General features: G+C 44.7%; 1 protein-coding gene across 4 annotated transcripts; it reads left to right on the top strand.

Moving 5' to 3' along the window:
• The first annotated feature begins 2144 nt into the window (after positions 1 to 2144).
• SINHCAF (SIN3-HDAC complex associated factor) lies at positions 2145 to 35690 on the top strand. 4 transcript variants are annotated; one of them, XM_074826230.1, is made up of 7 exons: positions 17089 to 17202; positions 20273 to 20359; positions 27512 to 27659; positions 29685 to 29784; positions 30763 to 30889; positions 32301 to 32451; positions 33338 to 35690. In XM_074826230.1, exons 3-7 carry the CDS (start codon positions 27532 to 27534, stop codon positions 33498 to 33500), a joined length of 669 nt encoding a protein of 222 aa, XP_074682331.1. In that variant the 5' UTR covers positions 17089 to 17202; positions 20273 to 20359; positions 27512 to 27531; the 3' UTR covers positions 33501 to 35690. The 4 variants fall into 4 exon arrangements, with proteins under 4 accessions (XP_074682330.1, XP_074682328.1, XP_074682331.1 ...); XM_074826229.1 differs by lacking the exons at positions 17089 to 17202; positions 20273 to 20359 and adding an exon at positions 2145 to 2236; XM_074826227.1 differs by lacking the exon at positions 20273 to 20359 and having other exon boundaries at positions 16999 to 17202.
• Positions 35691 to 60948: the final 25258 nt, after the last annotated feature.

Below are 60948 nucleotides of genomic sequence, written 5' to 3'. Positions count from 1 at the left end.
TATTCAATAATTAATTCAGTGGGATCCATAAATGTAAGATAATCGTGGTTTAGAGAGTCTTAAGTATTCATACCAGTTACTCTAATACAAGTAATAAAGTAATCTGTAAGATATTGTTCCTCCTGCTTGCAGTGGTTATCCAATCTATTTGTGTTGCACAAGGGGTAAATGTAGAAGATAGCCAACACTTATAATTCTTTCTCTTTGTGGAAAATAACTATCCTTGGCCCAATACAGACCCCTTAGTTTTATATGACCCTTTCACTGAATGATCTATTTACTTTTAGACCTGGTCAGAGCAGCAAGTTAAAATGGGTGAATTGTGGAGTGATCTGTTCACCCAGCCTCGAGTGTTCAAGCCCTGCTGTAGGGTGAAGTGCTAAACAAGTATACGTGGCAAATGAACAATTGAGTTTTATTTGCAAAGTGCACTTGGAGGACTGTGCAGCAGATGTAATTCGCAAGGAGCTCAAATGCTTATCAGAGGACATCTATTCTCCCAGCAAGAGGCAGGCATGGAGAATGCAAGAGACATCCCAATCTTTGCATAGCACTTCCAGTGCCAGATTCTCTTCCATTCCCACAGCCAGCTGATACAAGCCTAAACTAAAATAAAATTAAACTCCTCCTTCAAGAGCAGCCAGATGTTGGGTATGGTGCTCTGCAATCCTTGCCTTCTCCTGCTTTCAGTGACAGGTTTTGACAAAGGCTGGTGTTAGCCTACGAAAACCATTTTCCTTATCCAGCTTCTGCAGCCAGAGGGAAGAGATGGGCTCCTTCAGTTGACCTTGCAAGGAGAAGCCTCACTTGGCTGCTTTTAATTATGCCTAGAGAAGTCCAGCAGAGGCAGCTTGTGGAGGCTAAGCTAGCACGAATCTTTATGAATATCCCCCCAGCACTCTCCTTCTATACCCAGTTCATGTCTTCAAAGGCATCCAATTAGCATGTTCTTTACACATCAAAAACTAAAGAGTTTACAAGTGAAATCTAAGGGTGATGAATGGAGGTAGTTGTATTTTTTACAATATATTAATAATTGCTTATTTGTCTTACAGAGGCACAGAATAGAGACCACAAAATGTGGCTTCCATTTCTAGGTCTCCCTGACTTCCACCGAGACCTTTAAGCAATTTGCTTACTGTGTATCCCATTTTGCAGCTAGGGAGCTGAGGTACAGAGTGATGGGACTTGGTTTCGGCCTCTCTCTGCCTTGCCAGTTGTCATGGTTTAAAGCCGGTTAGTAGCCAAACACCACGCAGCCACTCACTCACCCTCCCTGGCCAGGGGGATGGGACGAAATTGGAGGGATAAAGGGAGACTCGTAGGTTGAGATAAAAACAGTTTAATAATTGACATAGAATAAAACAACTACAATAATAGAAAGTACAAATGGGTAATGCACAATGTGATTGCCCACCACCTGCCGACTGATACCCAGCCTGTTCCCAGCTAGCGATCCTGAAAGCAAGAGAGAACCCCCTCCTTCCCAGCCACCCTGCCTTTATATACTGAGCATGATGTTACACAATATGGAATATTCCACTGGCCAATTTGGTGCTCTGGCTCTGCTCCCTTCTAGCTTCTTGAACACCTGCACACAGGCAGGACAGGGGGAGCTGAAAAGTCCTTGATCTCTTAGCAACAACTGAAAACATCAGTGTATTATCAACATTCTTCTCATACCAAATCCCATACTGAATCCAAAACACAGCACTACTCTAGCTACTAAGAAGAAAAATTAACTCTATCCCAGCCAAAACCAGGACAAAAATCTAGGCTGTTCAGTCTTGGGGATTAGCAACTGCTCATCCAGCGTCCATTGGTGTGTGACTAAGAGCAACTTTTCAATGCTGCTGTGACAGAAGTACCCTGCAGTCTCATCTGTGGTTAATTCCAGTTTAAAGGCATTGGCAAAACCTGTTTGATCTGTGGTGTTGTGGGCATATGCAAGTCTGTCTAGCTGTGTATGGTTAGAGAGTTTTGTAACCATTGCGACAGAAGAACAGACTTTCTTCATACTTAACTACAATACAATGATTATGGTTACTATCTGCAATGTGATTAAGCACTACAGAAATGCATATAAATACTTGCTTGGCTGTTGTGTGAGGATGGCAACTGATTCCCTACCAAAAGAAGGAAGAGAAAATGGATGCTTTGCAAGAGCAAGTCTCCCTGGCTTTTCATCCCGAGTCCAAAGCTCTGCTAGGAGGTACAGCCATCCATTAACGTCAAGGTAATCTTGCCCCCTCTGCCCCACAACCTGTCCCAGCTCATTGCAAGCCCAAATAGATCATCACCCATACCAGAAAACACATGGTGGAAGACATATGAAGTACTAGCAAGAGATTTCCAAGAGTAGTCAGAAATGGTCAGTACACCCGAGAATCACCTTTGCTGCTGTTGTTGTTTGGTTGGTTATTTTAAAAAGGCATGGAATAAATTTCAGATGAACTGGGAAGTCTGCCCAAAGACTCCTGTGACTAGAGATAGCTGTGACCTCTTCCGTTAAGTCTCCTTGGCTTGTTTGTTCTGCTCAATGCTCTCACCTGAATTAAGCTTACCTGCTTGCACACATGCAGCTTTAGAATTGTCATTACCCCATGAGATAAATAGGATGTACCCTAAATCAGACCATGTAATATGAACCCACCAGCTTGGAATTAGTGTGGCTGTTGGCTTGCCTGAGATCTAAACCTCTTGCAGATGGTCTGTGGTTCTGGACTGTATAAATAGTATGAAGCTGGCTGAAAGTGGGTGTGGTGCACAGGACATTTGCCCGCTCCCCGAAAAGTGACTTTCAGAAAAACTGCATTTAGGGAATGTAAGTGGAAACATCACCCTATGGCTCTACCCAGCTTTCACATTCTTAAAGCTGTGGAAAAGGTTTCCATTCATGGTAACAGGAACACAGGAGAACTAGGAAAAACTTGCAGACCAGAGAAGCTATTTAATTCATCCTCTGCATGGACTTTGTTAGAAGAGAATTTCAGATGTCAGCAGGTTTTTGTGCTAGACAGGGGTAGTGTGGGTAGCTGTGATCAGTGAGAAATAGAATAGTTGTTCTGGGCTTAGTCATTTGTGTTTAACTGGCACAATGCTGAGAAGTGAGGAATGAACTAGCTGATCTTCAATTCAAATGTGTGTCCTAGGAAGTGCAAATACAAGTTGATCCACCATGGCTTGCTGAAGTCAGTGGAAGTTCCTAAAAGTGATGAGTTTAGACAGGCATTCATGAGCACTGTAGTCTGCTAACCTATTTGTGCACAAAAGAGAAACAACTCTCTTCTGGGAAAATAATAAAGTGACTATTGTTGCTTTTCAACACACGATGTTTATTAAGCCAGTCTCACTTTTACACATAAGAGTTTGTTTCTAGGTGACCTCAGCATTTTAAGTACAAATGCTTATCTCTGTGAAGGGACAGGCTTGTGCTAGGGAAGATATTCAAAAGCCTTGTGTTCATCTCTTTGGTTAGAGATAGCCTGGAAGAGAGTAGTGGCAATACACAGTGTCTGACAAGCAGGAGATTGACTGTGAAGATTGCCCATGTTGACTCTGGGTAGAGTTGTGAACAGCATGGTTTGTCTTATCACTAAGTGCAGGATGTCCTGGATAGATTCAGCTGAGCCTAGTATCACAGATTATGTTTGTGGGGAAATCTGAAACCCCATTCTCCTCGGTAGAGCAGGACCCAGCAGTACAAGGCAACAGTATAAGCATGCCCCTTTTTTTCCCTCCACAGCCCCTCCAGGCTGTAGTTACCTGAAGCACTTTGCCAGATAGAGCCTGCATGAATCAGTCTTTTACTCGCACTTGGCCTGCAGATGAATGAAACTTTCCTTTGACATTGGAAGTTAAATCTGTTTGCAGTGGGACCAGCTCCTGCAAACATCCAAAGTGTTGGGAAGTTTTCATCCAAAAAATGATGCAGGGCTACTAGCAAGTTTTCCCAAGCACTGCAAGCCCAATGCCTTGTCTGGTTCTGTTGCCATCCAAGCTAGCCATGTTCCTGGCGATGTCCTAAACTGAGCTACTGAGTGAAGTCCCTCCTCAAAGAACTTCCTGGCATGTCCCTCTACCCCTTGGACCTTGCTCCTTCCATAAGCAGGGGGATTCTGAGTGACTTGTACTTTTCTGCTAAGAATAAGGGTTAGGAAGGGAAGGAGAGGGAAGCAGCAGCAAGATGGGGGAGGAAGGAGCCCATAGTTCATTGAAATGGTTCTCAGCAGGCAGTGTTTCCATACAAGAACCTCCTGATTCCCCCCTGCCAAAGTACTGCTTGGGGGAGGATGGCAGGATGGCTGACACTCCCTTCGCTCCACACAAACCTAGAAGAGACTTCCTGCCACTGGCTGAGGCAATTAATCAGGTAAGGAAAAACTATTGAGGACTCCAGGCACAATACACACTGTAACATTTTCATCAATTTTCTCCTCCTCCTCTTTCAAAAAATATTTGCCTGCAAGGACCTGTACTATTTTTTCCCTTGTTTTAGCTATGTTGGCACAGGACCACGTGTAAGGAGCTGGGAGATGATGGTAGCAGCTCTGTTTGTGTCTGTATAATCACTCATGGTTCTCTTACTCCACTAATTAAAACCAAAACCCCTCTAGCTACCCTGAAAAATGTAAATCACAGTTATTAAAACATTGTTCTGTGGTATAACCAGCACCCAAGTTACAGAAAGGCTGTTAGGAAACAGGATTTTGCTTGTGAAGAAGTTGATGGCTGCAAATCAAGTGAATGCCATGCTTGCTTCATGAAAGCATTAAGATTGGGACAAACAGAAGTGTGTACAATTAAAAATGCATGAAATGCACAAAGACAAACAGCTGGCAAGGGCCAAAGCTGTCTGAACACCTTTGCATTGTGCTTTACCTGTCTCTAGAGTTAGCACAGATACAAAGGGTGTGGTATATGCAGCGAAACAAGATTTTTCCAAGGGCATTGTGTTCTTAGCACAAGTAGCAAGGAAAGGGAAAGACAAAACACATTAAAGCAGGAGAAGAAAGCTTGGATGAGACAGGAGAGTGTTTGTTCTTGCACCTCTGGCTAAATGCACAATGCGTGTTCAAGAGCAGATTTGCCATAACGTAAAATAAAAGGACAAAATGTGAATGTGAAGCCAAGAACAGTTGAGTCCAGTATAAGGACACAGAGCTCTTTTGTATTCACATTTATATCAAAACCCAAGCATGTTTTGTACAAGCACAAAATGAACCCTTGGGGTAAAAACAAGCAAGTGAAACTTCTTGATTGCTCCCTGCACCTGATAAAGATGCTACAGAACAGGCCTGATTTAATTCTTCTCCAGCTGCGGCAATGCCAGACTGGCTTGAAAGGATTAGATCCAACTTCTGAGCCCTCTAATCTGCATCAGTAAAACCTTTAAAAGTGACTTTAAAGATGACTAAATGAAGAACTCTGTGGAATTACATGAGCATGTAAAGCCAAGTGCGTGCTTTAGCTTTGCTGAGCTGAACCGCATGGGCTGGAACGTGGCAATCCTAGACACCTCATTCCTTAAATGGAAATCATAGAGACATTTAGAGAGGTGGTTCTGCTTTTAAGCGTGGCTCACCAACAATATTATGAGGAAGGGCTGCAAAAGAAGTGGGATGGCCAAGCAGGTATTAAAGGTATAAAATAAAATTTTTTAAAAATTGGAAAAAAAAAAAAGCTGGAGGTTGGCACAGGATAAAAATAAATAGTAAGAGAAGGAGAGCTGAGGAAGCCATGGATAGAGAGGATTGCACAGGCTCAGGGGGCAGCAGCTTGGGCCTGTGAGCAAAACAACAAATGGAACACAAAGAATTTGCCTCCTCTTCCTCGAATGCCGCCCTGCATACTCCACTGGCTCACCTCAGCCAGCAGACACCTGTGAGGCCATGACAGGGACTATGTGAACACCTGGGGGAAAGCAGAGCCATAACATCTTCAAGGTAGCAAAGGGGCCACAGTCTTGATAACCTGTGAGCCCCTGGGGAGTGGAGCAGGGGGTCTCCAGGCCCTGTTCCAGCCTGAAGAAACCACCCACTAAGGCTGCTAGCAAACTGCCCTGTCAAGCTGAAACAAAACCTTTTCCATCTGATAAAAGGTCCTGCCATCTCACATTATAGTGTGATAGGTGAGCTGTGCTTCGAGCCTCACGGTGCGGCCTGGAGACCAACATGGCTGTCAGAGCTAGTGGGATGGCACAGAGGAGGCTGGGGTTTGTGGGGAGCCAAGGCTCACAGGTGGACAATCAACGCTCTCCCACAACGTTTTTAAGGTGAAAAAGGCAAGGGGCAACAAAGCGGTGCCTGGAGAGCAGGCAAAACGCTGGTGCTCACTCTCTGCTGCTGTGCTGAAGCGTGAGTCAAAGACCTCAGTGAAGGCAGGTGTGGCTGGAGGAGAAGCCAGAGGCCTGGCTGTGGGGAAGAAGGGTCTGTCATGGCACCCCCGGTGCTGCTCATTGTTCAGCAGTACTGCTGAGAGCTGCAACAGTGCAGCAGAGACCACAACAGCATGTCAACAGAGGTGGTGGTGGCCCCTTTGAGAAGGAAGAGAGAGCTGGAGTGAGAATGTACCTTTATATTTCTTTCCTAATGGCTGAGCAGCAGAACAGCACGTAAGTGAAACCTTTGAAATGCAAAGAGAAAACCAGACTTAAAAGTCCGCCAAGACAATAGGTGACTAAGCAGGAATCTGGAATGCTTTGGCTCATTGGGAGTCTGGGGGGGTAATTCAACCTTACAGAGCAGCCATGAGCTCAGCCCAGAACAAACACATTTGCAGTCTTAGCCAGGAAGGTTATTCTACCCCCTCAAATTCAGAGCCACACATGCTACTCTACATTTGAAATAACTAAGTCTGTACTAGAGTTAGCATCATTTCACAATTCAGCTGACCCAAGAGTGCAGGAAGAAGAGGAGCTTCTAATGGAAGGAACTTCCTGGTCCTACTACCCATTTGTTTTCATTCTTCCCACCACAATGTGACATGGTCTGTCACAAGGGCAATCAGTAACATAGACCAGATCTGTACTCTGCTGAAAGGCCAGTGTCAAAACCCTGCAGTACAGACAGCTCATGTAGATTCTTAATGGTAGTCACATCATCAGTGAGGGAGGTGCTGCTCTGACACCTACTACCAGCTGGGAGGTGAGAGAAGATTGGCAGCCCTTCAGCTGTGGGCTTTTTGGGTTAGGCTTCTGCTGTTGTCCTGATAGGTTGATTCAACTTCATATCATTTATTTTGAATAGGAAGCATTTAATCACCCAAAGCACTGAAGTCTCCAAGATGGTAGCAGACAGCTAGCATCAGCCTCTGTAGCATTAACAAACATTAAGCCCACATACTTATTTAAGAGGCAACTTCTCTCTGTTTTGAACAGGCTTGCAGGATTTGTGCAGGCAGGTAAATGTGAGCCTGTATGCTCCTATGGTTGGCACACTTTTGGAAACAAATAATTCATAAAGGATTTGGAAAAGTTAAACACAAGAACAGATGTTTTAAAATTTATTTTCTTTGAATCACCTAGGAGTTTATCTCATCATATGACTTCAGTTCAAGTTACTTGTCCCAAAGTAACAGTGCTTGTGGCTCTGATACAAAGTACTACTGAGTCAATATATTTTCCATCTTGCAATCAGACCAGGGCCAAAGATATTATTGTACTCCTTTGTCAAATCAAGAATCACAGTTTTAGTGTGGAAGAAGATTCTGTCTTTGTGTCTAGTGAAAAACTTTGGTCCAAGATGTTACTTTTTGGTTTGAATCCAGCGTTGTCTAGAGCTCAGAATTTGCACTACAACCAACATGAGCCCATAAAGAGTAAGCTGCTCATGGAGCTACAAGCTGCACAGTCCAGAAGCATATCAGGTAGTAGTTATCAGTGACTTTTGCTCTTTCTATCACTCTCACTTTCCATCACACCTTGAGCATCCTGTGTTGGTGAACAAGACAAGACATAAAAGCTGGCAAGTGTTTTATGGCCTTCTTACTAAGCTACACCCAATACAATCTAGACCAGGTGGTTTTCATCCAGAGCAGTCTCCAATTCCTTAACAGAGAATAACCAGAGTGCACTTTGCTTGCTCTGTGCTAGCACTGATCTGCATATGTACAGGTACTGCTTTCTTCTATCTTCAGAAGCTAATCCCTGTTGACTTTAGCCACCCTAGACGTGGTCATGCTGGTCAGAGACACCCCACAACATGAGAACAAGGGATGGCCTCTGTGCCAGCCTCAGCTTCCTGATAAGAGACCAGGGGTGTTTTGCTGGACACAATGATGCAGTTTACTTTCCCAGGACAGGAGACTCTTCGCTCTGCTTCAGACACCATGTGTGATCCTGTAGCTCTTCTGACAACTGTGTGGAATGCATACCGTCACTCACTTGACAAATACTTTGGAAGACGTTTTGTTGTAAAATCATTTTATGGTACATATACTACGCGATTGGTTAGATCTCAATACTGTTTCTAATTTCCTGTGACTGGTGTTATTCTGAGCATTATCACTCCCACCTGAGAGAGAAACTAGAGTTTTCCAGCAACAGGTTATTGACTGATCTCAGATAAGTTGGGTATTCCCCTTTCCTTTATGGAGAGGGAAATGCCTGCTTTCTTAGGACCATACATAGAATATAAGTGAGTTTTAGAAGCCCTCAACGCCAACAGAGAATTAGCAGTGAAGAGAACATATCATACTTCATCAACAGGTTTACGGATGTTTTCAAGTCTAAAGCAGCTGTTACCCCACTATGTCAGACTAACCTCATAGTAGGGCTTCCACATTGACAATAACAGATTGCACTCCAGCAACTCAGTCTAAATTTCTATGAGGAATGTTCTTAAGATGCTGTAGCTGGCTACTCTCAGTGTTTTGGAAAGGACCCTATATGAATTTCACACAGGCAGATGACATTTTTTGCTCCTGTCTACTTACCATGACAGACTTTGAGAACAGAAAATGAATAACTGCTATTGTAACAGCTGCCTTGTAAAGGGACCTGGATCAGTTAGAGTGGGGCTTGCCTGAAACATGACTGCATGTACCTGTTGGAGGGGAGTCTGTGTCTTTCTCTGCATTTAAAGCATTAAAAACACACGGAGCAGGAAGCAGTGATAATGGTGGATTATATAAACCTAGCAGGAACGTGTACTGTTGAAGAGCAGAAGCTGGCCAGCATGAAGACACACCAAAATATTTGGAAGGCAAAAAGTTGTGGAGGCATAGCTGAGCCCTGCTGCCCCACAGGAGGTGGGAAGGGCGTATAAGCCAGCACAGGAGCATCACAGACTTAAGGGAAGGGCAGAGAGAGCCTGGGACCATGGGCATGGGAGGGGGCTGTCATGGCACAGAGATTACGAAGCAATGTGGTATCTACCAGAGCTAAATAGTCTGCTTTTAAGGACATGGGGACCCATGCAGCAGGCTTGAAGGAAAGTGAACTATGGCACTGACCGTATTTCAGAGTCAGTCCCCAAGAAGCTGAGTCCCTGGCATGCTGTGCCTGCACAAGGTTCACACCTGACATCCCCATCTATCTAGGGCTAGATAGAAAGGTGCCACAGACTTGAAGTGGACTCTTGAGCATAGCAACTGGTATCTGTCCCTCAGACCTCTCAGCACACCCCCAAAATGCTGCTTCCAGTGGCCCACTCACCGGCTACATGCTGACTCAGAGTAAGGAGCATGCTGGGAGCTGATTTGGCACAGCTTATAAAAGAGGTTTTAAAGGGCTGCTACTGCCTTAAAGAATGACATATACAAAACCCCTCCTGTTTTGCAGGCCTCCTGTGAATGGCTACTTATTCTAATCTACAGCAGGATATGTTTTATAAGAGGGTAAACTTGGCCCAACTGTTCAAGTGAGAAGCATTTGAACACTTACACACAGAGCTGGGGAAGACCTGCACCTTCACAGCACACATGCATCTCTGCTTGACAGACCAACATCGTTGCATCTGTGGTTTGCAGTTGAGCCACTCCTCCTGCCTTCTTTGTGTGGCTAAATGTGTTGGGCCTCTCTGTTCTGAAATAGCTGAAGCATCTAGAAGTAGAAGAGACACCAGGTCAGTCAGACCTGAAGACTTGGCTCTGTTTGGGACCATGGCTAGTACTAGATATCACAGAGAAAAGTGCCTAAAACCTTGACCTGTCTTGCTCACCATCAAGCAGTTAGCAATTGACCTAAGCAGGAGGCATTTAGCCCTTGCTCCAACTTTTCATTTTTTAATTACATGGTGTGAATTAGATGTTCGTGATTCCCCAGCAACTCTGAGTGCAAATACTCAGCCCCAGCATTTGCAGGACAAAGAAGGATCAGCTCAAGAGGTCACTTTCATAGCTATCCAGTTTTCCCACTTCCCTCCTACAGATAAGGCAAATCAACCAGTAAATATTGCTCTTGTTTTTGAAACCTTGAGTTAGGACTGGTTCAGCCACTGCTAAGGGTAGTTGTCCTGACAAGAAGAGTCAGTCAGTTCAGCTATGGATAGAGATTTGTTTTGACAGCATGATGAAAATAGCATCTCAAAAACCACACTGCTAGCTGGTTTTAGAAAGGCCAGTTTTTGAAGAGTCTCTGACTGGCCAGCTCGTTACTTTATAAATAGCAATCACTTTATTTAGCTGCTTTTCAAAAAGTGCTTATGCCTGAAGGACAATGCCATCCCAGAGCACCTCCTCATGGCCCTGCTATTCCTGCAGGCTGCTCTTGTTCAGCTTCCCAAGGAGCTCCTGGGACTCATAAAAGAGCAGGAAATCACTCAGGGATGCCATCACTCAAGGAGCCACCCTACACATGCTCACCTGCCTTCTTGCACGGAGGCTGGGCACTCCACACATCCCCTATGCTTCAGGACACTGCTGCTCAGGTGAGCTCAGTCCCAGCTGGAGTATCTCTGCTCCCACAGCACATATTCAGCCTTAACCCCTCCCAGATAAGCCCAGTCGCCCCAGAGGGAAGGAGGAAGGTCAGCTGTGGCTCTAACCAAAGAGCTGAGAAGTATATGCCATGGAAGTCCCAAACCCTCCTGCTTCAAAAACTGTCCTCTCCTTGCTGAGAGGCTTCATATATCTTTCCTGGTGATGTAGATAAGTTGCAAAATATCTCCTATGGCCCTGCAGGGCCAGTACCCTCCTGCATCCCTTCTTTCCCACACCCACATGGCACTGGTGCTAGCTTCCTTGGTGGTCTCTGTGTCACAGGGTCAGTGAAGACAGAGGAACTTTCCTGCTGGCCCTGAGATGTCTATCAGATCACTCACTGCCTGTGTAGCACAGGGCATGTGCTGCACACTAGCTCTGTGGCTCGGGCTCTGCCACAGAATTCTGCCCTGGAGGCAGCATCTGGGTCCCTTGACTCCTCTGCATGCTGTAATTTGCAATATGAACAGGCAGTCAGACTTGAGGGAAGTCACTAAGGTCAGATGTGTGTCCTGGTTTGAGCTTATTTGAGTTTCTTTCATCACCCTGTAGAGTTAATTCCTGACCATGAACATTCATTATGGGACCCAGCTTGATTTTGGGGATCCCTGTGATTAACATCTGCTCAAATTGTACCTGAAGCTTGCCCATCCTGCTTCTGCCTTCCCCTTAACTACGTGGCTTCTTCTGGAAAGCCTTTCACCTTTCCTTATCTTCTTTTCATTTTCAGAATGGGGTGCCTCTGCCCTGAGGAAGGAAAATGTATTCTACTGCCTCCTCCCTTCGTGCTGCTTTCTCCCTGCCTGCCCTTTTCCTCTATCTGCCTTTGGCTTGTTTTTTTAGAGGATGTTGAGTGTCAAATTTGGTTGATTTGTTGCAGTCCAATTAGCTGATTCAATCCAATTAAGCTATCTGAAGTTATCTGTGTAATGTGGTGACTTTGTTAGCCAACTCCATTCCCTCTTACCCTTGCAAAAATTTTTGCCTCCAGCTCCTCCCTCCAGATCTTGGTGGTAGATTTCCACTTAGTTCTTGGCTGATTGTTCAAAGTCTGTGATCAGGACTCCAGGTTTTCTTCAGGGACCACCTCCTCCCACCGCCTCCTTCTCCTGGTTAGCCAAGTCTGCCCACAGCTCTTCTTCCTTGCCAGAAGACTTGTAAGTACCGTGTTTGTCTTTGGCAGCTTGGCAGTAAGGTCAGCAAGATGCTATCTCCTCATGAGACTAATCACTTGTACTTGAGCTTGGTGAGGTTTGTATCACTATCCTCTGTCTTGTTTTGGCTGAGTAAAATCTCTGCCCACAGAGAGACATCTTTTCTCCATAGTTTCTGAGGCTCTCTGCAGTCAAAGTCTTAAATCTGAAACACTATCACCTCCTCAAAGTACCTTTTTTCTTCCCAAGACTATCTCACTGTTAGGTTGATCTAATTCTTCAGCTAGCTCCTCCTTGATCTGGGAACATTTTTTTTTTCTTTTCTTTTTTTTTTACTAAAAAGGGAACCTGTGGACCTTTGTTGTGTCTGCTGGTACTGTAGATTAAAGAGCAGTGTCACTGAGAACAGACCTGTAGGCTAGAAAATCTCCAAAGAAGAATGGTGGTGGGTGAAGCTTTAACCTGGAAAGATGCTGCCTCAGGTTGCTTGTTTTTATTTAGCAGAGTTCTGGGCAATGTTTACACCTGTAAGAAAACCCTTCCTGGCAGCTCTCCTTAGGAGTCCTGTTGCCCCCCATGCGGACCATGCTGGTTGTTCCCTAGCAGAGGATTTCAGGCTTCAAGGTATGACCTCATTCCTGAAACATGACAAAAATCAATTAGCTTCCCTAGGACTTTCTATTCCCAGGAATCCATATTTATCTGCTTGATTCCTGATGAGAAAGAGGTCAAGAGAAGCAGCCTGTCATGCTGAAGCATTGCTTTCTAGCCACTATGAATGCTCTCCCAACTACCTACCCTTGTTTTTATTCTTTCCTAGCCAGCTGTGCCTGTGTTCAGGGCCCTGCAATGGCAAACAGGGTTAAGGGCATGGATGAACTTGGTCAGGACTCTTAGGTTCAGTAAGAAGTTTCAAAGAGGAAATTCTGTCCCCTAAATGATTTTGTGTGAGACCAAGCCTAGACAACACTCTCCAAAGAAGTTCATAACTTTCTCTTCCCTAAAAGATTACTTTGAAATTGACAGTATAAAATCTGGAACTTCTCCCCACACTGTTGGGAAAGATGGTGGTCTTGGTTTAGAGGAGCGATCTTTTGGCTTTCCAAATACTTGGTCTCCGTTTTCAGCGCTGTCCCAAATGACAAAATAAGGGTGGGATAACTTTCTTGACAGGAAACAGCCTGGCAGGCAGAGGGGGCTGATCTTCTTAATGACATCTTCAAATCACCTTAATATAAATCCTCATAGCATAGTCTTATCAGCTTTAATAGGGATGAAAGCAATAGTGCTGCAAAGAAATTAGTAGCACTTGAGAAGCTGCATTAAAGGTGTTTAAGCAGTAATAGAAAATGATCATTTAGCTATAGAATTTGAGCAATCTTTAAGAATTTAAGAGAATTATCTTCCTCTTAAGGAATCAGAAATATCAATTAAAAACTCTTCAGAAAATTTATTATTCTCTGTTAAGCCCTGATGGATTTCTTTCTTAAGCTGGGCTATAAATGATCTGCCTTGTTTCTAGGAGTAAACCAGTTCCAGGTCCTGTCTCTCTGAGCCACATGACTTGAGTACTTAATTCTGGCAGCATGAATAACATAGTATATCTATTTTTATTATCATCAAACTTTGTTGTGACTGTTTATTTGCAGCCATCTGTCATTTCGCCTAAAACATAAAACAGAGGGGGAAATCACGTTTCTTTATTAACCTGTTTGCTTTAAACTACCAGTTCTGTGAGCATTTGCACCTTCAAAAAATTAATACACTGTTACTTGTATGGACAACAGGTGCAAGCAGGAGCTAAGGAACAGATCTGTTGGTGATATCTCCCTCTGAAATTGTATTCCTTGGCAAAATCTTATTTACAACTGTAAGTCAATCAACATTTTTCTCCTTGAAAGAACTCCTGGTAATTTTTTCAAAATCCTTTGGCCAGGCATTTAGCCAATAAAGCAAACTTTCAAATTACTCCAGTTGTAAAAAACATTTTACAGTGAACTCTCAAAGCAACAACAGCTGCCTGGGTTTGGTTTTGACAGCTGCTCTTCACCTAACAACAAGTAGCCTATTTGTGTTTACTTATTCATTAATATTGAAAAATAACACAATAGGATCAGATGTCTTAGCTGGCAAATGCCCTACTTTTCCTCTGTGTTAGCACCTCTGCCTCAGCATTCATGAAACATGTATGTTTTATATTTAAAAGCCCCTTGTGGTTAGCGTTATTATTACACCACTGACATATTTAGGTTCCCAGCTAAAAAGTTTAACTGGAACACAGCAATGGTCCCATTAGTTTTTCAGAGAGCGCATGCATTCTTAAAGTAAACGTTTTTTAGAACTGACCTGGATGGGAACAAATCCTCTGGTCTAAAGCTCGTATTCCAGGTCACCTGTGATCTCCATGAAATCCCATATTCCTCCTTTATACCAAGCTCTGAGTGGAAATGAAGATGCTTAATTTTTTAAAACAGAGCCTTGTCAAATGAGGCTTTACTTGTGGTGTAAATGTGCATGCATTTTTTCAGATTTCTGCATTTTCTGAATTAAACTCCTTAGGCTTGTTCCAAGTTCAGGGCTGTTTTTCTTCACCCGCTTTCCACACAGTGAGGTCAGACAAGGTGCCCCTCTGATGGTGTGGGGCGTGCAAGTAGCTTGCTCAAGGGGACGGGACTAGAGGAACCTTGATGAAAGCTTGTTAGCTATTTAAGTGCCTTTTCATTTTATTTGCAGGCTGGATATTGGCCAAAAATGAAAACTCAATCCACTGTTGAGTTACAAGGTAGCCCTGAAATGTCATCAGCAGATGCTTCAAGGAAACCAGAAACGTTTCAGAAATGAAGGTTTTGACTGTGTTTTTCATTTATGCATTGCCATTTGGACTTCTGTGGATAGAAGTTGTTTTCCTCTGTGAAGGCAGGAACAGCCGAGCTGCTTGTAGGCCAGAGCAGTACAGTGTTTGGAAACTCAAATGTTCCCCAGGTTATGGCATCAGTTGTTTTCATTATTGTAAGTTAGAAACCTATGCTCTCCACTGAGCTTTGGGGCTTGCATGAGGTTTGAAGCGTAAGGATGTAAAGCTGTGAAATAAATACCTGAGCAGTTGTCCTGACCCTGGTTTGTAGGCGACTAAAGCCTATCCTGAGCCATTCTGTTAATGTTCAGCATGGTGGTAAGGGAGGGCAGCAACTGACAGGCACCAGGACATCAGTTTTGTTCAACTGAAGCAGCACGTTGCCTGATACCTATGAGGATTCTCCTTGAAAATTCCATTTCATTCTCATTTGGGGATTTAAATATGATACTAGAGGGCACTGGACTAAAAGGAATGTCACTGAGGGGCCTTGAGAAGCATGGAGAAGAAAAAATGGGAATAGGAGAAAATCCAGGAGAATCACTCCCTCAAACCAAAAAAGAAAAAGGCAGATAAAACCAGACACATGTTATATGCAAACAAGAGTTGCCAAAAGAGCTGCTACAGTTCCCTAGACTAGTTAAAACCAGGAAAATTTTATATGTATTTTGAGAAATTATTCAGCATTATTATTCAGCATTATACACTCCTGTCTCACAAGTTGAATGTGATTTGGTTTAGCTGTGTCTGGAAGGAAGCACCGTTAACAAAGGCAGCACACTATGATCATTCCAAAAAAAAAAAAAAAATCAAACAACCCCACAGATAAACCTGAAGGCTTCCTTGTGAGAAATCCTCCTGCACTTTGTGCCCAAATTGACTGGTTTGGCAGCACTGCGGAAGGAAATGGTGTAGAATTACCAAGGATTTACAAGCAAGTAGAGGTGATGCCAGGTGCTCAGACTAAGGCAAGGAAAAGCAGGCTGTCCTGCTCTCCTGGAAATCCCTCGAGGTTAGCTAGCCCTGCTGCTGGAAGCAGAGGGATCATTTCAGCAAGAGTTCTCAGTGAGCTGGTAAATCTGTGTCTAACTTGGGTTTAGACCAAAAAGATCCCTACCAGGAGAAAATAATTTGTAACAGAAATACTCCTCCTCGTTATTTTAGTATTTTAGATATTAAATAACAAGTTCACACTGTGCCTGAGCTGCTGTCAATTCGGTGTGAAACTTTTTAAATAGTTCGAAAGAAGGCATTCAGTATTCGGGCTTCGTTTGAGTGTAAGCCTGGGAGGGAGCGGCTGGCAGCGTTATTGCAGTTACAGGCTGTAATGGTGCTGTTGTAACTGCTACCTTGTGTGCCGCATGCTAAGCCTTCTGACATCGTTTGTTTTTAAAGGAAATCTATTTCACCATAAGCCACCAGCTGTTTTCGTGAAGCAGCTCTTCCGAAACTGCACGAAGAGCGTGAACCAAAAGTTGCGATGATGTGAATTTTTCACTCATTCTGACGCAGCAGGAAAAATTGTACGAGCCGCTGATGACTTTTAAAACACGTTAAAACGAAGAGAAGAAACAACCCAGGGCCAGCAAAAGACTTGCCCTCTTCCTCCCGGAGGCCGCGCCCCTCCGCCCGCCCGCGCCCCGAGGCTGAGCGCCGGTGCCGCTCCCGCTGGCCGTGCGGGGGGCCGTGGGATCGGCGGCCCGCGCTCGGCGGACGGTGCCCGCGCGGCGCCGGGCGCTGTTTTGTCCGTTTGTTTTTGTTTGGGCGGCGGCGGCGGGGCGCCGGACGCCGCGGGGGGGGGAAGCGGGGCGGGAAGCGGGGCGGGGCGGGCGGTGGCCCCGCCCCCGCGCCGCGCGGCGCCGCCGCGGAGGCAGGTGCCCGGGCCGGGCTGGCGGGGGCCGGTGCTGGGGCCGGGAGCCGCCCACCGCCGGGCGGGGCGGGGCGGGGCAGGGGCCGCGTGCGTGAAGTCACCTCGCTCGTCACAATGGGCAGCACCTCCCCCCGCCCCGGCTTCCCGCGCGGCCTTTCTGCCTTAAAAGGACAATGGGGCGCGCAAAGCCGGAGCGTTTGATTGAGGAGAATGGGGCCGTGGGAACGGCGCATGCGCAGAGCGGCGGGCGCCGAGCGGAGGGGGCGGAGAGAGCAGGGTGTGGGGGGGGTGCGGGCTCGCGCGCCCGCGCGGGCTGGCAGAGCGAGGAGGCACGGGGAGGGCGCGCAGCGGCGGGGCTTCGCCGCGCACCGCACCGCACGTCTGTTGGTGAGCGCAGTACAGCGGTGAGTGATTTCTTCTTCTTTCGGCTTAGGGGGGAGGAAAGAAAAGTACAGCCGGCAGGGAACGGGAGGTTTAAACCGGGAAACCGGGGTGGGTTTTTTGTTTTGGGGTGATTTTTTTTTTTTGCTTGTTCGGGGGTTTTTGTTGTTGTTGGGTATTTTTGCAGCAGTCGGTGATTTCTGTTAAACCCAAGTTAATCCCGGAGCCTGTCTTCTGTTCTGCCGCGGCGAAAAGACTTTGCCGCCTGAAAGAGTTTGACACGCATGGTTCCTGTGCGCGGCGTTTTCTCCTTTTCTTCAATTAGTGGAGTTTAAAAGGAGGTGCTGGTGGGGAGCAACGAACGCCTCCCGCGTTGTTGCAGACCCATCCCGAGAACGCTGACTTTCCCCCCACCACCTCCACTCCGAGGGAGGTTAAAGCCCCAAGTCTCTAGGAGGAAGCGCAGCCACGTTAAACGATTTAGCTCCCAGAAGCGCTGCGCAGCGGGTTAGGGAAACCGGGCTGCCCGGTGCCCTTCCCGGGCCGCGGCCGCCCGGCCTCGCCACGCGGGCTGCGAGGCTCCGCCGGTCCCGCGGGGAAGGGCGGCGCGGCCCCACCGGCCGTGCCTCGCCGGTGCCTCGCGGGAGCGCAGGTGCGGCCCCCGGCGCGCCCCGCAGCCCCGCACCGCACACCTGTAGCGCCGGCGCGCACGAGTTGGAGCCAGCGGGCTGGCGGAGGGCAGAGGGGCCCGGTAGGGCCCGCGGTCCCCCCCGCCGCGTTTCCCCGGGGGAGAGGGGGCAGCTGTTTTTATCTGTAGTTATCACCGGTGTTTGCGGAGGGGTCGGGGTCTGTGCACGCCCCGAGGCGGTGGAAGCGGGCGGCTGCGGGCTGGCGCCACACGTGCTGCCGGTCGCACGGCTCGCGGCGTGGGGCCTTCCCCGCCACGGCGGGCGCCCTGCCACCGGCCCCGGTGCGCGGCGGGGACCGGGCGCCGATGGCGTTCTGCCGCTCTCGCAGCGCGAGTGAAAGTCGCTCCCGTCCCCGTCAGCCTGTGCCCGCGCCCGGCGCCCAACAAGTTTTTTAACTCCCGCTTTCCGCGGGGTTTGCGCGGCGGGGCGGGGGGGTTGCGCGGAGCGGCCGGCGGTGCCCCCGGCGCGGCACGTAGGCAGCGCCCGGCTGCGGGGAAAACAAAGGGCTCGCATGTGCTGCGGGCGCCGGGGGAACGCGGTCCTCCGCGCGGGGGATGGGGGGGGCTCGGTGGGGTAAAAGTTGTCCCGTGGGGGGGGTGGTGGTTTTTAGCGGCTGGCTGCCGGTTTGGGAGGACTTTGGAGGGGTGAGGAAACTTTGGGTGCACACGCGCTCCCCTCGGCAGCGCGCTGCGCGCACGGCGGTGGTGTGCGCGGGCGAGCAGGCGAGCCCCGCCGGACCCCCCCCACCCCACCTCCCGGAGCTGCCGCAGGGTTGGGGGGGAGTGGGGTGGGGTCCGTGTCGCCCCCGCCGCGGCGTGCCCGCGTTGCCGGGAGGTCTACAACGGCCCTTTGAAGTGCAACTGTTGCCATGTTTGAATTACGTCAGGGCCGAGCCATGAGGAACCAGCGCGGGGCTGGGGGGACGGCACGGGACCGGGGGGCGGGAGGTGGCCGTCACCCTGCCGGGGCAGGGGTCGGGTGCCCGGTGGAGCTGCCGGGGCTCGACCCCCGCTTCCCGCCGCTCCCCCCCCCCCCGGATGGGGCGGCTGCACCGCGACCGCGTGGTGGGGCGGTGTTTGCAGCGCGGGGGACGCTGCGCAGCGCCCACCTCCGCGCTCGGGGCTTTCCTCCCCGGCGCGCCGCCCTCCCCTTCCTGCGCTGCTTTAATTTATTTTCAATTTTATTCGTCTTTCGGCAAGTGGAACGCCCGGCAGCCCCGGGGAGGGGAAGCCGGGGCCGCCCGGCCGCCCGCCTGTGTGTGCTCCCGCGGCTCCACCTGACCGGCGGGGCCGCCCGCGAAAGTAGGTCGTCCGCCCCGGGGGGGGTCTTTGTTCCCGGCGCCGCCGCGCCTCCAGCGGAGCGAGCCCGCCGCCCCGCCGGCGGTAACGGGGCGCCCCGCCGTGCCTGGGCCGGCGCTTCTCCCGCGCCACGCGGTGCTCGGCGAAAAGCGGCCGCCGCCTCCCGCACTGCGCCGGTCCCGGGGGCTGTGGCAGCGGCGCGACCAGCCTCTGCCTTTTCGGGCATCTTTTATCACTATTATTTGTGGTTTGTGTTTTTTTTTCTTTTTTTTTAAAAAAAAAAATCAACTTTTATTTTTGCGCCAGGGAAACGCTCCCAGTCGCGCTCTCCCTTTCATGAGAGAAAAGTTGCCGTCTTCTTTCGTACACTCGTCTCCGGCTGCGTGTGGCTGAAGGCGTTTAAAGGGACCTGCCAGACCCGGTGTTTACCCGGCTGTGCCTTCGCGTGGGGAGCAGGGCTGGATCCTGCCTGCCCCGGCGCTCCCCCAGAGGCTCTTTCCTGGCGGGAAAGAGCCTTGTCCTTGTCAGTCTGCTAGCGGGCACTTCTTTGGACCCAGATTCTTCAATAATCGTTACAACTGCAAAAAAAAAGTTCGGAGCTGCGCCCCGGCGCTGTGGTTCCTGGGCAGCTGGCGCAGGATGCTGCCCCTCAGCCTGCCGCTGTGTGCCTGAAGCACGTGTGTGCTGGCTGGGCTGAGGGCAGGGCCCCTGCCACCCTCCCCTCCTGGGTGGGGAGAAGACCCAGGGTCCTGGATTGAGCGCATAACTTCAACAGCATCACGTCTGTGGTGGAGGTTGAGTGACATACTTGAGCACAACCTAACTGCAGTGCTCTCTTCATTTTGAATTTTAATCCGGCGCTGGTGGAAGGTGGTAGGGTGGAAGCCATGGAGAGACATCTGTTTAACCCCTTTTATAAGGCAAGCTAGGAGGGTGATGGTTTCTCAGCAAACCCCTTTAATACCATGTGCTTGTTTCCAAAGGTGAGACTGTTTTGTCAGCACCGTGCAGGGCGTGTGCTGTGGAAACCCCCTTCACCCCAGTCTGCACATAGCCAGGCTTCACGGTGTAGTTCACAGCTTTTTTTTTTTTTTTTAAATAAAAAGATTGCAAGAACTGCAGCATAGGGGCAGACAGTGAACTGGAGACCTTCCTGCTGACACCAGTGGACACTGACCTCCTTTGGCACCCAGGTAAATTCCAGGTTTCTTGGGATCTGTGATCCATGGTAGAGAATCTGCAAGTAACAAGTCGTGGGGTTTTCAAACACACCCACAGGCATGCAGCATCCAGCTCCCTCTGAAAGTAGGTGGGATTGAGTGCCAGAGCCTCTGGGAAAAATTCTTCCTCTCTTCCAGCCGGGAGATCCTCAAAGAGGAGCTAATTGCCTATGTTTGCAGTCTTTTCTTTAAAAAGAAAACATCCTTCTTAGTAGAAGGAAATTCACACAGATTAAAAACATTAAAAATATTAAAACTGTGACTGTTAGTTGTCTTATTCATGCTAAACAGCTCTTTCTGTGTTATCAAACTCTCTGCATTGATTCTTAACACCTGATGCTTTGTACCTCTTTCATAATGAATGACGGGCACAGTCCTTGACAACCAGCTTCTTCAGACTTGCACCCCATGTAGAACTTGCTTTTTAACAGAAAGAAGCAGCTAGTGAGCTGGGGCTTGAAAACTGAGTGGTTAAGCAGAATACATGGGCGGGACTCCATTTCATGACTCAAGCCTTTGCATTTCTGTAGAATGTACTCAGTCCAAAGTCCAAGTGAAATGACCAGTAATATTACTTAAGGACATGGAAACTTATCCTTTTTAATTGAGTCACTTCAGCTATTCTGTCAAATAATTACTACTACTTCTGTTCAAGTCCCCATCAGGTGCGTTACCCTGTTTAAAAGAAAAAAAACAAACAAAAAATTAAAAACAAACCCCGACCAAACCAAAACTGTTCAGTGTCTCATGATCTCTGGTGTCTGTGATGCTTTTTCAGTAGCAGGTGGTTGCAAACAGCATCATAACAGCGGCAGTGACTGTACTCAGATAAGCATCACAGACTGAACTCCAGCACTTGCTTGAGAGGATCCCAGGTTTTCCTTGCAGGGCTTCTCATCAGGCTGAGCATGGTGTTAGTTATGCAACAGGAGTTTCGGGGGGGCGGAGGGAAGTCCTCTTTCAAGATGGAATGTCTGCAGGTGGGACAGGTTTGGGATTTTTTCTCTTCCCCTATGCAAATCTTACTGATTACTGTTTTCGTGCTTTGGCCTATCCCTTGTGAGCACTAACCACATGGCAGTTTAGAGGAACACCCAAGTGGCTTAGCCTTTCACTACTTTTGTTTAAATGGGTTAGGTACTTATTTCCCACTGAAGATCAGCAGGTAAGTATGCTCCTTGGTGACTTGACTGCTTCTGACCCAGCCGGGATGCTGTGGAGGCTCAAACGTGGGGTCCAGTTTGATAACGTGCTTGTTTGTGGCTGCCAGTTGCATCTGGTGTGCTAAGATTTCACTGGAGCACTGAGCACGACAGTAGCTGTGAACAACTACCAGCAAAAGAGCAAGTTACTTATTTTGGCAGAGGAAAGATTCCTGAAGATGTAGTTTTGACCTTTTACTGGTTTTGCTCAGCTCATCAAGTGAAAACTCCACAGGATGCTGTGCCTGGGCTGTAGTGGCCAAATACAGCTTTCCTCCAAGTAAAGTTGTTTTGGGTGGAGAGAGGAAGGGAAGTGGAAGGAAAATCTGAGGATATAGGGGACCAGAAGAGTGTTCAGTATGCACAATTCTAAGGTTATGGTTGTTGGAAATTAGTCACTCTGTCTTGAGCTATAAGGACAGATGACAGTGTAAAAGATGTTTTTGCAGATACTGAAGTTGTATTTTCAGATGACTCCAATTAGCTTGGTCTCTTACTTCCTTGGAATATTCTGGCTTTGGGCATGTTAAAATATGGTTTTCTGGGGTCAAATTTTAACTTCTATTCCAAAGTTTCTTTTTGCAGCATGTAAACTCAGGGGGGAGGTATGTTTACATTGAGTCTCTGATGTAGATCAGCTCCTCTGCAATTCTCTGTCCTACAGTTGATTTTCAGTAGAGGTATTGCACTTTATTTCAGCAGAGGGACAGGCCCAAGAATTTATTAGTGAGACAAGCAACTCTGCTTCTGGCGCCATAGACAGCTCTGGAAGCATTTTTCGTGTGTGTGCATGTGCCTGGGTGTATGCACTTGCAGATGTAAAAGCTAGAGCATATATATTCTTTCTATATTAAGGCATCTGTTTCTTTTCCTTCAAAAGAAAAAAAATTCACCATTTTGGCTATGTTTCTTAGTTCCAATGAAATGCTGTAGAGATGAGCATTGTGAGATGGTTACTGACAGGGACCGGCTGCATCAACATATGCACGCTAGATCGTATTTTTCTGTAGCCCAAATTCGGGGAGGCTGTGCCAAGGCTGTTTCATACACAGAAGGGGAAATCAGATTATTTGCAGGGGTTCTCCTCCTCTCTGACAATGTACTGGCAGTTTTGGGTTGCACAAAGGGTGGATGATCCAGGGTCAGAGTGAGGAGATGGGAAGAGAGGAAGGTATTGAGTAGTTGGACTGGCATCCCTCTGCTCTCCCATAACCCCGGGGAATGTTTCTTTTTCAGCTTTGTGAGAAGCAGGTGAGCATGTTCTCCTGACTGGTCTGATAATTGTGTTACAAAGGGAGACATGCCTGCCTTCTAGGAATTCCTTCCTTTCTATTATAAAGGGTTTTCATTCTTCTTGGGTGATCAGAAAGAATGCAGAAGGAATCTGGAAAAGCAAATGAAAGTGGCTCAGCTTTTCTTATTTTAAAATCTAAAAGTTCAGAAGTTCTTCCTTAACTTGAAAACTTAATGAGGATCTGAAGCAATACCTCCTTTGAATTTAGATTAAATTTTGCAAAGAAAACTAAGCACCAAATTCTAGTCCTGACAGGTCATTAAAGCACGAAACCATTTTCACACACATATGATGCATGCTGCTTTGTATCAGCCTTTCACAAATGTAATAAGCAGGGTGTGTGTGGTTTTTCTTTTATTCCCCACCTACTTTACTGTTCTCTGCTTGACTCCAATTTTTTTTTTTTGCAAGATGAGTCTCTATTTTTGATGCTGCTTTTCCAAAAGTGAGAGGGCAGAGGGGATGGAGAGAGCTTTTTCCTGCAGTCTTTTCTGAGACCATTCAAGTTGCTAAAGCAGTTGTTTAAAGTAGAACTTGGAGGAATAGCAACTTTTCCTTTTGCAGGGAGACGGTGGAGAAGGACTGCTTTTCCCCTGACTTGGGGGAATAGTGCTCCCCTACTAGTGCAGGTAAATCTCCGTTTCTGCAGAATGACAAATACCCTCCACTAGGATTTCTGATTTCTTTGATGGTGAGCCGTCCCTTTTACTTCTGTGCAACTGCTGATTTAAAAGATGTCATATATTTTAATAACATGCTTATTTTTGGCAAATATAACATGCTTAAATAACATTAATAACATGCTTAAATTTGGCAAAATTATCCTGTGTAATGCTATTTAATTTCTATGGAAGTTACTTCATTCCTACTTGCCATCTTTTTATCTGTCCCAAATTTCATGTGGTTAAACTTGCACAGCTAAGATTCAGGTGTTACAGTACTGGCAGTCTAACTCCCTGGTTCTAGTTTGAGATCTAAATTGCAAAGCTTTCAAGTAAAACTTTTTAAAGGGCACAGTCATATGTTCTTCTAAGTACATGTTGGCTATTAAGCTCTCCAGCTGACAGAATATTTATTGTATAATAGTCAAATGGCAACTGTTTAGGATTAAATGTGTAACTGGACTGACGCCTTCCATTTATAACTGCACTTCGATGCAGTTGTCAGAGAAATCTGTTTCACTTGTGGTTTTGCGTCTAGCTCTTCCCCATTCAGGCGTACATGGTAATACTGTTGCTGACCATTCATCAAGTGGGAAACAGATGGCACTAGTTTCCCTTGTATTGAAAGATGGTGTTGAAAGGCTGCTCCTGTGCGAATGGCAGCAATGATGCAAAACAAAATATTTTCAAAATATGTGTCTGATGCCAGTCTTTGCCAGAACATTAATTGTAAAACGTGCATTTTGTTCTACCATGGTATAAATACCAGCTGGTGACAGAGATCATCTCATCAGCATCTGGATTTCTGGAAGAAACCAGGTTAGAAAGTAAATCACATTGTTGATAGCAGTTCTGTGTCTTGCCCTGTAACAGTCAAGATGTTCTTGCTGCTTAAGTGTCTGCAGTTAGTCTTTGACTTTCTAAAGAAAAGCACCAGACCACAGATTTAACATTGGGGTAGTCAAAATCTAAAATTGCTGTTTGGTAGCTGAAAATTTCCCAGGTGAACATGCTGTTGGGTCTCCAGAGGCTTGTTAAACAATGTCCTCAAGAGGCTGTCTCTTGAAGAAGCACATGGGATGCTAAGAAACAAAATACATACTCTTAAGGGTTTGTGTAGACACTCTCGTTTATTTGTCTTGACAGTCCAGGGATACTAACCTGATTTGGTCGTGCATTCATTTGCTATGTGTCCCTGAAAACATACCCAAGCAGAAGCAAAGGAGGAGTTCTGAGTCTAATTGTCCCTCAACAAGCCCATTCAGCAGGTCACTAGTTGGATACCTTTTACTTGCTACAGCTGCTCCTGGCCTCCAGGCCAATGCTATGCTAACAGAGGAAGCAGTGAACCTTCTAAGAAGCCTGGCAGCATTTGGGGTGACTGTGCTGGATATTTGCACAAATCATCCTTGGGAGATCCTAGCCCTCGGTGAGTTCTTTTGTGCTGCAAATATGCCTGAAGAAGAAAGGAATACAGCACTTCAAGCCTGTGGCAAACAGTGTGAGTTGGGACAGGAGGGAAGGAAAGACCTATCCCCTCTATCTCTGTCCTAAGCCTGGAGGCCCTCCTTAGCATTCAGCTTGTCCAAGTCCCTTGCCATCAACAGGCTCTGTGCGAGGGGTTTGGTCAAGACAAGCTTTTTGGAGAGTTGAATTGTGCCTTTCTACATGTCTGTGCAGTAGCAGTTGCAGGGAGACAGTGGGCACCAAGTGGTCTTGTATTATAGTATGCTGGACTGAAATGTATAAACATGAACGCTTTCAGCTGGGTATGGGTTCCTTCATGGATTTGTGTATGAATATTAACCAACAATATTAGATAAGATTTTTGCTTTTCTGTTGTTCTCAGGAGCCTGGGAAACTTGGGCAGAGCCTTGTGTGTTTATTTTGCAGTTCTATCATGCTCTGGTCTTCCCCTCTGGGGTGGGGGGGGTATATTTTTACCTCTGTGTGGAGGACTGTGACTGCGCCTGGGTGGTTCACTAGCTTTTGCTGTGGTCCTGCAAAAATGCCTGGGATCTCTTTCCCTTGCATGCAATCTTTGTCAGTAAGGTAAGCATGATGGTTGTTTTGTGGAAGCATAGTTTTGACCTCACCTGAACCTGTTTTTCAAATTATTTTATTGCTGTAATGATGTGGCAAGTCTTGGTGCTATAGACTGAAGATTTCAGGTTAATCTTTTCTGTCCCTCTGTTGGATATTAGAATGATATTCCTTACCTTCCCACAGGTAGAAGATTTTGGGACAGATCCCTATGCCACATACATTCACCAGTAACCCGAGTTTGGTTGCTGTGACTTGGCAATGCCTGGGACTGAGAAGTGACTGGAAATTCCCTCTCACCAGACTTGCTCACAAGTGGTGGAGATGCAAGAATATAGCAACTTGGCCTTTTGTTAAGGGAAGAAGGGGAAATCTTGTGTTTTTTGTGTGGCTCCATCTAATTTTAATTTTTTAAAAGCAGAAGTTCTCAGCAGTGGGAGCCTATTTCTATGGAGCTTCCTGCAGCCAGTGGCCTGTGCCCTCTCTGAGCAGTTAGTGTGTGATAAACAGCAGGGATGGCTGCTCACTCCCTGCAGCAGGTGGTTGAGGCAAACCTTGCACCGTAGTCTATTTAAAAGAGAACGTCTTGGAACCATCCCCACCTGTGTTACGAGACAGATGCTGTGTGTCCTATGAGGGCTTGTGGTGCCACTGTCTGGGCCCAGCACCAGGAAAGCACCAGTTTTGTTCAGTTGTTGGTTTATTTTTTTGAAGCGCTGTGGGAGCTCTGTTTGCTTTGACAGCTTTTCATGCTATGTCAGACCGTCCATAACAGGAGTCTGCGCTGGGGAGTAACTGGTGCCTGGGGAGAACTCATTTGGTGGTGGGGACGTCATGTGTTTAAGGGGTCTTTGTTGTGGTGACTGCAGTAAATCCACTTGTAACTAACTTAAAAAGTTTCTGCCTGGAAAACGCCTCCACTGTGTGTTACCTGCTCTGATAGCAAATCCCAGCCCAGGTGTACAGAAAAGGATAGACAGACCTCTTAAAAGCAGCTTGGCTTTTGGCTTTCTGAGCTGGCACTGAGTTTGCAGAGCTGGTGGTTAAGAAGAAACAACTTCCCTGTAAACGGAGTACCTTTTGCTCTGGCGTCATTGGCGGTGGCTGGGATGTATGGTAGGCGCATGCTGAAATGTGCCCCAGGATCCTGCTCCCTGGCCTTTTCTCTCTAGGCCTCCTTCCCATGGAAAGCAGGGCGGGGAAGGTGGGAGGGCAAGAACTGAGCCTGTGCTGACACAGAGCTGGGATGTGGCTGGGATGTGCACCCAGGCCTGAGAATTGAGGAGTGCTCCTGGGTCCCGCAGTGCAGACCTGGCCATTGAGGGCTGGGTGGGACTCCACCCTGCTGTTTTTAGGGCAGCTTTTCAGGTATGTCTGCCCTACAGCCCTAGAGGTATGACTGCAGCTCATTTAAAATGACTCCTACTCACTTTCAACAAAGTTTGGCAGGGATATTTCTAACAAACGCCGGTGATGATGACGAGGTACTGCCAGTGACCCAGGGTTCAGCTGCCAACTACTTAGCCTGCTTATCCAGGGGCTCGGGCAGGTTCACACGGCCTGTTCTGCAGCCTGTTTTGCCACATACACATACATGCATTAGCCAAGTCAGCTGCATTCACACCTCTGGGTTGTGCTGTTGCAGATGTGCCCTTAGAGTAGAATTGTGCAGAAGTGAGCTTGTCATGAGTCCTGCTGGGTATTGCTTAATATTCCAGCTGTTGGGGTTTTTTTTGTTTTAGTAAGAAAGTGCGTTCTAGGTGCATCTGCCCTTCTGAAGCAATGCAGGTTAAAGCTATGGCCTAATCTGGCAGTTTCCTATCCTGAATCATAGTTTACTTCTGGTCTGCCCAGTGCATTGCCTGGGTTTTTCTTTCAGTATCTAACAGTGGTAAGTAACACCAGTTTCTGTCTGTTTTCACAGGCTACAGCCGTGAGGAAAAGATGTTTGGCTTTCACAAACCGAAGATGTATCGGAGTATAGAGGGCTGCTGTATTTGCAGAGCTAAGTCTTCCAGTTCTCGGTTCACTGACAGCAAACGTTATGAAAAGGATTTCCAGAATTGTTTTGGGTAAGATTCTTTTCTTTAGTCAACATCGTGCAAGCCACGAACCTGACATGCCGTCCTTCTTGCTCTGAAAGACTGAAAGATTGGGTTAGCAGAGGTGGGTGGTGGGAGAAGGCTGGCTTCAGCTTCCTCATTTTCTGGCCAGGCCAGGAGGGTCTGGACCCTCTGCTGCTGTGTATGGTACCATTTGGTTGTCGATCTGCTGTTGCTGCCAATGAAGAGCCGCTGTAGTTCATGCTAGTGAAGGGTCAGGCTTGTGTGTCTCCTACCTCAGAGCACATGCAAGGATTTAGACACCTCTCAGACCGTGCATTTTGCACTTGTTCCTTAGAGGTGTACATTCCCACACAAGATGGTAAACAGGTTTTCTGTGGCTCTGAAGATTCAAGAATGTTAGACAAAACTTGATGAGTAAATACTTAGCAGTTCCAGCGGGTTTATGCGGAGTACCCTGTTTCAGGTATTGGTGCCTTTGTTCAAATTATTATTAAATAATAAAACTTTTCATTGGAAGCCCATTCTGATGGAAAATAAGCATCAAGTAATTAGCCTTCCAATTAGATAATGTTGCATGTAATGTTACTTGAAGGCATTGGTAAGCAAAGCTATAAATACCAGTGATTTCTTGTACCAGCTGCTGTGACCTTTTAGCTTTTTTGAAATACTTTCTTAAGAACTTTGAAATTCTGTATAAATCTGTGTCCTTGAATTGTCAGCAAAGCATATTCTTCCATGATAGCTTGTAGTAATTTTTTACTTTGTTTATTTTGAATTTTTTTTCTGAGACAATAAGAATTTCTCGTTTATGCTGTAGTTGTCCATGAAATTATTTCCCCTGGGAAAAGTCTGTGTTGTCAATCGATGTTTTCTGCTTTTTTTTTTTCCAGTCTTGTTGGATTACCTCTTATCAAAATTTTAGGCCCAAGTGGAACCTTCATGCATCATTTTAAAAACTATATATACATATCAGTATTGCAACTCTCGACTCCAGTGCTTAACTGTATGTGTACATCTTTGCAATCTTTAGAAATATTTCCCTCTTTCCCCCCACTTTTTCTAGAAACACTCCTTTCACATACAGCTTTATAGTGCTTTGTACTTACCATGGATTTTTGTACATAAATCTGGTGCTGATATGATAATTTTCCTTATCATATTTCTTGGCTACTGTCCTTGGCAGTGGAAAGACTGTGTGAAGACCCGTTGCCTTTTTTCTTTTTTGTTAACTGCAGTAAAGAAGCTTTCAGTATACCGGGGCCTTTGGTCTTGTGCTATCTGAAATATGTTTGCCAAGGTAAAAATGCAGTCTTAACACTGAGCAAATAAGGGCTTATCTGAGCCTACCCCATTAATCTGTAAATTGCTTCAAAGTTTTCCCATTTAAACAGCTGAAAAATTCTACGCTGTATCTCCTTTATAATTCTTTTAGCATGGATTAGCAGTAGAGATGATTTCTGAAGAAAGCTGGTTAAAGGGAGTGAGTATTGTTGTCATTCCAGCAACTGCTGTCTCTGAAACCTTATCCTACGCTTATGTGGGAGTGTGTTCAGGTGGTATTTGTTACTCATCCTTGAAGCTCTGTGAGAAAGTTAAGAGCTGAATAAGCTTTTCTTGGACCTCTGAGGTCTGTTCCGAAATGTACATCTGAGGAATATGATTATTCCTCTTCCCTCCTCCTCCAATCAAACCAACCAACCTGCTGGAACTGTGTGTTGTTTTTTAGTGTTTTTAGTGTTTGTTTTTTTTTTTTTAGAAAAAACAAAACCAACTGAAGGTGATGGGACTGTTGGGTTTAGTGCCCCTCTGGAGGCAGATTACAACACCTTTTATTTCTATATGGAAGAGTGCTTTCTGAAAGTGAGACCTGGTCTTTAAACGGCAATGTTTGAGCACCCCAGATGAAGTGTAATGCCTGAAAAACAGAACTTGAGAACCCTTAATTTCCATCAATTTTTATGCTTCTTTTGTTATCAAGTGGGGGGGTGCTTTTAACTGTTGTCAAGTGATTTTTGCTTTTGTTTTTACCAGGCTCCATGAGGCCCGCTCAGGAGATATTTGCAATGCCTGTGTCCTTTTGGTGAAAAGATGGAAAAAATTGCCAGCGGGATCCAAAAAAAACTGGAATCATGTTAGTCATTTATTTCTCCTCCACCCCAAAACTAACTCATCTCTGCCTTAGTCCATCCTGCTAGAGAGGGGAGGTGCTGGCAAGAATTTGGGGTTTGATATTTCCCCTACATTCTCCCTTCCCACCCTCAGCATCTCTAAATCCTTCCTGGAATACTTCCTGTTACATGGCTCTTACCTGTCTTTTGTTTGGCTTATGTGCAAATGGTGATTATGCAAGCTTGGGATGGAGTCACAGACTAACTTACCTTGTAATTCCTTGTTTTCACAAGCTCATAACTTTGTCCAAAAGTCTCTTATGACACTCAAAACATTTCAAGTTTGGCCTCTATCCAAAATTGGTTGCTCTTTTTTTAGCTTGGTTTTTTTTTTTAAGAGTTTGAACAAGCAAGGTGACTTGCTCAAGCAACACATAAATCAATGTCATTTAGTCAGATAATTACAATGACTAATATCTCGCAGCTATTCCCACTCATATATTTTGTTTTGATACATCTAATTTAGTTTGGGCCTAGGGCTGGGAAGATGATCAGGATTCTTTGTGTATGTTATAATCTTTATTCAGGAAGCCTTGATGGTAATGGAATCCAGAACTGTGGTTATTACTACCACTAGCTTTATTCAGAAGTTAAACCGATCATTTAAAAAAAAAAAAAAAGCAACCAAAACTCAAGGCAAATGCTTGGCAGACACTCTTAACTGAACCTGTATGGGCTTAAACAACTGTTGTCTACAAAACAATTTGTCAAAAATAGAAAGGCGGCAAAAGTTGAACTGAATGTGCTTTTTAAAATAGTTTGCTCAATGTTCCTACAAACTCTCACAAACCAGATTTAAATGAAACATAAGAGTGTCTGCATAGAACTGCATTGGTTTAACTAAACTTGAACACGTTCAGCTAAGTCAGTACAGGTACCTTGACTAGGGCAGTATCTGGGCATGATGCAGAAGTATTATGCATGCATCTTCTGTGTTCTAGGTGGTAGATGCCAGGGCTGGACCCAGTCTTAAAACAACACTGAAACCAAAGAAAATGAAAACTCTCTCTGGAAGCAGAATAAAGAGCAATCAAATCAGCAAACTGCAAAAGGAATTCAAGCGGCACAGTAAGTGGATCCAAAGAGATTTTGGCAATAAACTTTGGCCTCCCCCTAACATAGCTTACTGTTAACTGGCCAAGCTGAATCACCATCTAGATTCAGTTGTACACTCACACGTTTGAGCGCTCCCTGTTTTCACAACCTCTCATCCTCTGAGGACTTGGGGAGGGGGTGGAATGAGGAGGAAGAGTTGGTGTGCAGGGTGGGCTATGAGACAGATGTAGGGAAGTGGCGTGGGGGAGTGTGGAACCTGGCTTGAAAGCTTGTAGCTTATGTCCTATGCTTAAATGACATGTTTCTAGAAAGAAAAACTTCTTGGGCATGACCCTCACTGAAACTGAAGTTAAAAGGTTTCCCTCTGCTCTCAGTAACGTGCTATGGCCATTTTCAGCTTTCTTTTCCCAAGAAGCACTGTTCTGTTGATACCGCTATCGGTCTTTTTCTTCCATACATGTATTCAACCAAAAAAAAAAAATCTAGGCTACCTATTTAGCCTAGATGATTCCCCCCCTTTAAATTACTAACATGTTTCCTCTGGATAGTTTCCTTACACATTCCTCTGCTGGTCTCAGTGATTTCCTTTCACTAGCACTTAGACTCTTCAAATAGATTTGGACCATAGTTTTCCAACAAAGCCATCTGTCAGTTATGCTCTAAATATATGTCAGCGCTTTAGGTTTTTCCTCTAAAGCAAACCTTCCTAACTGTTGCTGACTTGGTCTTCTTTCAATTATCCTACCTGGCCTGAAGGAAAAGCTCCCCAAAGAATCAGTAAAGGCCCTAACCCAAAGAGCATGTATCTCCTCATTCAGTGTGCTATAGTTAATCTAATTGTGTAACTGTAGGTGCTAGAGATGGTAACAAAAAGGTAGGCTAGTAGGCCCTCTGTTAAGGTGTGTGTCTGTACTGAGTCAATAGTTCATAGTCTCAATCCAGCAAAAGCTCAATACTACCTAACCCATTGCACTAATGAGAAGAGCTTTGCAAGACTTTAACTGGAAGGGTAAGAAAGGAGATTTACAGTAAGGGGGAAGGTACTAGGTCTGAAGCACAGATCCCCATTGTCCTCAAGGATGTGCCAGTGATTCCAAAGTGGGACTAGGATCTTGTCCAAAGCATGGCCTGTACAGGCTATGTTAGAGAGACAGTAACTGAAGCTGATCCTGAACCTCTTTGCAGTCCCTCGTGTACAAGGACCCCCTCCAGTTCTGAGGTCTGTCTCCCAAATGCTGACAGATAATCTCTCTCGAAATCGGCAGAGGCAAGTGAAAAATGGGTTGTCATTGTTAGGTTTTTCTTGTTAATTAAAAAAAGTCTGTCACTCTGTTTCCAGTCCACATGTGACTTGTAAAAAGTCAGGAAGAGGATAAGTCATTGGATACATGTCCTGATCTTGCATTTATTCTTTCCCTTGCAGATTCCGATGCCCACAGCACCACTTCGAGCGCCTCCCCAGCTCAGTCACCCTGTTACAGTAACCAGTCTGACGATGGCTCTGACACAGAGATGAGCGCTGGGTCCAGCAGAACACCAGTTTTCTCCTTTTTAGATCTCACATATTGGAAAAGGTAAAAAGCAACAGAATGCACACTGTGCAGACAGCAGTTCTCTTCATGTACACAGTGATTGATTCTGCTTCTTCAGTAATTTGCTGCTGCTGCATGTAATTTGTTTTAAGGATATAACTTAAGTCATGGGGTATTATACAATATCTGTCTGTTTTTGGAAAGAAATGCCATATGTTTAAGACATTTTCCCTTATCTCCCTCCAGTTCCCTAAATACTAATAGAGGTGCTAGAAAATATTTTTTACGTTTTTGGGAGTAACTGATAATATTCCTGACTGTCATTATCTTGTCTTAAAACTATACTCTGTAGATGTGATATGTTACCAAGTACAACAGTGCTCTCAGCTTGCCAGCAAAACATAGCATTTGATTTGGTTGACCTGTGATGGTAGTAATTTTAAAAAAATAAAAAATCTGGAGTGGGAGGAAAATCACATGGTTTTCTGGGAGCTGACGAGCTTGTTATCTTGTATTGCCTGTTGTGGCACAGTAATGCCTTGTTTAGCTAATTGCTCTACTGAAATTGTTGAGACTTTGCTGCCTCCTCTCAAATAGTGTTTGCAAGTGCATTGTTGTCAAGGTTAGTTCAGCCCAGATAGCTGTGTATTTGAAACTTCTCTGTAAAGCAAAATGGGAGACTTAGTTTTGTATTGACATGGGTTTGGTTGGGTTTTTTTCTCTTCTTTTTTTCCCCCCCTTCCCTTAAAGCAGTGTTGTGGATTTAGACACAGACTTGTTTTCTCTTTTTGAGCAGCCTTTTCCCTCCTATCCTCTGAGCTGGAGGCTCAGAAAAGTAGCGTCTTGGGTCAAACTGATGTTCTGCATTTCTGTAAATTCTGTATATTCTAAACACACAAACTATTTCTCTCCCTGCCATTTGTTTCAGGCAAAAGGTCTGCTGTGGAATTATTTACAAAGGGCGTTTTGGGGAAGTCCTCATAGACACTCATCTCTTCAAACCTTGCTGTAGCAATAAAAAGTCTGCCACTGAAAAGCCAGAACAAGAAGGACCACAGTCTCCAGCAATCTCCACCCAGGAGGAATGGTGACTTTCTTGGATAGCTGCAGAAGGTTATATAGATCCTCTTATTCTCTGGAAAAATACTAGAAAAGTGACTGTTCACTTTGGACACCTGCTATGCTGCCAAAAGACTATTCCCTAGAACTGTTTTGGGTTTTACTGCTACAATTCCACAAACTCTGAAGCCAGTTTGTATCCTTTCAGAAAGACTGTACATAATATTTAAGATGCTATGGAACACTTAGCAAAGCTGAATGCTGCTGCAAGGTTGTCTAATCTTCCCTCTACCCCTCCCTGCCCCCCACTTGCTTCACAAGTGAGTATGAGGATGGGGTTCTGTATATTAAAGTATATGTAGTTCATGTTTCTGTATTGAAAGAAGCAGTGGTTGTAAGGCTTTTTGGTTTTTTTTTCAAAGTTGGTTGGTAACCTTCCTTAAATCCCCAAGAAAATATTTCATTGTTAGCCATGTATGAGTCAATAAGATGAACTAATACATAGAAATGCTATAAGTCACCTCTCTAGTTATATAAATATATATTTTTTTTAAAGGTGTGGAGATTTCACCCTATACTACTGACGTAACAAAGACAAGTATTTCATCCCTCCTATGTGACACAGACTGGTAAACTGCAGACATCTCTACTAAAAGTGGTAGTTATCTAAGAAGGCCCTCAACATAAAGTGCTCTTCAGAAGGGGTGGGAGAGCTCTCCTCCTTAGCTAAGGAGGAAGATTTACCTAAGAATTGAAGATAGTGAAATGGGGGACGACTATGTTTTAACCCAGCAGTAGACACCCTGGGCTTCATGTAGTAACTGACTGGTGATTAGAGCTGGACCAAGAAAACATCTTTATGCCCAAGCTAGGTGTAGATGATGGCCAAAACAGAGTAACTGCTATCTGTTGGCCCAGTGCAGCTGAAATGTGACCACAGATCAGACTTCTGCTGGTTTTGGACCTGACATAGAACCAAACCCCTTGCTAAGCAAATCAGGCTCTGGTCCAGGGACATAATCTGATTGTAGCCTGGGGTCTGGATTCACGATTGCTATTTTTGAACCCTTCCCCTGCGGTGCTTCTCTGTTTGGGTTTTGGTTGTTTAAACAACCACCAAAGCAATGCTTTTGTGAATTCTGAGTATGAAAAGTTTTGTTAAGAATGGTGCTGTACTGAATTGAGGCAGCTCTGTTTGCATCCGTCATCAAAAGATAGTATTTCTTACATGGATTCCCAAACTTGTGTGCAAACCATTGTGACACTCCTCCTAACTCCACTTTGCTTGTAGGGTGGAAGCAGCTTGCTGGAAGAGTGTGCTGCAGTTTTAGCTCCCAATTGCTTCATGTTCCTTTTATGAAGGTTTAACTTGTGTAAGTTGGGAATTCTGCTTTTTTTTGTTTATTTCTGGTTTTGGGGGGAGGGGGGATTTTTTTTTCTTACTCTTCTAGGATATTCTACAATGGATTGCTACAAGCTTTCCTTTCTGTGAGAGTCATTGGCATAATACTGTGGTGGGTAGGGCTTAGGACTGGATTTCCATGTAATCTCACTTCCTGAAATGGGAATGCTTAGCAAATGAAAATATAGGTAGGGAAATATATGCAGGTTTTAAGAGGAGCCTCTATCCTCAAAGTTTTGGGTTTTTTTTCCTCCCTTTCATTGGTCTTATTTTACTTTTCTTAAACTCTCTGAGATTCTAAAGGGAGGACAAAGCTGCCTACCTTGCTCTCATCTGCAACCAAATAGAATCATTTAGATTGGAAAAGACCTCTTAAGATCATTGAGTGCAACCGCAGATATAATGGATACTTGCTTGTATAACAGCTTAACTAGGTTGGTCATGTCTAATAAGGGCTTGAGCAAGAGTCCTAGCTGTTTTTGCAGACATCTGCTTTCATTTGAATTTGTGTTTTCAGCATCAGTAATTCTGTACACCTAAGGCTGCAGTATTGGTGGTAGGATGTGCTCTGATACGGATCATCTCTTCTGTATTTATTTATTTATTACTAGATTTCAACCACCAACTGCTTCCCCTACTCCCTCCCACCTCTTCCATTCCCAGTAGTAATGCAAAATGAACTGTATGTAGTCATGCACTTTGTATTAATGTATTAGAAATCTATGGAACCTGTTTTGTACTTTTATACTGTTCAGACACTTGTAATCCAACCTTTTTTTTACTAGGGTAATGAATAAATTTAGAGTTATTTAGAACATAAACAACTTCTCCTCTGTTTATTTCAGCTCTGTTCTGTTAATTAGACTCAATATTTGAACCCAGCCCAGGCAACCCATGTCTCTATTTGAACAAGACTTCAAGACCTTTGTTTGGGGGGGTGAGATAATTATCTTCCTATTTAATTTGGAAAGAAGAGCAGAGCAAGAGACAGAGATGGTGTTTATTATGATAGGCGGCTCTCTCAGGGCAGGCTTTCCCTTGGCACTGTGTGTCTCGGGCATTCCTTTACTGGGAATGGGTGATGCTGACATTTGGTGTTCCCAGGGAGCTTGCTCTCTGTCTAGCTCACCGGCATTCAGCAAAGGCCAGCTGAAGCAACAGTGTTGAAGGGTTGGTGCTGACAGCATGTGGAAACATCCCTCTCCAGATCTGGTGGAGTCAGTGGAAGAGACTAGTGCTCCTCTACTGAAGCTGGAGCCTAGAGTGTTTCTTCCCACGACAGGTATAGTCAGCTGGGTAAGTTCCCGCAGACTGGTGGGAACAAGGTCTCTGACAGGAGATGGCAGTGAATAACTGAGTTTAGAAGAATATGAGGCTATTCCCTGATAATAGGGAAAACATTGCAACCTTAAGCATGATGACTTGTTGCAAGAGACTTTTGGACTTTAGTGGAGACTTTATTCCTGCTGATGTACTGGCTGCTTTCTTCTAAATTGAGCATGATGATATCCAGGGATTCATGTAGAAATCGTTTCAGTGAAAAGCTCTGCATAGCCTGTAAGACCACATGATTTTAGTTCAATAGCATCTATTTTGCACATATTTACATTATCTGCTGTAGATGCCTAAACATACCTTTTGCATGATTCGGTTCACCTAGAATTAAAAACTATGTAAAGTCACTGAAGAGAAACAGGTGCACCAAAAGGTGGTTTAAAGCAGGTAACCTACAGTGTATCCCACCCTTCACAACTTCCACCCCTTTTCAAATAAAGAATTCCTTTTCTTCTCTTAAACTGCTGCAGCATGCTGGTGACTATAGATACTGTCTGGGTAACCCCTGGGTGCTGAGAACACATGTTGATGGACAGAGGGCTTTTTTTCATGGGGCAGATAACCTAATAGAGGCTACTGCTGTGAAGGAGGAAGCTCCTGTTGAACATTGGGGAGGCAGGACTTGCTGTCTTCAGAGCAATGTCAAATGAAATCAGGAGACAAAATCCTGGCTAAAGCCCTCCTGTGCTTCACCTGCATCAGCTGTCACAATGATGGGTATGACATTAAAATACCTTACAGTGCAAGGATTATAAAGATGCTTTACAGAGGATCTTATTATACTCAAAAGATGAGAAAACAAGGCTTGTGACAAGGTACTTTGCTGAGGTCACCAATGGACAGGGAGCAGATCAATGATTTCCAAAGCCTGAGCTGAGTGCCCAGTGCTGCTGCTGAAGCACACAATGGCAGACTCTGTTTGCTTTTGTACAGTGCCCCATGAAGAGCAGTTCTGATTTGTACGTTGAAATTTCTTTCTCTGTGACTTCTACAACACTGAACCTATAAACTGCTTTCTGAGCAGATGATGGTGCCATCCAGCCCCGGTGACTAAGCAGTTAAAACTCTTCTGAAGTTGTATAAACATTTAGTTTCAATATAATGTAAGAAAAACGGAAGCTCCTTCTAAATGGTTCTTGTGGCACATAATGTCATTTTTAGGTTGTCCAGATGAGTAAGAGCAGTCTGCTGTGTATTCTGCAGACCTGGTCCTGTGATTGCCCATGTCAGAGGCAGCTCCCTTTTGGCTCTTGTTTTGTTTTCTTCCTGTGCGAATCTGATCACAAGAGGGAAAGGGAGCACATCTTCAGGTCGACTTTTTCAGACACTGGAGGTGGCACCAGGGAATTGCTTCTGGGTTCCTCGATATAAACAGTCCACAGTAAACAAACACAAAACCTGTGCTCCCTTGGGATATAGGATAACTATATATAGGGTTTGTAAAGCTGGTGAGGTACCTATTTGGTTGCAATGGGTATCATGTAGCAAATCTAGCCTTTTCAGCAAACCCCATTTTGCTGTTTGGAGGAGTGGCTGCAGTTGTGTTTGTGTTGACCTGCAATGGCTTTGAATTCTGTTGGTGAGGAGCAGGTAAGTTAAGTTACAGACCTACAGAGGAGAAGTGACGTATCCTGGGAGAAAAGGGGTACGCGAAACACTTGTGTACTTCCTAATCCTGAAGATATTTGAAGGGAATGTGACACTAACATTTCATGCCATTTATCATAAAAAATTTAGGTTTTGTTTTTCTTTTGTTAGAGTTATTTGGAGGATATTTGCTAATGTATCTGAGAGAGAGGTTATCACCACGGGCGACACTGACATTTGCTTTGCCCTATCCTCCTGCCCAGTAGACTGACTGGAAAGGGACAGACTGTCCAGGTGTCCTAAGCCTTCAGTTCTGGGCATGGGAAAGGTCCGTTCGTGATCCCGCTCAGCCCTTGCTCTTGCCATTGCTGTAGACTTCACCACAGACACTGTTTCAAGCAGTTTCAGCCTCCGTGAGAACCTGGCCCGGGGTCTCTGCTGAAGCCCAACACAGTGCTGGGAGAGCTGGAGATGGACTGGGGAACGTGCTTGTGGGTGAGACTTCTTAGAAAGGGGGAATCGGGCACTCTGGGGACTGCAAAGAGGTGTGGTGCAGGTGGCTTTTATTGCTGACCTCTACAAGGTGGTCTGATGATACCGGGGAAAAAGTTGATGCTTAGGAGGAGGTTTAAAAGCCTCAGGACCCAAAGGCATTGTGGAACACCTGACCCTTACAACTTGCCAGTGCGGTTATGTCCTCCTCATGCCACAATTTTCTCCTGGCAAAGCCGCCAGAGCCGCTAACGCACGCCGTCGTCGGTTTTGTTGAGCCCGTACAGCCCCGCGCCCAGCAGCCGCCTCACCCGGGCCTTGCTACGCCAAGTACGTGACTGCCGGGAGCTCTCCCCAGCCCGGGTAAGTCAAAGCTGCGCCCCAGCTGGGAAAAGGAGCTGCCCCGGCGGCGGGGGGGCAAAGCGGCCTCCCGGCAACCCGCCGCCGGGGAGGGGGCAGCGGCCTGTCGCAGCCGCTGCTCGTTCTCCTTGTTCGGGAGAGGCGGCGGGGCCGCCGCTGTCAGGGGCCGCGGGGCGGCGGCTCCCCACGCCGGGGGCGGCCCGGCCCCTCCCCTCCCGGCGGCCGCGAGGTGGCGCTGGCTCCGCCCCGCCGGGGCCGTTGGGGCGGGCGGCGGCCGTCGTGGGCCGGGTCTCCGCCCTGAGGGCCGGGTCTCCGCCCTGAGGGCCGGGTCTCCGCCCTGAGCGCCGGGTCTCCGCCCTGAGGGCCGGGCCTCCGCCCTGAGCGTCGGGCGGGTCCGCCCCCGGCCCGCTGCAGTCGCCGCTGGCAGCGCCGCTTTCCCGGGTGGCCGCCACGGCGTCTTGCGGGAGTACCCTGCTCAGCCCCGGGGATCGACCTCCTATTGCCCTCGCTCGGCCGTGGCCCCTGCGTCCGCGGGCGCTGGCAAAAGCGGAGTCACCCGGTAGTGTTGAGCTCTCCATACTGCACCTACACGGGCTGCCAGCTCTGCTCGCGAGACACACAAAAAATGAGCATCAACCACCTCCTCCTCTTCCTCCCTCGTGTGCGCAGGCAGGAGCCGGTGCTCCTCTCTGTCGTGGCAGGAGCACATGAGGCTGGTTCTTTAAATGTTTTCCATCTCAGTGATGAGTTAGTGGATGAAGAAATAAGTCAAAGTGGTTTTGCCTGGGAAAACGTAATGGCTGGGCTCAGAACTGGCTGGCAAATCGTACCGTTGTGGGCCTCCAACCACTTCATGGCGGTTTGAAGCCAACTGGGCAAATCAGCTGGCGGATGGGGCTGGAAGTTGCAGAAAGCTGAGCTTGGCTGTTTGTAGCTATTCCTTGCTGACCAGGTTAAGAAAAGTATGCAAGAGTGCATCCCAGCAAGGCTGCGTGCCAAACCCTGAAGAAGAGAAATGGGGAAACAGAGGCAGAACATCATGTAGGTACAGGCAGCTCTTCTTTTGCTTGGATTAGCATGCCTCAGCAAAGCATTTAATCTGTCTCAGTAATCTCTTGCCTGTGAAGAATAGCCGCTTGGTGTGCTTAAACAGAGGGGAGTCTGGGGGGGGTACTGGATGTGAGGCCCGTTTCTGAGGAGGGGCAGCCAGCCAGAGCTCGGCACACAAGGAGCGAGGGCAAGAGGCCAAGGAATAGGCAGCATCTGAGCCTCTTTGGCCACAGGGAGTTTCAGACCACTTGTATCACCAAGAGTACCAGCCTGGCTCAGAAAGGGTCCACTGTGGCCGTAGGTAATATTGCCAGAGTTATACATACACCTGTGGTGGCTATTAAGAAGCTCTGACAGCAGCTTCAAGTCTATGGGAGATGCTTCTTTGTTGCCTCAGAGATTTTACCTGACATCAGCAGAATAAAACAACTGTTCACGTCCTAGTTTAATTACTTGTTTCTTTGTATTCTCTTTTAATAATGGTCAGTTGTGCCTTATGTGGGTTTTATTGCGAGCATCATCATTGCTCCAAGGCTCTTGAGTAGAGGTGAAGAGGGAGCAGAAAGCATTATGAGCCTAGATAGTGCTCAGATCAAGGGCTGATCCCAGTTAGCCAGCATGATTTTGGACACCACAAGATGCTGACTGTTCAGTCGGGCTCAGTGTTGCATGCTCTGACTAATTGACGTGCAGGTGTTTGGAGTAGCGGTAAGCAGGTCAGAGAGCCACCATGCCCTCCTGAGCATGCTCCTGCTGGCCTGGTCTTGTCTCTGCCCTTCATCCCTTTCCTACAGCTTAAGAACTAGAACATGGTGAGGGGGAGAGGAAAGGAACAGTTCTTCCAGTCTGTTGAAAAGACTGAAAAGCTTGTGTGTCAGGGAAGGAAGTGGCTGGATATTTTGTTTGGGTAACTTCAGCTGATCTGTGTGGTGGATATGGAGCAGCTTCTCCTCAACCCCTCTCTTATCTCCCTGTGCCACCTTCCCAGCATTGCCTCCCACTTCTAGAGGGCAGCTTGGGGCAGAATGAGATGGGCTTAAGAACGCTTTAAGGTGAGGGGGTTTGTGTTTTGTATGGAAATGGAGATGCCTATCCTTAAATGCCTTGCTAGAAAAAGGGGTGTTAAATTATAGGTTGTTTCTCCACTATGGAGAGGGAGAGTAAAATTCCAGACTTCACACCTTCACAGACCCTTTGCTTGGGTATTGCTAAATGACCACTTAGGAACCAAGAAAACAAACCAGCTGAAACTCTCCAAGAACCATTCCCTGTGCCCTTCCCACCCTTCTAGGCTCCCTCTCCTTTGGATATAAATTCTCCTTCCATTTTAGTTCCCTGGTCATCTGCATGATTGGTCTTGGTTTGGCACCCTTGCCAGGCTGTTACCTGTTACAGGGCACAAGTTGGGCAGCCTCTTTCTTCCCCTGGACACTGTCTCCTGATTGTCACCTGCCCAGAGGTAAGCTGTTGAAGAGGCTGGTGCCACCACAGCACTCTTTGCCCCTATCTACAATCTAGCTTTTGATGTGTATGAGATGATAGATAAAAGAAATACACAGATATTTTTTTTTTTTTTTAAATTGGAGGGACCAGGGGCCCTATTGTAAAAACCCCATCGTTTTTGAGAGACATCATCCAAAATTCCTGTGCCGTACCAAACCTTCTCTCTTGGCACCTTTATGTCTAACTAGTAGGGAGCTCAAAAGTAAGAACACAGAAGCATTAGTATTATTATAACAGTGCCTGGCAACGACACTTTCATTAAGGACCTCTCGCATGTTTTCACATAAACTCTTTATTTTCAGACTGTAAAACTCAGCCATAAATTTCACCTCCTTGCTGACACCAGGCACTTAAGGTTTAACACTATCAGCACTTCAGTCAATCAAATTTCTGGTTAAAGCAAAGTCCTAAAAATCCTCCTAGATATTCTAATTTGAATTTGCTTTTTTTTCTTTTTTTTCCCCCCACAGTGTCTGCACCTTACAGAGTGGTTGAGTGAAATTGTTTATAATGTGCACACTCAATGCAAATGGACAACTAGTATATTTGATTTGGTACCTTAATTTTTTTTTTGCCTTAAAACAGATCTAATCCTGATGAATGATGAGGAGCCACCAGAAGCCCAGCCTCTTGTTTTCAGGATGATAGGAAAGCCTTTTTAGTAGGGGAAGGGTATGGAGATAGGACAGACAGATGTACAGGGCTAGCACAAAAAACATTGAGAGCCATGAAACAAAAAGACCATTAACAAAGAATGTTTGCAGCTAGGTGAAAATCCATTGCAAATCTGGGGTTTGCACACTTGTTCATAGCTTGAGATAAACTTTTCCTGGCAAATTTTTCTATTTGCTTCCCTCAAAAGCTCATATAGTGAAGTATTTGTAGTATCCCAAGAGAACAAGGATTATGATGAACATGTTTAGTTGTGCTGTAAAGAAACTGAGGATAAAATTAATTTGTTTAAAGGCAGAGCTCTACAACATGCACATTTCCTTGTGACGCTAGACTTCATTTATAGCTATCTCAGTTTAGGCACTGTTATCTGAAGGAGGCAATTCTAGGAAATACACCAAAAATCCCATTTTGGGAACATTTTAAGGGTGTCCACCCCTCAGGTACATTTCAAAAAAACCTCTGTATGGCATCAATCAAGGCCACCCTGAAAACACCCCATGCCTGCTACCTCAGCAATGAAAGTGCCTAGATTGGTGGAGTTGGTTAGAGGACCCCCTCTGTGCTTATTTCAGTATGCTCTCAGGGTCTCACCTCATGGAGGAATAGAAAATGCTCAATCTGAGTAAGGGAATGCCCAGGCCATGGGGAGTCCAGTTTGAAAACTACAAAGGGATCATTGCCTTGGGAAGCTCTAGCAAGTCCCTGTGAAAATCCCAGCTATAACTTTTAAATGACTGAGGAGCACCAGACTGGGATTCCTTTGGGTATGCACAAGGTCCCCAAACAGAGGCCACCCTGATGCCCCTCTCCAGTGTGAGGTCTCTTTCAAAATCATTTCAGCAGTCTGATGGACAGACATTTATATACATTTTTTTTAAATTCTTTCTGTGGTATTTTGAAAATGTTTGTCCAAAAATGAAGCTGTATTGAAAACAGTCAAGAAATTACTTTCTAAATACCTCTTGGATCCAACCACGAACCTGCCTTGAATGAGAAGACACAAACACTGCAACCTTCCTTCCTGACTCACAGTCACCTGTGAGAAACTGAAAACCTCCCAATGATGTTCATTTCTGAAATAACCTCTTCAAACAGGAAGGAATCATTTTTGAATGGAAATGACACTCTTATTAAGCTGGATAGCACTTCCCATTTTGTTATGACAAGTGAAATAAAAGTTTTGGATGTAGCGTAATTTGAAAACCTATAAATCAGAAGAGGACATAAAAAGTCATAATTACAGTTTTCGCTGCTTTGGGGTGTACTCCTCAGGCACCACAAAGGCTTGAGAAATAGCACAGGGGACAGGTTTAAAATAGAAGATGCTATGTTTGGGGGGAGATGAGAAGATGGTTATGGGATGTTGTCTAAATAAAAAAGGATCCCTTTAAAAAATCACCAGCAACACTGATCGCATATCCCAGTCCCTTCTTTGCCATGTTTTCTCTTTTGGTCTGGTCCTCCGGTCCCAAGGAACTGAGCTCTGATTTGGTCTCCTTTGGGCTGGGCTGGTGCCTGGCTGTGCACACGCTGAGACTGGCAGCTTCAGGTGGGGCAGGGAAGGGCGGCTGTCACCCTGGGCCCAGGCAGTCCTGCCCAGAGGCAGCACACAGGACCTCTGCCCATGGTCACAAAGGTCTCTATGGGTACTTGAATACTGTGTGCAGTTTTGAACCCCCTTGATACAAGAAAAACATGAGTAAATTGGAGCGAATTCAGCAGAGGAATAACAAGTTGGTTATCTTCCTTGTGAGGAAACACTGTGGAAATTAGACTTGTTTAGCCTGGAGAAGACAAAGGTGAGGGGAGACCTAGCAGCAGCCTTCCCAAGGTTAGCAAGAAGATGGAGCCTGGCTCTTCCCAGTGGTGTGTGATGGGAGGGTAAGAAGTAAGAAGCATAAATTGAAACAAGCTGGGAATAAGAAGAAATTGTTTCACCATAAGGGCAGCTAGGCAGTCAAACAGGTTGCCCAGAGAGGCTGTGCAGTCCCCATCTCTGAAGATTTTCAAGACAAGACTGGACGAAGCTTTCAAAAACCTGGTCTGACCTCACATCTGACCCTGGAGTAAAGATCACCTGAGATTCCTTCCAAGCTGAATTATCCTGAGATCTAAAACCAGTCAGAAGAATCACATCCCAAATGTCCTTCTGCTGAATTGAAAGGTAGTGTGGGTAATTGTTAAGGTGTAAAGCTTTATATTGCCAGTATTTAAAATTATGGGTTTATGTCAGCCTGATGGACAAAAGCAGCCAGGTTTTAGTCCTATGAGTTTACTAGCATATGATGAAAAGGAAGAGAGGGAAAAAGGAAAGACTCTGGTTAAGAAACTCTATGGAGGTACTTGAACTTTCAGCTGTTCTAGGCTAGTTTACAGAATTTAGGATGATTGTTACCTATGCACTGATCTTGAGGAATCTTACACTGCCATAGTGATACAAAGCACTCTTACTATTCCCAGGGGTATATTCTTTATTGCTAGAAAATAATCATTACAGGGAAAAAAAAAAAAGGTAATTCAACCTGAAGCAGAGCATGGTTTAACACACTCCCCTGCAAAGCTTCCAGAGTGCAGAGATGGAAGCAGCACAGGGACTGCACTCCTCCCAAACGGTGCATGTGCCAGTAAATGTGCTCCCCCAGCAGGCAACTGGCAAACCACCAGGCCCCAGAATATGATACAGATTCAAAATACAGAAGCGGTGGGCTTGGTTGTCAGCCAGTGTAAATTGGTGTCATTGTCTCATCCAAGCCAGGTGGCCCCAGTTAACAATCTGGCCCACTAAAAGTAGTTTGAGACTATAAGGGGTGCAGAGGAATTACTGCTAGTAGGATCATTTAGCAGGAAAAGCAGCTCAGCAGGTGATGCTCATGTTTGTCTTTTCTCATTGCTGCCAGAGTGCTGTGTTGCAATGCAAGAACAGTGGCTATGCTCACGGTCATACTGGCCCCTGATGTTGTTGTTCTCAGTATGTGGCAGCCCTGCAAGGTTGTGAGAGCAGCGCTCCACTTGGCCATCCTCCACAGCAAAATAGGCCACGGTCCCAGTGTCGCTGCAAGCTGGTACATGCGATGGGCAATTTTCTTAGAAGCTGGGCTAGAGATGCTAGACATGCTTCCCTGCTGCCAGGTCTGTTCCCAAGTATTTGAACTGTGAAACAGTATGGTGCCCTAGTGACTGGCAATGCTGCATCTCATGAGTGTTTCACCTTCTGACATACAGGAAATAATTGCTCCCTGATGACTCTGCCTGACCTGGCACAGTTTGACCCGTGGTGTTTGTCTCCAAGAGATGATCTTTGGGCTTCCCTTCTGCCTGAAAGGGAGCTGACCAGGCACCATGACCTCTCCCCCACTTTCTGTAACAGTGAGAGAAACAGATCTTACACCCACCTATAGTCTTTTTTCAACTCTGCTTTAGAGAGAGTACATATCAAGTACATTGACCAGTAGGTGGGCTTTGCTGCTAGATCAAGAGGTTCTGGCATTCTTCATTGCCCCTAAACTGCTGGTATACCTTCTGTGATTTTATCTTCAAGAAGTGAAAGTGTAGGACATGCAGGAGGCACACATGGCATTTATCGCTTGTAGAGTCCACTAAGCATCAAGGGCCAGATCCTGCTCAAGAATGCAGGCCGTTTCAATTGAGTCAAAAGACCCTGTTCTTTCATCTGAGAACAGAGGAAAATTAAATGGCTGTGAATTTTATACCGATTCTCAAACATGATATAACTAGAATCAACAACTTTTGTTCCACGCCAATGAGATTTCACAGCCGTGTGCTGTGGCTACTTGTTAATGCTGCCTTAATTAGGCCATGGCATTCCACAGCAGTTTGATACTGAAGCAGAGTTTTGATCCAGTATGAGGAGGTCTTCCACCTGCTTGAGAAACCTAAGTAATTGGAAAAACTCAGTGGATTGAATCCAGGTGCAACATCACAGATCAGTCATGGACTGCTTTCATGGCAAGGCCATCTTGTGAGCAATTGGAGAGCAAACCATGGTCAGAATCCTTTACAGAAAGGCTACCACCTTGTAATGGTGGCACAGGGCAAGTTCATGAGGAGCTAATTTGACCTATGTAAATAATCAACAGTGAATGCAGCCTCCTTTTTATGTCTGATTTTTCAAAATCCCTGCGGTCCGATCCCTTTGCACCCCTGGGGATCAGGGGACTCTGTGCCAAAGAACCATGCTGGGGGCCTCGGCAGGGTCTGCAAGGCAGTGCTGGATGGGACGGCGGCTGTGCAGATGGCAAGTGTACCAGTGTGACAGGGTACACCTGTGGGAATGTGCTATATGTGTGCATGCCTCAGCATGCCGGGGGCGTAGCAGTCCTGTACGTGCCCCGAGTGCCATGCAGCCAGTCCACGGGCTCCTGCAGAAGCAGCCATAGGGATAGAAATGACAGGGGAGGAAACAAGACCAGCAATTGTTCCTGAGGCTGCTGTAGTGTAGAGACGACTGGAATTAACATGCCATTTTATGTCCTGAAGGGGCAGCAGATTTAGTCCTCCTTTATGTTGGACTGAAATAAAACAGGAATATGGGAACCTCTTTGCTCCTTTTTCTATATTTAATCTTCAGAAGTTACAGAGCTTCTAGAAATTTGAAAACAGTCATGAACAGAGGTCAAGGTACCCTCGAAAGAAAAACTGAGTAAAATCTAATCACATTATATACCGACTGCCTTAAGTAACATTACCTTCTTAGTCTGATCGCCCCTCCTTTTCTCTCTCTCTCTCGACCTTGTCTCTTTTAACGTTTCTGTCATTTCTGTCTAGCCTGTTGGACACATGTTTGGAGTCTGAGTAATAACTAATTATATTGGTTTTGTGGCTGACTCTGCACCTTTGGGAATAGACAGGAGTCCTGATTTGAGTTGAATGTTTAAGACAAAGGTCAAATGGAAAATAGGAACAGACAGTATCCAAGTGGATTTCAATACAGGAAGACCGAGCAAACATGTCTTTTAAGGAAGAAATGGAAAAAAGTAAGTTTTCTAAGTGAAGGAAAAATTTTTCTAAATGTAAGCAGTGGCACTAGTATAATACAGGTTGCTGTTGCAGGTGAGGAATGTGCCTTTTAGGAAAGGTCTGAGAGAATATGGAAATACATGCGAGTGTGGAATAAAAGGAGAGTTGAGAAATATCAGGACCTGAACAGATTTTCAGCAGGTAACATACAGTAACCATCTGTTGTCTCTTTTCCTTCTGGAAGGCCTCTGTCAGCAGACAGGAAGCAGGAGCTTCGGCTCATCTGTATTACCAGCTTTCCATGTGAGACAGGCTGTTTGCTAGGCAGGCACTTTCTCCTCTTTTGAAGGCGGGTGAGCGAAGAGCCCATCCCCTCTGCATCACCTCTCATCGTTTATACAAGCTAACCCTCAGCTATTGTTTGTGCCTATGTGAATAGCGCTCTGTACAACGAGATGTACGGCTCCGAGGCTTAGATGGGAAGCTTGTGAGCTGCAGACGGCTGCGCAGTGACGGCTGCGGAGAAGGCACCCAGCCGAGCAGAGATCCACTGGAGTAACAGCGCGGAGATAGCTGGCTTCCCACATGTCCCCCCTTGAGCAAAATCTCTATCCGCAGTGACCTGTGTAGATTCCTCAGACCCCTTTTTACCTGCAGGGAAAACAGAAAGAAACTAAAACTACATAGGAATGATTTAATATCCATGCAGGAAAGTGTAATTCAGACTTTTGTAGGCTTTGAGGGGCAAGGGAGAAGTTACAGAGGTGAAATTTCTGCCATGGAGTTTGGAAGATGATTCTGGCAGTCTGATATGTAGCTAGATTAGGTTTGATTTTCTAATACAGAAATCTCAGGAAAGTCAAGTCTTTCCTTTTCACATTAATTCTTTATGGTTTCCTACATTGCTTGAATTAGGTTAAAAGCAGCAGTTTTTGCAAGCGGTGAACCATGAGGTAGATTTCTCTTAGTTTTCTAACTTGGAGATTACGTACCTATGAGTTGGCCAAAATAAAAGGGCAGTGTTTGTATGAGGGATTATGCTTTCTGGCTGCCTGTGGCTACAGGGGAACCCACTCCATGACCCAGGACATCCCTCCCAGCTCTATATTCTGTAATGAGACCAGAGATGGGATTTTAAACTGTAATTTATTACCTGTCTCCTTGTTGAGAGTGGTTTGGCCAGTTACTGCCAAGTTATTGGCCAAACCTACTGAGAAGAGAGTTCAAAAATTATGCTGTAACCTCTGCCCTTGTCTAAACTGAAACAAAGTGAGAATTGCTTCTTTCTGTTTCACATTTTTGTCTCCTTTTACAGTCTTTGAAGATGAATAGCTGTTTGAAAAGTCAAGAAAGACCAAGAATCTGATTTCTGTTTATACTCCGGTCACAATACCCTGTACTGACAACACAGCCTTTAAAGTAGCTGTAAAAGTACATGTAAAATTTACAGATAGTAAATGAGTATTTATGTGCGCAGGGCCCACTATTGCAATGCAGCAATGGTGTAAGTTATATGCATATATGCACAGGATGGGAGTTTATCAAGGGCCCTTGCTAACTTTAAAGCTGTCCCCCCAACTTCAAACTTTCTCATTAGTTCCTTTGCCCTTGATTGCGTCTATGTCTGAGAGCATGAGTTATTCAAGGGCTAGGATAACATATCTAAAAATACAATAGAGTTATAACAATATGACATTTCCCACTGAAAGAGCATTCTTGCTGTGTTACAAGAATGAGTTATTTCAGTTTGTCTTAGCCACTTCCATAACGTCCATGCAAACAAAGCCCACCAAAACACAGCAAGCAGATACTTGGTAGGTTGTACACTCTAATTATGTATTTTTACTTTTACAGCTTTGTTAGGGCTTAGATGCATGTGCATTGGTGAACAGATGAGTTGAGATGTTACTGCCTGGGAAGTCATTACAAGCTTGTTACAAGCTATTTGTCATGGTTTATCTGCTGGAGGTGAGGCTACTGCGGGAGAAGGCTGTGGGAGGGGAAACCCAGCAGTGGCAGCACACACAGAAGGTCCCATCCCAGTTCTGGCTTGGTAATCACAGGAATGACTGACTGACACTGTACTGTCATTTCTGTCCTGACTTTTCCAGTATTTTGCTTGTTACAACAACTAACTTTAAAGCTACCAAATTTAGGACTTGAATCTGGAAACACATCATAGCCTCCATGTGTAATCATGGGTCAGGCCTCATACCCAGTTCTAAATATCTGCAGAATTAGAGCTGTCTAGCACAGCGCTTTAAAATGTTTATGGAAATGTCTTAAAATCAACATAAGTAAAATGGCTTGTCAGTAACAGCTATTGGCAGTAATGTGAGATTAAATAGTAAAGGATCATCCAGTACTTGAGATCCTCTGGAACCCTTGGAATTTGTACCTAATTTCAAAATTTGTTTTCTGTTTCTGGTGTTCTAAAAGCTTGAGGGTTTTTAAATTAAAACAAACAAACAAACAACAAAACAAACATACAAATTAATTGTGGATATTAGCTGACCACTTCTGCATACTTTTAGCCATAGTCCTTTTAAATACATTGTTGTAAGCAACCTAACACAAGGAAAATGAGATTTCTGTTTTTAGGACTGTCTTTCTGTCATCTGTTGTAAGCTGTAAATTCATTTAAATTTTCAAATTAGTTGAAAATTTATTCCCAACAGAATAAATAAAACATGTGGCTTTAAAAAGAACCACACATTCATCATCACTTCTACCTGCCTTAGTATCTAGATAGCAATAAAAATAAAAAATGATTCAGTCTTCAGTACATTCATTTAATAATTATAATCATTCACTGAGCTAAAAGTATTCAAAGGAAATTAAATGTGCAAGTAACAGGCCTCATGACTATGCAACAGAGTGGGAAATTTTCAAACCATGGTTTTAAAGCATGTGTGTTAGTTCACTGTTCTCTATTATCTATTTAGAAATCACTGTCACAACTCTCTTATTAACGTATGAGGTAGAAAATAAATGTATAATAATTTCAATCAACTTCATAATTTTTTAAGACATTGCTTTTAAACTCTCCATTATCATATGCAAAATGGCAAAGTCAGTTCCACTTAATTTATTTCATATGTTATTCCAACAGCATCACAAATAATTCATTGTTACATATCTCTCCAAATAATGAGTTCAAGACATCCTTTCCTTTGCAACACTTCAGCTGCATGCTACACACTTCATATTGTGTAATTGTCTGATGAAGAAGGGAAGCAGGTAGCCTGAGGCTATTAGAAAGAAGAAGCGTCAATGAAAAAAATGTTGAACACAGGTGTTACTCCCTAAGGACAATGGAATATTTGGAGAATAGAAAAGGAATCATGATAAAACTAATCAACAGATGATTAAAAAGAATAGTCTAGCTTCCCTCCCTCAGCAGGATGGTACCCATCACCACAAGCGTTCTCTCCCAGGGTGGGAAATTTCCGGACAACCATGAGATTTCCATAAAAGGTGCTGGACAAAATTAACTGAGCTCCTGAATGTTGCACTTACAGGATTTGCTGGAATGATTAACATGAGCCTAACAATCCACTTATTAGCTAACCAGTATACTTTTTAAAAGTCTAAAGACACTTAAAATTTACAAAAAAGGTGTTTAAATTGGAGTCAATGAATTTCTTGTGCAGTTAAGTCCATGCTTTACTGGACTGGCAACATAGTGATCACATAAAATCATCTACTCAGAAATAACCTTGTTTCTTCTCAATCTACCACATGTGAATAACCCCCCCCTTCCACACACACAGTGGAGCACATGTTCCTCTTCTGATAATTGCAATGTAAAAGAATAGCAACTTCTTTCTCTGTATATTTGGAAGGGCAGGCTGTTTGGAAGGCTGAGACGGCATCTGGTCAACTTGCTAAAACTCAGTCTGCTACTTTACATAATTTTTTATCCTTGGTGCTGATTTTCAGGGGAAGTTCCCACGTAAAGTTCTGTTCACTAGACCTGCAGGCTTGAGTAGTGTTCTTAATTGCAACAGTAACATCAGCTAAACATGAAAGAGAAAAAAAAAAAAAAAAAAAAAAAAAAAAAGTTAGAAATGTTCTGTAGCCCAGTAAACTGCTATAATTTTTCTACTTGAAGATGAAGTCTGTATATAGAATTTCAGAGTAAATAATCATATCCTGATTATCTGTGAGAATGGTCATTTGCTGAGAGGCTGAAGGTAAGGGGGAAGTTTTGTAAAGGTATTTTCTTTAAGTTGCATTGGAAATTCAGGCAACTAATTTAGGTTCTGCCCTGAGGGTCATTCATAATTGTTATGGTTTGGCATGTTTAGTTTTCTCTGCTACATCCCACTATGTAAAGCAAAGAGCAGAAGAGGAGCTGAGCTGGACTGTATTGCCCTGTGTGGAGCCCTTTTATACTTGGGGATGTTCCCGGTCTGTGGGTCCCCTGTGTCATTTGAAAAAACCCCACAACTATTAAGCTGAGACTGAGACTCAGCCCACGAGCCACTTAAGTAAGACAAATAAATAAATAAATAAATAAGAACAGTTATAAATTATATTGGCATTTCATATGGCCATCATATCTGAGTATCTTCTTTATAAAATCAAGGTGAGTAATGGATTTTTAAGATCCTCTGAGTTTTTACTGTACATTTCTCTATTCTGTTTCTCTGCAGAGAGCAGAAATATCCACCTAGCTGCAGTCAGGCACCATTTTAGGGACCTTTCTGTAATGGTATGATATATTTGAACTACACAGCAAAAGAAACTTTTGACAGGAGCAAACTAAAATGCAAAGCTGAAACTAGTAAACCTTTGGCAGTGTAAAACTAACAGCAGCATCATGGGTAGGCTTTATGGCAAGGTAAGGGGGAATGTGGAGGACTTCAATTTAAAATCTCTCTCATAAAATATAACCAAATATTCAGGTGGGGGATTTTTTGTGAGCACATATGTCAAATTTAGGCCTCCACTGAATACATGAGAAGCCCAGTGGAAGTGAGGGGCAAAATACTGACCTCCAAGAAGCCCACAGCAGTATTTCCAATGGCTTCAATGAAGGCTGGATGCTGTCTTGCAGGATTACTTATGTACTTAAAGATAAACTTGTGAACAAATATTTACAGACCCAGGGGCTTTTGGCTTTATTTTCAGAGTGGCTGAGCATTTCTGGTTACCATGGATGTCAGAGGGAGCTGTAAGTGGCTCAGCATTTCTGGAAGTGGAGGCTTTTAGCTACAGAGTTGTCTACTTGGCCTAGGGCTACCAGGAGTCCTGCCTACCCCAGGGGACTTGAAAGGTGTTAAGATGGACTGGATCCTGGTTCTGCACCTGAGACCGGATCCACTCACCAGTCACACAGCCTGAGCTGGGGTGCGCCCAGCCTACGCCCTGGTGCGTGCAACTGGCTATCTCAGGAATGAAACACGAGTGCAAAACAGACTAGTGCTCATCAGCTCACACCCCTACACGTAACACTGAAAAATTCAAGTGGTTTCAAAGGACTCTTGAAGTGTGGCCACGATCCAGGCATCCAGCGTGGCCCAGGATTTTGTGCTCTTGTTGACGTGCTGGTGGCAAGGACAATGTGGCCATAACCTAGGTGTGTAAGACAAGGCAGCATTCAAAAGGGAAATTTTTTTTTCAATTTGTGTTAACAATCCTGTGTATCATGCTGTTGACTCTTGAGTCAATCTAGGTCATTTTAGTCTGTGAAATTAATGCATATTTATTTATCACTGAAAAATGAAGATAACCACATCTGTTTATGCTGCCTTTCAGCCTTACTGTAAGAGAAGATTTCAAGGTTGTGCTTTGTTGTGGTTTTTATAGTTTTCCTTCCAAGCTGTAGGATGGTCACTAAATCTCTGTCTCTCTCCCAGGCTCACCCATGGCTCTTTGTTTTCTTATCAGCAGTGATAGCGGTGCAGGAGTATAATACTGATCTGCTTTTCTGAGGACCTGAAAACACTCTGCTGCCATTAACTTGACTGGAAGCTGACGGCTCTGATCGGTTCACAGGATTTTTCTTCAGTTGTGCTAGTATACGGTTCACTGAAAAACTGGAAAATTGTAAATAATTTAGAGAAACTATTCTGCTATATTCTGGCAAACTGCAGAACTGGTTCTGTTTTTTCCTACCAGAAAACATTCCTCATATTCCATTGGCTCTAGGAGGTATAACAGTGGTACGCTTTTGACAACATTATTAATTGCTTTTTCATAACTACGTTTCTGCATGTTCAAAGTGCTGCAAAAACACTAGTTTTTTGTTTTCCTTTTTTTAATCAGGATCTCTGAATTGAGCAGTATTCATAACTTTTAAAACATAATAATACATATGTTTCTGAATTAAATGAATAATACAGAGAGTAAACAATTATTCATAAACACTTTAAGTAAAATTCTTTCATGTCACTTTTCCATTAGCATACAAATACTGTGCTGGAAAGCTGTCAAGATTTTTATCTCAAGGAAGCACTTACTGCTTCTTTTTAAGAAGATGAACCATTCCATTAAGATCACAATTTTTGAGAGCAGGAAAAACAGCAAATGCAAAAAAACCCCCATGCTTTCCAATATGAATTTTTAAGAAAAATTAAATTTGTAGAGTATATTGTCTTAATGAAGTCAGTGGGATTAGTCAAATGCTCAAAGCATGGGTTTATGCACATGTTTAATTAGGGTCCTGAAGAAAAAAATAATTTGCAGGCTCAACTGCTGTCTATACTCCCTGTGGCTCCAGGCTGCTGTGTTCTGACACTTGTGTGAATGGCTGCACTCATATCAACACAGCCAACATAAAAATGCAAAGTACTTAATCAAATTGTTCCAAGTGAAAGCTTGCTTCTTATGGCAAAACTTAATAAGGTAAGAGAAAAACAGATTAGTTTCTATGCAGACATTTTAAGAGGGAGTGTTTGACCTACTGTTCATAACAAGTATTGAGAGTAAATGAAAATGGGACTTAGGTGAGGCAGGTAATTAAAACAATGTCCAATACTTAATTCATTTTAATAGCATAAAAAAATTAAGACCCAAGTTGTCAGAATCCCTAGATAAATGCATGCTGCTGGCTATCTAATAAGAGTTTTATGAAATTGTTGGGGTGGTTTTAGCCCTGTTATAAATGGTCAACAATATTCCTATCTGTTATAAAAATCAACTGCTATTTTTTAAAAGATATTGATAGATTTATGAGCAGTTTATTTGCTGGTGAGTCTAAGAAAATCATGGTTGCAATAAAAATATAAGATCTGTTTAGAATACAAATTAATAAACAGCCTGGATTTTACTAAAAGGTAGGAAAATGAAGGACTATGATCAAAATTGTTTTTCATACTTTGCATTCTACAAGGAATCATTGGAGGTCTTCAAGAAACAGAGGCCCTGTCTTATAAATACTTAAAGTTGTGTTTATTTGCATTCATATGATCAGTATTGTTTTATTTTGTGAGATAATGGGCAACATAAAATTAAGCATACATATGTATCTTTTTAGAAAACACCTCTCCACTTTATTAAAGCTATCGAAGGGCTGTTTTGTGTCTCTGCTTTATGATTTTTTCCTATAATTTCTATTTACCATGCATTTTAAACTTCTGTTATCATGCTCTCCACATAAATACTATATTATCTCATGTAAATTTTAAGTTTTTACAGGAACACAGGTTAATGAAATAAGCTAACTGATAATAAAAATCTCTAAAGTCTTCAAGATTTGTTCCCTAATGATTTTGGATGGTTTTTTTCTCCTGACTGAATCTCCTTAATAGCATTTCATGAAGTTGCCCAATTTTGCCCCTCTTTTTATTCAATTACATCCAGGTGCATAACATTTTGCATATGAAATTGCTCAGAACTTGCAGGAAAAAAAAAAAAAAGAAGACACAGAAATTGAGTCCTGAGTTCAGGTCACAGACAGATTTCAGGAATGTCAATTTGTCTGTCACTCATCCTTTCTTTCTAATGAGAAAAAGTCAGAAAGTGAAGCCTATGTTTGTCTTTCCTCACAACATGTTGGGTAATGATGCAGAGAAAGGTACCAGACTGCAGAGATAGTCTGCGATGGTCTGAAATCAGACTTTAAAATTAAGTTTAATTGAGAATGCAGCTGTGACTTAGTAAGATTCAAAGAGAAACACAAGTGAAAATATTTTCTACAGGTCTACCTCAAAAGCCTGAGATCAAAGGTGTTTAGGTGGCAATAAGAAGGAAATAAATCTGTCATTAGTATTTCCCTGGGAATAACAAAAAGCCATTAGCTTCTCTGGAGGAGTTATGGTTGCTGGTTATAGGATGAAAAGTATGAAAGCTTCCAAGCTGTCCAAATCATTACTAAAATGACCAACTGGATAAAGAAAACAACCAAGTCAGGCTGTAGTTATATTTTTAAGACGTATTTGACTTAAACATTTTTGAGCCATGCACCATGGTCATAAGGGTACAGCCAGCCAGAGATTCACTCTTGTTAGATGCCAGGAGATCCTCTGTTACAGAGACCAGGGCCATTAGCGATTAAGGATCCAGCAGCTGAGTCAGTGGACAAGCAAGCAAATCAAATTCTGCGAGAAGAAAATGTGTTTGTGTAAGAACTCAGAAATCTGAAAAAGAAGGACCCCAGACATTTGAGAAAGGTTTTAAAAACCAGTTGGGAAGCTACTTTAATGGAGATGAAAACTGTAGCAAAAGAAGTGCTCTAGCAGAGAAATACAACATAAGAATAATATTCTAATGGAGGCCTGCACCATCAAAGGGCTCTTCTGGGCTGTGATGGAAGGACAGGGTCTCTGAGCAACTTACAGCTACTTCTTCGGAAGCAAAGAAGCACTAGACTCTCTGGGCTCTGCCAGGGGAGCAGATGAGGGCAGGACGCCCTGCTCACAGCATCACGTAGTTACTCCCTGTGCAGAACAGTAAGCAGGTGCAGTTCTACAGTTTCTATTCATAATAAACTCTTTCCACCACAGAACTGTCCTTTATGTTTAGGAAAAATAAAACATTTTTGCACAAATTAACAAAACTAAATAATAAAGGTCTGTTTTGGAAACAGCATTGGTTTTGAATGGGGAAATACATAGGGTAGCTTTTTATCAGTGTCCCTGTGAATGGTGGAAGCAGGATTATTCCCCTTTTCTACAGGCAAAAGTCACAGATGTTACTAACTTTGAGTGCATAATTTGAGACATATAATGCCTCATTCTCCAGAATACTTTGTATGCAAGGGACTATATTATCCCCCCTGTTTATGCTAGTTGCAGCTGTGAATGCTCCGTATCTCCAACTAGATCCTAAGCCATCTAGAAAATGAAGATCGTATTCTTGTAAAGTTCTTCAGAAGTTTATAGCAGAGATAGGGATAAATTTAGCTTAAAGGTCAGTGCTCACTTGCATTATCCATAAAAACATGTTTTCCTGCAGTTATTTTGCTCATTCACTGTAAGTCTTCTAAATCCTGCAAAAACTAGGTATGAGTCCTGAACTTATCAACTGTGTGTGCATGATCCAGTTTTGTTCTAAGGCCACATCCATGCCAGAAACAGAACAAAAGAGGGAGAAGGGAGGGGTTTCATGGAGAAAATAACACTCTAAATGTGTTAATTTATCAATTTATACATAAAATGATCTGAATTAATATTGGTTTTAAAGGAAAATTTACTTCTATTTTCTAACTTTTCAGTGCCTAATTTTACAAGCTTACTAATATTTTAGCACCAAATTTCCAAAGTTTCCCCAGTAGTCTATCACTCAGACTACTCTTCTGTCCCATATATTATCCTCCTCCCTTTTATTTCCTCTGCAACTGAGTTAAGCATCTTCTTGTCCATGTGCTCAATAGCAGAAACACAGGAGACGTAGAAGTACTATTCCCATCCTGAAAATGAGGGCAGTCCTCACAGCAGAGCACAGCGGCCATTCAAAGCCTTACAGTCTGCATGTTCTCTACACGTAAACTCTGGAGAGAGTTTAGCTGCCAAAACACCTAACATGCACAGGTGTGAATTGCAACTTACAAGTAGGCAAACTTTTTTCATAGGGTCAATGAAAGAAATGCTTCTGACACAAGTAACAAATCCACTTTCACATGCCAGTCCCTATTGCAAAGCATTTACGGGCACACATTCCCTTTAATCTCACCCTTGGTAATTTGTTCATTTATTTTGCAATTTTCACTCATGCACACACAAAAAAAGAAATCCCATATGAACGCCTGCTCAGCAATGTTTCCCCTTTTGCAGCTGAGGTTTGATGAGGTCCTAAGCGAGGACAGAGAAACTAGCAGAAGCAGGTGCTGCTGCTTGCACTGCTTGGACCACAACACCTTTCTCCTCAGCTGGTCCCTTTCATTACTAAGGTTGCCCAGGACTTTCCAATTTATTTTTTTAATTTGCTTTTGCTTTAACAGCTTTTTCAGTTCCAGAGGAACTCTTCCATTCTAAGTGTCTGCCTCAAACTGAGTTGAGACCCACTAAGTCAGCCATTTTCAAGAACAGGACTGAAGAAACAGGCAGTCTACAGGGTCCTTTCTGCACTTTCACTGAAATTCTGGAAACCTGAAGCCTGGGAACAGGAATTTCAACTTTGCTGTCAAGGAGTGGCTTTTGTGTAATATGCTTATATGCAGGCAGTTGGCACATATTCCACAGAGAGCTCTTTCACCTGAACTTGTAAATTCTCCAAAGATGCTTTTGCCAGGGAATATAACTCAGTTCTCTTGCAGATCTTATAAGCGTTAACATGGGCTTTAATTAAACATACTTTGTTTGGCCTGGAGCTACATAGGTGAAATTTGACTAAGCTTGTAATGGCTCCTCCCAGGCACCGTAACTATTTCTGCTTACATTCATGGCTCCCTTTCTTCTTTTCCTTGAACATTATAGAAGAATAAAATGTCTGAAGAAAATGCAGAAAGTGGCAGAGGGTGAAAGCAAAATGAGGGGAATGGAAAGGAGTCAACAGAGTCAAGAATTCTGGTGAGGTGAGGACTGAGATTAAACCTGGCTGGGAATTGGAAAGGGTGCCTGGCACTGGTTGCACAAGAAGAGCAGGAATGTTAGCAGTTTGCTAGGCAGGATTGAACACGGAGGTAAAAAGGAAGGAAACTGAAACTAGGATCCTGTGAAGAAAACACGGAAGACAAGGAGCTGGAGTGTAGAGGGAGAACTGTATCTTTAAGAAACATTTGCAAAGTTGGTTAGAAATCATTGTGGTGTGCAGCAGCTTGTGTAAGGCAATGCTGGGTGAAGCACACTTTCACCAGACTCATTGGCTCTGAGTTATGAACAGCAGACAGGTAGCCACAGGGTATATATGTGAAAGAACTCCTTGCAGCATAGCATAGCCTTGCAGCAATGTATTTCCTGAGATCCTCAGGTTCTTCCAGTAAATAGCGTGTAATTCTGACTAATATTCCTCTATGAGAGATCTAATGTATTCATCCCCTGTTGGTTTCTTTCTTTCTGAGAAACATTCCATGACTGAAGCAGGCTTCTCTAGTCCATCACTGCATAATCTTTGCAACAGGTTTACTGTATGTCTTTCTCTCCTAAAGTTATTAAGAAGCTGATCTTATTCTACACATCCATTTACTTTCTGAAGTTTCACAAGACAATAGTAAAAGGGATGGCAGGGAATGAAAGTGGGAACCTGATCTCAGTCTTCACCAGGGCTGCCTGGGGGTAGGACCACTGTAGCTGGAGGGAGGAAGGCTGACACGGGATGTCACTGGGCTTAGGAAGGGTTTTGGTAGGCTGGATGAAAAGTCAGGTGTGGAAAAGTGGAAGTAGTCAGGCAAAGGGTTGGAACTGTCTGCAAAGGAGATAATGGTCCTCAGAGGAGCCTGTGACTTGGACAACATGCAGACCTGGGTGGAAGGACCGAGCCTGGGGTTCAGGAGTGGAAATAGGAATACAAGAAAAATGAGAGTGGGATAAACTGCTGGGACTGGGAAAAGTCCGGGCAGTCCCATTTGGAGGGCGTAAGCAGAATCAGTCAAATGTGAAAAAATGAACAGCGTATTTTTCTTTAGCCATTAGAGTACAATCCCCTTCTGATCCTGGAGTAAAAGGCACAGATCCCTGTGTTGGGAATGCTGAGAGTCTAGGACTCTGTGGCTATGATCGATGTGTGCGTAGACTATGATAACCTATGATCATCTACTTAAAGATGATTTCACAATGGATCTGCAATATGACATAAAACTAATTAATTTAGGCTTCCTGGCGTTTCCTGACTTTGGTGTGCTTGACCTTGCCACATTAATAATGCTCTTTAAAGTACTCTAGAGACCATACATATACTGTAAATGCACATAGCACCAGTCTCAAATAGTTCTTCTGTACTTGTTTTAAAATGAAGTTCAAATATCCTTTGACTTTAAAATATGGATGTGGCTTGTATGAAACTTTCTTTCAATTTTTTCCACTCCTATACAATTTCCTAATTGTAAAAGTGCACTATGAAGTAGTTTGAGAGCCATAATGATGACTTACAGAAGTCCCAGGTGTCCGCATATTAATTATGACTTATTATTAATATATGCATTAATTGATCATTCATTTTACAATTACTTTGCAAGGATCTAGCCCATCAGTCCTAGCTTTGATCAAAACCACACAAAGAACAGAAATCTACTGGAAGGACTTCCAGTGTACATTGCTGATCCTAGACACAAGCTCTGTCTTATTCATTAGCATTTCTTCTCAGTCATGAAAACTAGCCCACAGAGTGACCTCATTCTAGGAGCTAGGGCTTTAAGAAGAATATTTTGAGACTTGCAATTAAACCAGGAGAAGTGGCAAGATTGTGGATGCTACAGGTGGTTCCATGTGGTTGAATCTGATCCTGTGACGCTCTGTGAATTCTCCTTGTTGTTTGACTCACTTGTTTGCTTGGTTTTACTTTTAAATGCATACTTTTGTATGAGCCCTTCCTCTCCAGTTCTCTCATCCATCCTGTGTACTACATAAGCACCTTTTGTGTTCTGTAAAACCTCTCTTTGCAATCCTTCCTTACTGACTCATTTTTGTCTCATTTGAAATGCCTCTATTTTCATAACTTTCACAACTTTCAAAATCTTTCCAAACATGCTATATTATTTATTGCTTTTTGAGGTAATGGCTACAAAAAGAGAAACACAGTAAACATAATTCCAGCTTAGTCCTCTGGTCTTTGGAAGGTCTGTTTTCTCTAGTCTTCCAACCTTTGATAATTTGTGCAGCACTGATGCCATTATTAGAAGTGAACAAAAGTTTGTTTCCGATTATTTTATTGTGCATGTTCAATGGACTTAAGTGCTTTTACTAGCTATATAGTGTTTACACGATTGGGTTGAATTTATACAGGACATACATCTTTTGTTGCATAAGATGACACACAGTCCTGTAAATCTCTTACAGGGGCTCTGCACAGGCCCAGAGGAACCCTTCTGCTGGTTTAAACAGCCACAGACCAACATTTCTTACTGTCCCATGGCCACCCAACCCACGCTAGTGACCGGGTGTGTCTGGGCCCTGTGTTTCAAACAGGTGGAGCCCGGGATCCCCTTGACTGGGGTGACGAGGCCCTTTCCTCAGGGCTGCCCGGAGAGAGAAGCCAGCCTGTCCTGGGCCGATTGTTTTGAGAGGCTGCTGCGAGACACGCGGCTAGGGGGCCGACCATGGCTTCACCAACCTCTCCCTCAGGGGCAGAGCAAGGCAGCGGCTGGTGCCAGGTCACGCGTCCCTGCGCCGGCAGCCGATGGCTCCCCAGACGCCCGTGCCCACCTCCCGCCAGGGCCGTCGCTCAGTTCTCCTGCCCACGCAAGGCCCTGGAGAAGCAGCAGGTCCCACCCTGGCGCTCGACGCCTCGGCCCCGAGACCCCCCCGCGAGCGGGACACCCTGACCGACCTTCCCGGGGCGCGGAGCCGCCCTGTCCCGCCCCGCCCCTCCGCGCACGCGGCCGGGGAGCCGCTGCCCGCCCCCGGGTCACGTGAGGCGCGGCGGCGCGGCGCGGGAAGGCAGACAGGCAGGTGAGGCGGCGCCGGCGATTGGGAGGCGGGCGGCGACCCCGGCGGCGGGCCCCGCCCCGCCCCGCCCCGCCCTTCCGCCGCCGCTATATTAGGCGGGGGGCGGGCGGC

Source organism: Strix aluco, chromosome 5, assembly GCF_031877795.1.
Source record: "Strix aluco isolate bStrAlu1 chromosome 5, bStrAlu1.hap1, whole genome shotgun sequence".
NCBI classification, from domain to species: Eukaryota; Metazoa; Chordata; class Aves; order Strigiformes; family Strigidae; genus Strix; species Strix aluco.
The sequence above is the reverse complement of the archived record's forward strand: the minus strand, read 5'-3'. Positions and strand labels throughout refer to the sequence as shown.

Excerpts from the sequence above, each read along its gene's own strand:
- SINHCAF (XM_074826229.1), top strand. The coding sequence starts at position 27,532 with ATGTTTGGCTTTCACAAACCGAAGATGTATCGGAGTATAGAGGGCTGC. Across the intron at positions 27,660-29,684 it reads GATTTCCAGAATTGTTTTGG|GCTCCATGAGGCCCGCTCAG; the intron begins GTAAGATTCTTT and ends TGTTTTTACCAG. Across the intron at positions 30,890-32,300 it reads AAAGGAATTCAAGCGGCACA|ATTCCGATGCCCACAGCACC; the intron begins GTAAGTGGATCC and ends TTTCCCTTGCAG.